Source organism: Nuphar pumila, chromosome 11, assembly GCF_984573655.1.
Source record: "Nuphar pumila chromosome 11, dmNupPumi1.hap1.1, whole genome shotgun sequence".
Lineage (NCBI taxonomy): Eukaryota > Viridiplantae > Streptophyta > Magnoliopsida > Nymphaeales > Nymphaeaceae > Nuphar > Nuphar pumila.
This window is the reverse complement of record NC_143259.1, coordinates 94,846,892-94,918,980: the sequence shown is the minus strand read 5'-3', so window position 1 is coordinate 94,918,980 and position 72,089 is coordinate 94,846,892.

Sequence of the window (72,089 nt, the reverse complement as noted above, 5' to 3'; positions counted from 1 at the left end):
CTAAAATAAATTGAATTGAGTTGGGTTTTAGGGTTTCAAAACTCAAGTGGACTGACAAGACACTGACTCGACTGAACTCTCGGACTGAATTGTCAAGAAAATCTGCCATTTTTAAAGAAATGGCAAGAAATGGTCACTGGAGTAAAGTGAATTACAGAGCAGAGCTAGGTTTGAGCTGGAACAAAGATCAGTAATACTGAGATGAACTAAAATTGAAGCTCGAACACTAACTCAACTGATTGGACTCAGCTCAATTTTAGTTGAAAGAGCTGAAATGGGCTCCTAGACACTTGGAAGTGGATTTGAACTGAAACTGGAGTACTTGAACTCCTAGTGAGCTCAAGCTAGACTCAGAGGAATATGATTGATTGGGAATGACTGACTCAGAGACAATTGGCTTGGATTTGAGTGAGAAATAAACTCATTTCTGGAGAAATGATCCAATTTTGGCAGGAATGGTAAAAAATGAACATAGTCTGCTCATTGTGAGCTCAAGTGAGCTTAAAATGACTGATATTCTAATTGTTTTGAGCTTACAAATGAGCTTGGTTGACTCTGACTGACCAGGGATCTGGGATGACCTAGGGGTAAAATGGTAATTTTCTTAATAAAAAGTGGGTAAAATGGTAATTTTATAAGACAGACTCCAGGTTGGACTCCTACACTGACCTACCAGGGCTGGCATCTGCATGAGGGGGGCTGTCTGAAAATGGATGAGGAAAATTTGGGGTGTTTACAGATGCCCCTCTTTGCTACTAAGTCAGTTTAGGGCCGAGCTTAGTGGCAAAGAAAAACACACCAAATTTGGGCTATAAAAATGCCCAGTTAGAAGGATCTGACTGGGTATGAAGAAATTAGCCCTGATGAAAATGGTTGGTATAAAATGGAGAATAAAGAAGAAAGATTTACTTCAAAGAAGTAAAGCTTAGGTTTTGCCCCTAACCTGGATGGGATGGAAAATACCTCGTATAAAAGCGAGGCTCAGGTTTGACCCTTAACCTGATCAGGAAATAAAATACCTCATCAGAATGAGGCTCAGGTTTATCCCCTAACCCGATCGGAAAATGAAAATGGTAAGTTGGATGGCAAATAAGTCAACCTTTTTTGAAGAGGAATAAGGCAACTCTTTCAACAACGCGAAAGACGAACAAGATGATCCAAAGGAGCTGGGCGATTCTTTCGACAACGCGAAAGATGGCAAAGGCGATCCAAAGGAGCAGAGCGATTCTTTCGACAACGCTAAAGATGAGTTCTTTCGACAATACGAAAGATGACAAAGGCGATCCAAAAGAGCAGGGCGATTCTTTCAACAATGCGAAAAATGAATTCTTTCGACAACGCAAAAGATGACAAAGGCGATCTAAAGGAGCAGGGCGATTCTTTCGACAATGCGAAAGATGAATTCTTTCCACAACGTGAAAGATGACAAAGGCGATCCAAAGGAGCAGGGCGATTCTTTCGACAATGCAAAAGATGAATTCTTTTGACAATGTAGAAGATGACAAAGGCGATCCAAAGGAGGAGGGTGATTCTTTCGACAATGCGAAAGATGAATTCTTTCAAAAACATGAAAGATGGCAAAGTCTATCCTTTCAAAGAGAAGGCTAATCTTTCAACAATGCGAAAGATGACAAAGGCTATCCTTTCAGAGAGAAGGTTAATCTTTCAACAACGCGAAAGACGATAAAGGTTGTCCTTTCAGAGAGAAGGCTAATCTTTCAACAATGCGAAAGATAATAAAGGCTATCTTTTCGGAGGGAAGGCTAATCTTTCAACAACGCAAAAGATGACAAAGGCTATCCTTTCGGAGAGAAGGCTAATCTTTCAACAAAGCGAAAGACGACAAAGGCTATCCTTTCAGAGAGAAGGCTAATCTTTCAACAACGCAAAAGGCGACAAAGGCTATCCTTTCGGAGAGAAGGCTAATCTTTCAACAACGTGAAAGATGATAAAGGCTATCTTTTCAGAGAGATGGCTAATTTTTCAACAACGCGAAAGACGACAAAGGTTACTCTCTCAAGGAGGCAAAAGGTGATGCCAGAATGTGTCAAGATGGGCATCGAGCTTTTTACTTTATTGAGATAACTAGAAAATATTGCCAAAATGATAAAAATTGTAGTTGATTCAAAATAATTGAAATGTAAGCATATTTGTTAGAAAGATATTGCATCTTTTTTACCTAAAGCATTACGTTCAATTGGGCTTAACTCTGTAGAATCAAGATTCAAATTCAAATTGCTTGCAATTGGCTTTCTTTCAAGGAGGCTATCAATTTCCTTGATATGAACAGAAAAGAGAGTATTCTTGATATTGTGAAAGCAATTGGTGAAAGAATATTGATAATAGAATTTCATAAAATTTAAAGAAGATTCTTGGTAGATTTAGCAGTTTGATATCCTGGATTTTTCTCATGATGATCTTTTTGCACTCTTTTTGAGACATTGAGCTTTCTTGGGTTTTTGGGGAGTTTATTACATCATCCTTTATTTTAGAGATGTCCTGACTTTTTTCTCTTTTCTTTGAAAGGGTACATCACAAACTCTTTCAACTTGGAGATGTTTTGATCCTTCTTTGTCTCAGGAATTATACTGATGATATTGTCTCTTTGGTTCAAAATCTCTTGATGATAGCAAAAATTAAATATCTTTTAGGGTTTGTCGGGAGGCTCATCGCATTCGCCTTCAACTTGGCGGTGATCTGAACTTTTTCAAGAAGGATCTGTCACAAACACCTTCATCTTGGAGATGATCCAAATCTTCTTTCGCCCCGGGGGTCTAACTCATCCACCAGTCTTCAACTTGACGATGATTGAGAGATCCCTTTTGCAGATATTTAATTGCAGCTTAAATGATTGAGGAGATATGGGAATTGAGTGGATTTTTCTTTATCACCCAGGATATTTTTACTGCCTTATTTCCCATAAGAATGGTCTTTAAAAATGTGCCACTGACTGTGATCAATATCAATCACTTACAGCTTTGCAACAACATTAAATTTTCTTTGCTGACCATGTAGAGGATTTCTTCTTCATCCTTTTGGTTCGCCCATAGAAAGATTTTGAATCCTTCTTTGCGAAAGCTTTGCTCTTTTGAAAGTAATGCTGAAGGTATTCTGAGGTACTTCTTTTGTGCAATAAAGGTTTTGAAATCAACAAATATTTAATGACAAATTAACAAAATGTTCTTGGAATCCCTGGTGAAAGAAATTGCTTGATATCTGAGTTGACACATTAGTGGGATTCTGGATGAAAGTCCAACACGAACCTGAACTCTGAAGGTAAATTCAATATGAAATTGAAATTCTGAAGGTAAGTCCTAGCACAATGCTGGATTTTGAAGGTAAGTCCAACTCAGACGTTGGTTTTGAAAGAACGACCGAGTCAAAACTCAAATGTTGTAAGGAAAACTGGAAAATTCGAGTCGGAACTCGAGTCTTCAAAGAAAAAATATAAAGTTTGGTTTTGAAGGAAAGAAAATTCGAGTCGAAACTCGAATCCCAAAGGAAAAACTAAACCAATTCAGAAGGAAAGGAAATCCGAGTCAGAACTCGAACCCTAAAGGAAAAATTTATCCAATTCGAATTTAAAGGAAAGGAAATTCGGGTCAGAACTCGAATCCTAAAGGAAAAACTAGAAAATTTAGAAGGAAAGGAAATTCGAGTCGGAACTCAAACCCTAAAGGAAAAACTCATCCAATTTAGATTTAAAGGAAAAAAAATTTGAGTCAGAACTTGAATCCTAAAGGAAAAATTGAAAAATTCAGAAGGAAAGAAAATTTGAGTCGGAACTCAAACCCTAAAGGAAAAACTTATCCAATTTGGATTTAAAGGAAAGGAAATTTGAGTCGGAACTCGAATCCTAAAGGAAAAACTGGAAAATTCAGAAGAAAAGGAAATTCAAGTCGAAACTCGAATCCTAAAGGAAAAACTTATCCGATTTGGATTTAAAGGAAAGGAAATTCGAGTCGAAACTCGAATCATAAAGGAAAAACTGGAAAATTCAGAAGGAAAGGAAATTCGAGTCGAAACTCGAACCCTAAAGAAAAAAAGCTAGAAAATTCAGAAGGAAAGGAAATTCGAGTCAGAACTCGAACCCTAAAGGAAAAACTAGACCAATTTGGTTTTAAGGAAAAGAAATTCGAGTCAGAACTCGAATTCTGAAGGAAAACTAGATCAATTTAGAAGGAAAAGAAATTCGAGTCGAAACTTGAATTCTGAAGGAAAACTAGATCAATTTGGAAGGAAAAGAAATTCGAGTCGGAACTCGAATCCTGAAGGAAAAGTAGATCAATTTGGAAGGAAAAGAAATTTGAGTCGAAACTCGAATCCTGAAGGAAAACTAGATCAATTTGGAAGGAAAAGAAATTCGAGTCAGAAATCAAATCCTGAAGGAAAAGTATGTCAATTGAAGGAAAGAAAATTTGAGTCGAAACTCGAATCTCTGAAGGAAAATTAGACCAATGTGGACACTGAATTTTAAAGTGTACCAGTGTGAACACCAAATTTTAAAAATAAACCAGTACAAGCACTGTGTTTTGAAAAATTACCAGTACGAACACTGGGTTTTAGAAAATTACCAGCACGAACACCGAGTTTTGGGAAAATTATCAGCACGAACACTAGGTTTTTGAGAAATTACCAGCACGAACATTGGATTTTAAAAAATTACCAGTACGAACACTGGGTTTTGAAAAATTACCAGCACGAACACTGGGTTTTGGAAAATTACCAGCACGAACAGTAGGTTTTGGAAAATTACCAGCACGAACACTGGATTTTGAAAAATTACCAGTACGAACACTAGGTTTTAGAGAATTACCAGCACAAACACTAGGTTTGGGGAAAATTAATAATTGCATCTGATGGGAGATTTTTAGTCTTCACCCTTACGATGACTTAGACAACTGCCGGGGCCTCAAGATTTATCCCTTATCCTGAATAGGCAACTCAGGTTTATCCCTTAACCTGAAGGGAAAATGAATTCGATGTAAATGGATGTAAATGAATACAAATGAATGCATGCAAATGCAAATGAATGCAAATGTATGAAAATGAATGCAAAATTATGTAAATTGATGCACATGCATGCAAAATGAGAGATTTGTTTGATCCTGTCTGCATACAGGATGTTTTGAAGATAATTTTCAAAAAAAAATGCCCTAGTGTAATAGGGAAAGCAAATTTTGGATAAAAAAAAAATAATTGACAAAGCGACTGGCTTCTTGATTGATTAGAGAGGCATCCTGAAGAATATCACTCTTCGCGAAAGGACATTGTGCAGAGAAGGAGAATAAAATGTGGCATCAAGCTTATGAGGAAAATTGATAATTTTATTAATGCATTGGAGAAGAGAAATAACAAATTAGTAAGAAAACTAAGATTGTAATATCCTTCAAAATGACCAAAAGCAAAATGATAGAGATGACATAGCCTTGGCATTGTCAGTTTCTTGGAAAACTTGATCAGGATGGTCAACTGGTATCTTCCTCATTTTCAACAAGGAGATTCTTGTCAATGCAATCTTGGATGATGTTCTTCAGGATGAAACCATGCTCGGTGTCATGTCCTATTGCACGATGAAATTTGCAAAACTGCTCTTTGAATTTGCCCATGATTGTTGGGGGATTAGCTGCCTTAGGTAAACAGATCATATTTCTCATGAGCATGTATTCCAGAACACTCTCAAATGTCTGGTCTAGAGGGGTGAACTTTCAATCAGTATTCCAATCTTTGTGCTTTGGTTTCTCCCGATCTTTCTCTTTATGTTGAGGACTAGATTGAAGATGCTTATCATTGTTGGAGATCTTTTCTTTTTGTCCCTTGGATCCCTCTGAATCGCTATCACGATTTTTCTTGTTACCCTTGTTATTGTTGGCAGAAAGAGTAAATTGAGCCTTCGGAGGTCTGACCATATTTTTTGCGAGCATGTATTCCAAAAAGCTCTCGTGTATTTGATCCAATGGAGCCATCTTGCGGTTCTGGTTCCGACCGTCATGTTGTACCTCTTGCCGAGTGCTTGACTTCTGTTGAGACTTGGTCAAGACAGTCGACTGGTATTCTTTCTCATTCTCAATAAAGAAATTCTTGTCGATATAATCTTGGACAATGTTCTTGAAGATGAAGCAGTGGTCGGTATCATGCCCTACTACCCAATGGAATTTGCAGAACTGGTCCATGAATCTTCCCATGATCGTGGGAGGATTTATGACTCTTGGGAGCTTTACCGATTTCTTGGCCAACATATATTCAAGAATTTCATCGAGAGACTGCTCGAGAGAAGTAAATTGGCGATAGTAATTACAGTCGTCCCGCTTTATCTTTTCTTTTTGCTGAGATTTCTGGTGAGAGTCTGACGGGAAGGGCTTGTTGTCTTGTTTGAAGGCATCTGCCTTTTTGTCTCCATTGCTGCTTCTGCCGGACTTAAAACTTTCTGCGTTGCTGCTCTTGCCAGTGATATTCTGGAAGAAGGAGATAGATGTCTTTTTCTTGAGGGGAGCCTTTCCAAGATTGTCTCTTGCTTTCTCAGACATCATCTTGAACATTTGATATGCAGCAGGATCGATGTCATCCCCGTCAGTCTGACTCTGTCCTCTAACAGTTCTTAGAGAATTCATCTCTTTTTGCTTGATGCTTAAAAATCACTGATGCACTTGATATAGCAGCGTCTTCTTATCTGATCTGGACCACTTGGGAATACTGATACTCTCTGCAGAATGAGATGGATGATTAGATTTTGATGATGACGATTCAGGATAGAAATGAATATAGGAAAAATATTTGATGAGAATTTGGTAGATAATTGGAAGAACGTCCCATTACTAGGGATTGGGTCACCGCTAGAGTCACGATAATTGTGTTGTCATTCTTTACAAAATAAACAACCGAAAATGTGCCTTGTTACCTAGGCGAGGCCATCAAACCATGATAAAATAAAAATTGAAGGAATTTTATTGAATAAAGACATGCTTTTTTCAATAATAAACTTGACAGAGAGGAGGGGGACATACAATTTTCCACCACTTCTTATAATCAGCAGACACTTGAGGACCCGAAAAAAGAGTGAGAGTAACAAAAGAATCCCAACCATATTTAGCAGAATGGTATGCTCTGGACCACTGATCTGATGTGAGGTTGAACTCTGGCATGATCTTTGATAGTAGGCGAGCTTCTACGCACTTTTGCCTCTAAGAAAACTGTCTGACACAACGTTCTGGATGGTAGTAAGTGCAGAAGAATGGGCCGAGTAACCTGAATCACTTGCCATATGCATAAGTATATCTGAGAGGTGACTCCTGACGATCAAAGTATTCTCATACGACCTCTTCTTCTTGAAGGTTGTCAATCAAGAATCGGTATTGTGCAACCTGAAGAAGCTCTTTGCCGTTGTATTTGAATGAGCTGAGTCTAGTGGGCACATGCCGGAGGAACTAAGACTGCAAGGCATAAGTGCACCCTTCGACTAGAATGGATTCTTCGAGTGTGAAATAGATCAACCCTCGGTACAGAAAAGCAAGTGCAGCCATGGCTATAGAGAGGTGGTTGGTCTGTCGACTTCTCCACCTTCGTAGGAGCTAAACTATTCTGACATCCACATAACTTTGTCCATCTAGGAAGAAAGCAAGTTCTACAGTGCACAGAACCATCGCATGTTGAATTCTCTCTCGAGTTGTTCTAGATAATGAGTTGACTTCTGCAAATGCCCTATACTATCGATAGATCTCGATCAGGTTCATATATTCATTTTTGTTTTCCTCAATCAGTGGCCAAGACTTACGCCCTATCATGCGAGCTAAAGCATCTTTGGGATCCAGACCCTTGACATTGATCAAAAATTGCTGCTCCAATGGATCTCCAGGCTGACCGGCTGGCTCGGGCAATCCCATGATCTTTGAAAACTCGTCCATCAGCGGGGTCATCTTGCCTCATGGGAACCAGAAAGTACAAGTGTGTGGGTTCCACCGCTCTGTTAGTGCATGGATCAGACTGCCGTTGACTGTCAACTTTCCCACTGCGGATGCCAGTTCCAATCCACAATCGCTCAAATGGTCCGGAAACATACGGGAGAAATTCTTGTGCCATGAATAGTACCATCGGAGAATGAAGGATCCGGTGCTGAGAGTTCGATGCTCGGAAAGAATTTGCTGCACCTCGTAGGAGATGTGGCCCTCAGGAAAGACAGAATCGAGCTAACTGGATGCCATCGGACTGGAAAACAGAAAAAATTGGAATGAGACTTGAGAAAATACAGGAATTTTTGGAAAATTGAAGGCAGGATAAAAATGAAGTTGGAAATCCGAGATTCAGAGAAACGAAAGGATGGAAAATCACCTGGAGTTTTGAATAAAAAATAGATAATTTGAGAAAAATTATCCAGGGTTTTTTAGAAAAAGGCGATATTTCATAAAAGATGAAAATGAAGTATTTTGGAAAATCATCAAGTATTTTGGAAAAATTGGGGAAAATATGAGAAAATAAAAAGGGAAATGATTATAACACATTCAATCACATTCTGCACAAACAATTATGCACATACAACATTCTCTAAGAAGCTTACTCTAAATGCATCAATTTTGAAAGAGCTTTAGGACCCTAATCCTAACTCTAGGCTCAAATGAGCTGTATCCAATCATGCTGTGCCGATATACTCAAGCCGAGGCTCGACGTACGTGGCATAAAAATTTATCTCCGGTTCTAGGCTTGTGTTTTTCCAACATCCTTGAGCGTCTGTCGATATATGTTGGACTATGGCCCTTGGTACATGGCAGGGGCGTCAGCCCAAATAAGTGACCCAGTTGTGAGGCTTTGTCCCAAACTATGGTTCTAAAAGAAAGCCTAGCAATGTGAAGATCAGGTAGAAATAGGTGGGGTGGTTTTTGAAATATAAACAAATGCAAGCAAACAGAGGGCTCTAAGACCTAAAGAGATAGAATTTTGAAAATTTTGAGGAAGCAAACATTGTTTTCATACAAATCCTAGATTGAGGAGTGTTGCATTTCAGACCTAAGTCTATGTGAGCATGGATAATTCTCCTCAATTTGGTCCAACCAAACCATGCCTAGTCTACATGCAATGCATGTCAACTGGGTTCAACTCTAGGCTCCTAGGTTCACATGATATCAGAAAGTAAAGCTGACATTTCATAGAACACGATTTTGATAATTGAGCTAAGTCAAAACACACAGTTGATTAGACGAAGACAGGTCCCATCACGGTCGCCAAACCTATTATCATCGCAAAATTTTTCTCGCCCTCTGTGAGAGAGAGAAACGATTCTGCGAGTCAAACTCAACTAAAGTTTTGAAAATTACTCACCTCTGTTTTTGAAAATTTATGAGAAAAATCTGTGGAATGGGATTTGCCTGTCAGTACGAGGTTCGACCGTTCCTGACGCCTTTACCAGGGATAATCGAACCAAGGATCAAACATGTGCTTTGACTAAGTTCAATTTTCTAAGTTATGCCATATTTTCCTAAAATGCACAGAGAATCAGGCATGTGCTATGAAATTTTGAAAAGATGCAAGTTTGAGAAATATGATGTTTGCTTCTGATATTTGGAAAATGCTTGGAAAAGGAATTCCTTGAAAAATCATCAATTTCATTGAAAATTAGGAATTGCATTGGAAAATGACTTTTGAAATAGAAAATGGATACTCAAGAAAGTTAGAACTTTGAGAAAATCGATTTTTTTGGAATTTGTACTTGAAATGAAAATCAATTTCTAAAGGAGATTTGAGAATTCTGAGAAACCAATTTCAGAAATAATTCAAGGATTTTAAGAAAATCGATTTCTGAAAGACTTAGGATTTTGAAATCTGAGAAAGTTGAAACATTAGAAAATCATGATTTGAACTTGGGGAAATACTTGAAACATCCTTTGAAAATTCAGAGTCTTGAGAAAATCAATTTCTGAGAGAGACTTAGAAAATCTTGAGAAAACTGATTTCTCTAAAGTGGAATTGAGAAATGAGTTTGAAAATGATGAAAATTGAATGAATGAATGTGAATTTGAAGGACATTTTCTGAGGAATTGAGAAAGTCTTTTTTTGTTTTTGAGAAATGCAGTGCATTTTTGAAGTTAGCCTAAGAGTGTAGGTTGAATATGGCTAATACGAATATCACAAATCTGGGTTTCCTTCGTATTCTGACTATGGCCATAAATACGAACTCTACCGAGTTTGTCAATTCTCTAAGAGCTTGTTCACGTGCCATTCGTGTCAACCATAGTGGATTTGTAAAAATATGCATGAATTGACATACATCAGATATTGAAATTATATGAAAGCAAACTATATGCCATACATCCTATTCTAAGCAGAAAATATAATTCCTATTCCAAATACTACAACTTGATATTACATTGAATTGAATAAAGGAAAAATGAATAAAAGAGCTAAGTCCTCCACTTGAATAATCCTGCAAAACTAGAAAACATGTTATCACAGAAATATAGGTTTATCTGGATTTATCCAAAAATATTGGGAAATTATCAGATATTATCCAAATATAAACCCAATTCACACCTCTCTGATATAAACATGAGAAATATATGATAAAAATTCAAATAATAAGAATTAGAAATTCAAAATTAGAGTGAAAATGACCAAAATGCCCCTGATAGCAAGATTATGGCCTTGAAATCAAGGTTTTTCAGAAAAATATCTTGTAAAATGAGATTTTGAAATTCAAATGAGAATAAATCAAACACAAGATGATATGATATGATGAAAATATGAAAATCAAAGTTTAGAAATTTGAAATTGAGGTCAAAATAACCAAAATACCCCTGATAACAAGACTATGGCCTTGAAATCAGGGTTTTCTGAAATAATTTTTGTAAAAATGCAAATTTTGAAATTCGAATGAATGAAAATGATGTGAAAGTCAACTATAATATGATGTGATGTGATGATAAACATATTAAAACCCTAAAAATGCAAAAATATCCTAAAGACTCTGAATTTCGAATAATTTTTTCCTTTAATTTTAAAAATTAATTAACATAAAATGCAAATGAGTTTGAAATTGGTGGCTTAAATTTGGCATGGACACCTAGACTAACCTTAAGAACAGAATGGAATCCAAAAATCAATATTTTTGGTATTTTTCAATATAGAAATTAGTAAAAATCCTAAGAAAATACATGATTTTGCCTAAAACCCTGGATTTGCCCTAATGAAAACCAAATTTGAGGTACTAACCTACCATAGAAATTCTACAAATTTTATGGGATGACAGAAGACAGTTAGGTAAAGATTTTTTCCTTTTACAGATTTAGTTTTTGGCCTATGGTCAGAGTTTTACAGCTGCGACAAGTCAGATCAGAATCTGGCGACTCTGGAATTTAGGGCAGACTGACAGGTTTTCACAAACATTCAAAGAAAAATGGTAATCAGAGGCCAAAACCTCTGAAAATTTAGGAAAATGGCCCTGACACACATAGGAACAGTTCCTCTTTTGACTATTTCTGCAATGAACCTATGGATTGGATGGACACAGTGGTTTATCAGACCTCTAATTCTGATGAAATCTAACTAACAAGGATTTAGATAATGAATTTGTAAAATCTGGAAAACTAAGAATCTGAATCCTAAAAATCCTGAAATTCTAGGAAAAGATAGAGGAGTTCATTAAGAACAACTCCACTGTTGATGGTTTTGGCATTGGACCTATGGATTGAAGTACCACAGAGGATTAAGGTCGGTCTAGACCCTAACAAGGATATAACCAAATTCTCTCAGGGTCTGGAATTTTTGAGTTTTGACAGAGACTAAATCTGTTTAGAAAAATTCAAAAAAATACTAGGTTCTACCAGGAATCTATAGTATTTTTTAGAGAAGGATTCAGATCTCCCATGGGGGAGATCTCGGGTCCTCATGTCTGCTAAAGAGAGGTCTGGAAATCCCAGAGGGTTGAAAACCCAATTTTTTTCTTGATTTATTGAATGGAGCTACAAAACCCCAAGTGAATCGAATTTTCGGCAAAAGATCACTGACAAACAAAGCATTCATAACCAATTTTTTTTAGGATTTATTGATAAAAAAAAATTGCATGAAATAATGACTGAAACATATGCCTAATCTAAAACTACAAACCTTGAAATAAATATTTATGAAACTAGATGATCCATTTATACAATCAACAAAATTAACTAAACACAACACCTAGAATATGTTAAAAAATAATTAAATATAGGGAGGTATGAATCAATTTATTATATACTTTTTTTGGCTATGAGAAGGGAGGATCCGGTCCATTGATTGGATGGATCTTTCTCTCTCTATAGCAAAGCATGCAATAACACCACAAGAAAAATGCCAATTAGCGACAGATTTTTTTTGTCGCAACTTTGCGACGGATGTAACGACAGTAACTTATTCATCGCTAAGATTTGTAATATTGATGGATGTAGCAACGGAAAACCTTCCGTCGCTATATCCGTCGCTACGTAGTTGTGGCTTAGCGACGGCCCATTTTTGTCGCAACACACGCGACGATTAGCGACGGATTGGGCGACAAAAGGTTTTCCGTCGTGACTTAGCATCGATGTTAGCGACGAGAATATTTTGTCGCTAAGGGTCATATAAATTTACGATGGAGTTGTGACAAAATTAAGCCATCGCCAAATCCGTCGCTAATTTTCACGTAAATTCCTAATCAGAGCCCCTTTTCCTCTTTCCTGTTTTGCCTCTCCCGCACGGCCGACGCAACGCTCTGCCGCCCAACGCCATCCTCTATCTCCGGTGCACTCCCCGGCCCGCCGACCGTTGCTCCCTGGTTCGCCGCCCGGCCCGTCACCCTCTGTTTCGCCCGACCCGTCTTCCCTCGTTCCGCCGCCCGACGCACTCCTCGGCCTGCGGGCCATAGCCCGTCGCCCTCTGGTCTGCCGCCCGTCTCCCCCTGCCTGCCGCAAGTAAATCCCAGTTTTTTTTACCTGCGACATGGGAGGCGCCTGCCCTGCATTTTGTTTTTTCCGGCAGAGGGTCGACCCTCTGCCTCGTTTGTTTTTTCCGGCAGGGGGGGGGGGGGGGGCGACCCCTACCGCATTTTGTTTTTTTTTTTGCAGGGGGTCGACCCCCCTGCCTTATTGTTTAATTATTTGGGCAGGGGGTCGACCCCCCTGCCTCATTGTTTTATTCGAGCAGGGGGTCGCCCCCTTGCTTTTTCGGCAGGGGTTCGCCCTCCTGCCACTCTCTTTTTTTTCCAGTAGGAGGTTAACCCCCCTGCCTCGTTACCACTTTTTTTTTTCGGCAGGAGGGGCGACCTCTGCATGGTTTTTTTTTCCGGCAAAGGGTCGCCCCCGTGCCTCATTTTTTTATTCGGGCAGGGGGTCGCCCCTTGTCTATTTTTTTTTCTGGCAGGGGGGGCGACCCCTGCCTTGTTTGTTTTTTCTGGCAGGGGTCGCCCCCATGCCTCATTTTTTATTTGAGCAGGGGTCGCCCCCCTGTAATTTTTTTATTCGAGCAAGGAGTCGCCCCCCTGTCATTTTTTTTCAGGCAGGGGGTCGCTTCCCTGCTTTTCAGGCAAGGGGGCGACCTTGCCTCAGTTTTTTTTTTGGCAGGGAATGACTTCATTTTAACACAGTGTCTCTTGCAGATTTCTCAACGGAACTCGCTTGTGCCCGCTGCCCGTATTAAGTAAGTGACAAAAACAATGCAAATTTGGGTAAATACCCGTGGTGAGTAAGTGATGCAAGCGCATCACATGTTATTTAATTTATTGGATGAAACACTTTACTGTGATTGTATGACATCATATATTGCATGATAAATTTGATATTTTCTTCATCATAGCATTCTGATGGTTCTCTTTTAACTGGTTAGGATGCTATTTATAATATCATACGACAAAATGACTGTGAACCGTGAATGGATGTACCGTAAGATAGTTGACAATGAGTTATTGCATGAATATATGGACAGTGTTGAAAGTTTTATTGAATTTTTAACGGCAAGTTTCAGTACAGTGGATCCCATATGTTGGATTAGGTGTCCCTGCAAGATTTGTAAGAATAATCGATTTGTAGAACCTCATGGCGTTAGAAATCACCTATACGGGAAGGGTTTTGTGAGTGATTATCAGAATTGGACGTTTCATGGAGAAGAATTTAGATACAATTTTGATGCACGTGTGAATGTGGTGCACGATAATCCATATATGGATTTGATATTTGATGCCGCAGGAACTGAACTCGGTTCTGCTATGAGTCTTAGTGATGTAAAAACTGCAGTAGATGAAGAATCATCAAACGATGCAGCTAGTAGATTTTATGATTTACTTAAAGATGTTGATGAGCCACTTTGGAACGGTTGCAAGAGTCACACTATCTTGTCTGCAGTTCTTCAACTAATGAATTTGAAGTCCGAGTATAATTTGAGTCAATCATGTTTTGACCGTTTGTGCATGATTGTGAAGAGTATGTTGCCCAAAGATGTGAAATTGCCATAAAATTTCTATCGTACGAAAGTTATGGTCAACACTCTAGGTATGGGGTATAAAAAGATAGATGCTTGTCCAAATCATTGCATGTTGTATTTCAAGGATCAAGAAAATAATATATCATTCCCGTCATGTGGGCATCCTCGGTTCAAGCCAAAGACAAGAGGAAATGGTAGCATGAGATCAAAAGAAGTTTCATACAAGTCGCTCCGCTACTTTCCTATCACTCCTAGATTGCAATGATTGTATATGTCTTCAAGGGAAGCTAAACACATGAAATATCCGTCATGTGGATATTTCAATCACTTGGGCATGCATTTGGTAGTTGCTGATCAAGACTCTTGGCAGATCGAGAGCAAGACGCAACACACATCTATATTCTTTTTAATTGCTCAGCGATCGACCCATACATTGAGTAAGTATATGTAGCCACAATACAATTCTATATCTTTTTATGTGCTATACGTGCATACATGGTTCGATAATATAAGTATTTGTGGTTTGCAGACGATTTGATATGGAGTTGCGAAGAGAAGTTTCACATCTCATTGATGCAGAAGTACAAAAAGAACGTGAAACTAAGTTTGTGGAGTGGTTGAAAGAGTTGGTAAGGATGCTAACATAAATTGTGTACTTGTAAACAATACTAAGTTACTTAATTAGTCATGATCACAATCATTGTTTATGTTTGTGTGTAGGTCCGTCATGGTAATGTTAAAGATCAAGGAATATGTGATTTACAAAATGGTCCAGCCAAAGTTGTGCAATGTTACAACGGGTACATCGTAAATGGTTATCGATTCCATACAAAAGACTACGGTATAAACAAATCAACGATAAATAGTGGCGTGTGTGTCAAGGGTGGCAGCTACGGTGAAAATGAACATGATTACTATGGTGTTATAGACGAAATAATGGAGTTGACTTACTTAGGCATAAATAATAGGGTAACTTTATTCAAGTGTCATTGGTTTGATCCAACTGCAACAAGAGTCGACAAAGCCTCAGGCATTGTGGAAGTGAATCATAAATCAAGTTTTGGAACATATGAACCATTCATATTAGTCTCGCAAGCTCAACAAGTTTATTATACTTTATATCCGAGTACAAAAAAGTCAAATAGAAATGAATGATGGGCAGTTTGCAAGATGAAGTCCAAACTATACCCTTAGTATGATCAGTTACAAGAAGACAAGTTAACTGAAGAGAGTGATTACTATCAATCAGATGATATCTATGACTTCTCTTATGGTCACGATGTTGCGCATGACATGCATGTCATATTGCCATTGGTCGATGAAACATTCATAAAAGAATGTGATCTAAATGATATACTAAGTAGATGGGCAAACAATGAAGAAAAAGATAAAGAAGAAGAAGATGATGAAGAAGAAGAATATGAAAGTCAAACAAGTGATGAGGAAGAATTCTTGAGCTAGTGAGCAAAATCTTGTAATACAAACCTCTATTTGAATGTATTACAATGTTTTTAATGTATTGCAATACTTGATGTGAATGATTTGAATGTATAGAAATGTATTGCAATGATTTGAATATTTTGAATGTATTATTGCAATACTTGATGTGAATGATTTGAATGTATTATTGCAATACTTGATGTGAATGATTTGAATTATTTGAATGTATAGAAATGTATTGCAATGATTTGAATGTTTTGAATGTATTATTGCAATACTTGATTTGAATAATTTGAATGTTTTGAATGTATTATTGCAATACATGATGTGAATGATTTGAATGTTTTGAATGTATTATTGCAATACTTGATGTGAATGATTTGAATGTATTGCAATACCTAATTTGAATTATTTGAATGTATTGAAATACTTGATGTGAATGATTTGAAACAATTTGAATGTATTGCATGACATTTTTTATTTGTTAGAATATGGTTCGTGGAGGTTATAGTGGTTGTTCATCGAGTGGTAGCCAGGCTCAACATTCATCTTCATGGGCTCCTTTGATAGGTATATCATTTAACTAATTGGATACTTGATTAGTTGAAATGTGCATTCTGAGAATTTCTAACGTATTTTTTTATAGATGATGTTTCGCTTGTACATGACCCACCTACACCAGTTGATCATACAAGTCAGAAGCCAACACAGGATGCAGGGTCTTCTCAGTCTGGCACAAGAAGACTCATTCGAATAGTGTATATTGATAATCGATCATAAGTATTTCGTTTTCACTTATTGCATATCTTATAAATATTGTATATTGATATTTACTGTGTACCAATTCATGTGCAGCACGAGGTTTGAGCCACAAGAAGTAATGCACGAAATTAGAAATTCACTACTTTAACATCTACCAGGACCGGTCGCTCAATGAAAAGAGTATCCAAAAGAGGTGATAGACAGATTGTGGTCCTCATTCACGGTATACAGTTGTTTGTCATAGTTAATGTGTTTCATATTTAATTTTTTGTTATGGTCATGTCTACTAACTTTCTGAAAATATTTGTAGGCTTCGAATCGCTTCGCGAATACGGTGGAGGAACATGATGCAAGGAAGGTATGGCAGAAGGTGGATGTTAATCAATTTGCAGGCATGTTGCATAATATGAAGACTGCAGCAAGAAAAGCATCTGGTGGGATAGATGATCCACTGCAGTGGAACGGCCATGGACCTCTTACTATCAGGTTAGATGTTTGGGATGCAATGTGCAACAAGTGGGTTGGGGATGCATTTTGAAACCGCTTAGCGAAGGCTGCACAAAATCGAGCAAAAATGCCCGAAGCCCATCTACACACAGGTGGATCTAGGACTTTTGGGAGCCACCAGAAGAAAATTGTAACTCATCAATATATATTGTCAATTTTATAAGTATTATTGCAAACCCGTAAACTAAATCTTTTATCATTTCACTTTGCAGGAAGCAGAAAAAGGAGACATTGTGTCATACAAGGATGTGTTTGTTGAAACACATAAACGTAAGACCACAGGAGAGTTCATATCAGAAAAGGCGATAGCAACAACGGTATGTATTTATTTTATTAATAAACATTGTAATAGACAAGTTACTATGAATTACGTTATCATAAACATTGTAATTCTTAATTCATATTCTAATCATTACATTATAGAAGTCATACGAGCAGCAAATGGTACAACGATATGGCGATGACTCCACTCAGCATCTGCCTTTTGATCCTGCAGCATGGGTGACTGCAACCGGTGAACCCAAAAAGGGTCGTGTGTTCGGGTTTGGGAGTAACATGAACACCACACCAGTCGTTGCCTCCTACAGCCTGGGCCCATAGAGTTCTCCCGCCAGCATCAACTCTCAACATCATAATGACCCTGCTATGTCTTGGGATGGTGTCTGTCAACGTCTTGAGGACAAAATGCAGTACTTTTAAAATGAAGTCATTTCCAACATTGTCCATAATGAGTTGTATAACTTTTTTCAGGACAGAGGAACTTTGTCTGCATTCAACATGAGCTCAGGTGCCCGTCAGGTATAAAGTTTTTTTACTGTCTTAGAACACATATGAGAATGATAGAATCACATATGAAGTGTTTTACTGCTTTATAACACATATGAGCATGATACAATCATGTATAAAGTTATTTTACTACCTTAGAACACATATTAGCATGATAGAATCACATATAAAGTTTTTTTGCTGCCTTAGAACACATATGAGCATGATAGAATCACGTATGAAGTTTTTTTACTGCCTTAGAACATATATGAGCATGATAGAATCACGTATGAAGTTTTTTTACTGCTTTAGAACACATATGACCATGATAGAATCACATATAAAGTTTTTTTACTGCCTTAGAACACATATGAGCATGATAGAATCACGTATGAAGTTTTTTTACTGCCTTAGAACACATATGAGCATGATAGAATCACGTATGAAGTTTTTTTACTGCCTTAGAACACATATGAGCATGATAGAATCACATATAAAGTTTTTTTACTGCCTTAGAACACATATGAACATGATAGAATCACGTATGAAGTTTTTTTACTACTTTATAACACATATGAGCATGATAAAATCACGTATAAAGTTTTTTTACTGCTTTAGAACACATATGAGCATGATAGAATCACATATAAAGTTTTTTTACTGCCTTAGAACACATATGAGCATGATAGAATCACATATAAAGTTTTTTTACTGCCTTAGAACACATATGAGCATGATAGAATCACGTATGAAGTTTTTTTACTGCCTTAGAACACATATGAGCATGATAGAATCACATATGAATTTTTTTACTGCTTTAGAACACATATAAGCATGATAGAATCACATATAAAGTTTTTTTATTGCCTTAGAACACATATGAACATGATAGAATCACGTATGAAGTTTTTTTACTGCTTTATAACACATATGAGCATGATAGAATCACATATAAAGTTTTTTTACTGCCTTAGAACACATATGAGCATGATAGAATCACATATAAAGTTTTTTTACTGCCTTTGAACACATATGAGCATGATAGAATCACATATAAAGTTTTTTGCTACCTTAGAACACATATGAGCATGGTAGAATCACATATACAGCTTTTTGACTATCTTAGAGCACATATGAGTATGATAGAATCACATATACAGATTTTTACTGCCTTTGAACACATATGAGCACGATAGAATAACATATAAAGTTTTTTTTACTGCTTTATAACACATATGAGTATGATAAAATCATGTATAAAGTTTTTTTACTGCCTTAGAACACATATGAGCATGATAGAATCACATATAAAGTATAATTTATTTCAGTATATTTTGTTTATCAATACTTACATTTCTTTTCTCGTGTAGGTTGCTGGCGATAATCAGGGTAGTGGAGATGAAGGGACAGATCGAGACACTGAACAAGAGGACACAAAATCTTGGCGATGATTAGATTTATGTGTTGAATTTGTTCTACCTTCTTTTTGTTTCAAAAATGTAAATGTTGAATTGTAAATAATTAGAACTTGCGAATTTTATAGTGGATCGATTAATTGTTTCAGTTTCCTTTTATATGTATTTTGATGTGTACTTTGTTTTTTATTCACAGAAAATATAAATTGTATCACGAGAACTTTTTTTTCTCGATATTTAATTTTAAAATATTTTTTAAATTTTTTCCTTTTTTTGCGACGAATTAGCGACGGATATATTCGTCGCTAATTACTATAGGCATTGAATTTAGCGACAGATTAGCGACGACTATAAATCTGTCGCAACACCAAACCTCCGCAGAGTAACGACGACCTTGCGACGAATTTTGGCATTCGTTAATCCATCGCAAGTTAGCGACGGAACAGGCGACAGATATATTCTGTCGCTAATTAGCGTCAAAAAAATTGCGATGGAAGCTATCAGACGTTAATCCGTCGCAAAACAGTTTAGCGATAGATTAGCATCGAATTAGCGACGGATTTAGGTCGTCGCTAATCCACAGATTTCTTGTAGTGTAAGAAAAACAAACCCAAACGAAAAACATGATAAAGTATGAAGATCTTACCTTGAGTAGGAGTTGTTGCTTTCCAAGAGGTGGCTGGGCGTGAATGAAGGCTGAAGGTGGCTGAAGCAGTGTGATAGCAGGTGGCTGGATCCGCTGAAGGTGATGCTTTAAGGAGGGTGGCTGCTATGCTGCTGAAGGTTGGATGGTGCTGATGCCGATGGTGGTGGTTGCAACTCGTTTGAAAGGTGGCTTGGGTAGCAGCAACTGCTTGATCTTGCTGCCACAAGGAGGTTGAAGATGTTGCTTCAAAGAAGGCTGAAGGAGGTGAACCGGCTGCAACAGTGGAAGCCTTTGATGTGTTGCCTTGGTAAAGATGAATGTTTCGGTTTGATGTAGTTAGAGGTGTGCTTGAAGGGGCTGGAACGGTTGCAACAAGGAAGACCAATGAAAAGAGAGAGATAGAGAGGGAGTTAGAGGAGAGAATGGAAGAGAATCAGCAGCCGTGTGATGGGTTTCTCCAATTAAAACCAAAAACCTAGGTTTTAAATGAGAGATAGAACTAGGTTTTAGAGGGGTTAATGAGAAGAGGTGTGAATGAGTGACTAAGGGGATGCTCCAGCCATGGGATGGATGATGGGATTTGGAAAGGGAGGAAGAAGGGAAAGGAAAGAAGGAGAAAGGAAAGAAGGGGAAAGGAAAGAAAGAAGGAGGGAAGAAAGGAAAGAAGAAAAGAAGAGAAGAATGGGCTGTACGTGAATGAGAAGGAGAGGGAGGAAAGAGAAGGAAGAAAAAGAAAAGGAAAGAAAGAAAGAAAAAAGAAGGAAAAAGGGAAAGAAAGAAAAGAAGAAAAGAAAGAAGAGGAAGAGAAGAAAAAGGGAGAAAGGAAGGAAATGGAGGGAAGAGGAGAGGGGGTCGACCCCTCTTGTGGGTCCCACCTCTCTAAAAACATGAAATAAAAATAAACAAATAAAAAGAAAATAGAAAGGGAATAAAAGAAACATTTTTTTTTAATAAAAAGGGAATGCAAAATTAATGGTGGCACCATCTTGGAGTGGATCCGCATTTCATTTTGAAATTCATTTCGAAAACCAGAGGGGTAGAATGGTCTTTCAGAAAATTTTCGGATAAAATGAGCTATTTTTGGCAGTTTTTGAAATAAGCTCAGAATTTGAAGTTTTGTACCCCATTGCGGAGCAAATCTAGTTTAGAATTTAAAAAAAACAAATTTGAAAAGAATCCAGATTGTTTTCTCAGAAAAATATTTCCAAATTTAGAATCTTGGGGGTAAAAATATCAATTTTGGAAACCCAGGGTTTGAAATTGATTTTTGAAAACTTTAAAACTCATATCTGGATTAAAAATTTTAAAACTAGAGTTCTAGATCTCAAAAATGAAATTAAATGTGATGAAATGTTATGAAATGATGGGAAATGATATGAAATGCCATGTGAAATGCTAACCCTGAATGAAGAAATTTGGATAATTGACCATGATTGACAGTTGTATCAGTTCGAAAAGTATTAAAATTGATAAAATTAGACAAAATGGTTCAAGAAATGGTTTTCGTCTCTGTCGAGCCAGAGTGACACTGAAAATTAAAGTTTGAGCTGGCTTGAACTGAAATGAATTGGATTGAGCTGAGTTTTAGGATTTCAAAACTCAAGTGGATTGAAAAGACACTGACTCGACTGAACTCTCGGACTGAATTGTCAAGAGAAGTTGCCATTTTTAGAGAAATGGCGAGAAATGGTCACTGGAGTGAAGTGAATTACAGACTAGAGTTGGGTTTGAGCTGGAACAAAGATCAGTAATACTGAGATGAACTAAAATTGAAGCTCGAACGCTAGCTCAATTGATTAGACTCAGCTCAATTTCAGCTGAAAGAGCTGAAATGGGCTAAAATGGGCTCTTAGATACTTGGAAGTGGATTTGAACTAAAACTAGAGCACTTGAACTCCTGGTGAGCTCAAGCTAGACTCAGAGGAATAGGATTGACTGGGAATGACTGACTCAGAGATAATTGGCTTGGATTTGAGTGAGAAATGAGCTCATTTCTGGAGAAATGATCCCATTTTGGCAGGAATAGTAAAAAATAAACATAGTCTGCTCATCGTGAGCTCAGGTGAGCTTGAAATGACTGATATTCTAATTGTTCTAAGCTTACAAATGAGCTTTTTTGACTCTGACTGACCAGGGGTCTAGGATGACCTAGGAGTAAAATGGTAATTTTTCTAATGAAAGTGGGTAAAATGGTAATTTTATAAGACAGACTCCGGGTTGGACTCCTACATTGACCTACCAGGGTTGGCATCTGCACGAGGGGGGTTGTCTGAAAATGGATGAGAAAAATTTGGGGTATTTACAGTTTGACTTTTCAACCTTCCTAATTAGACCCTAATTAACCTAATTGAGTTCTAATTAATCTTTTAAAAATATCTCAAATGCGGTGCCACCTAGGTGGGCCCACATTTGGTTTTTAAGACCCTAAAAAACAAAGTTAAAAACACTAAAGTAAAAATCAATTTTTAAAAATCAATTTTAACTCTTTTAAACTTCTAACCTAACTAGAACATTGATTAATCCTAAGCTAACCAAAAAAATTTCAAATGTGTAGCCAGATTTATGGGCCCCGCTTGTTTTTCAGAAAATGATTTTTGAAATCTGAAAATAAAGGGGTTAAAAACAGAATTTTCAAAAAGGGTTTAAAACAAAAGATAAAAATCAAAATTCTAAATCCTCTATAGTCCTAGATGAGTTAAAAATCTCTCGAATGTGGCGCCAGGTGTGTGGGCCCTGCATTTGAGTTTTTGAATAGGTTAAAATAAGAGTTAAAAAAAGAGTTTTTAAAACAGATGAAAAGAAAAGCAAAGAACAAATTCGAGAAAATTTAGAGTCCTAAACCAACTAGAACTCTGGAACAGAGTCCCAAAAATTTGAAACTCTTAAATTTTAGTTTTTAAAAGACAAACGAAGAGATTCTGAAAGATCTTTTCAGAGATTGGTGAAAATGAACAAAAAGACGAAACCAGGGTTAGAGTCCTAATCGACTATGACTCTAGAATAGAGTCTCAAAATTTTGAAACTCGTAGAATTGGATCTATTTTCGAAAAACAAGTAAAATAAAGGTAAAGAAATGAAATCAGAGTAGAGTTCTGAACCAACTGAAACTCTGGGGCAGAGTCCTAAAATTTTGAAACTCTGTGATAAAATCATAAAACTTTGAAATTTGGTTTCTAAAAAGATAAATGAAAAGTTTTTTGAAAGATTTTCTCAGAAAAATGAAGTCAGGGTTAGAGTCTTAATCCAACTAAAACTCTGGAACAGAGTCTTGATCCAACTAAAACTCTAAAATTTTGACTTCTTTCAAAAGATTTTGAAAGATTTTCTTAAAAATGGGTAAAAATAGAAGTGAAAGATAGAGTCCTGATCCAACTGAACCTCTAAAATAGAGTCCTAGTCCAACTGAAACTCTAAATTTTTGGCCAAATTGAAAGAACTTGATGAGGGATAAGACTGCCTTTGACTTAAAACCAAAATAGAATTTTGAAAAGGTTCAAAAAGGTGAAAAGACGGAGTCCTAAATCAACTAAAACTCTGAAATTTGAGAAATTTGGATGAAAGAAGGGATCCAAAACCGACACCACCTAGATGGGTCTCATCTGAGAATTGAGATTAATTAAAAATTGAGTTTAAAATGAATTCAGATCGCTTTCTAAAGAAAATATTTTGAATTAAAGGAATATAAGCTCTTGGGGGTTGGTAAATGGCAAATATTGATTTAAAGTTCAATTTTTTTGAATTTGATTTCGAAAGAAAAGTTTTAAAACTCGAATCTGATTGAAAGATTTTGAAAAACCAGAGTGCTAGATCTCAAAAATGACTTACAATGCCATGCAATACGATGAAATGACATGGAATGATATGCAAAATGCAAACCCTAGATGAGAGATTTGAAATCCCAGACCCCTGGCGGAGACAAAGATTTAAACATTTTTGTTCGAAGGTAAAAATTAGTGATTGAAATTGAGCTAAAATAAAAATTAAATTTTGAAATTTTTGAATTTGGGGCAGAATTCCGGCTCTGAATAGCCCTGGCTCAGATGTCGACCAACTGGTTTCCTGAAAGATTTAGAGAGCAGCCCCCAGTGGCATGAGGAAAGGGTTTGTGAGTGAATGTGAAAAATTTGGGGTGTTTACAGGGGCCCACATGGAATATTACATGGAATATTCTGTGGGTATCACAAGATATTTTTTTAGGAATACTTTTGTGGGTCCCACCAACATTTCTGTAGGTCCCACAAAAATCTCGAGTTTTCAGTGTTTTTTTTTCGAAAAAGCCTGAGTACGCCATTCTCTTCGTACTAACGTAACTAAGAAAGTTGGCTCATACAAAAATCTTGATTTTATTTAGGGAGGAAGTTATGACTCCCTGACGGTTTGAGCATATATTCGCGAAGATTTGAATATCTTAAGTATAACTAGTTCGTAGAAATATATTTGTTTCGCATTTCGAGATTGAATGCTATTTTTACTTGGAAATGCCTCATGAATTTATTCAGAAAGATGTTGAAAAATTGCGGGTCTTATAGAGAGCATGTTATCGATCATGTTTTAGTATTTGGTGGATTTAAAATCCAACAATTGGTATGAGAGCACATGTTTCCATTGAATCGTTGGAAAATAATGATTATATATATATATTGTATTATTTTTGTTTTCCGATGATGATCCATTCTGATCATTGGATCGCCATTGGGCGGCATGGGGTTCTATTTCCCATTTAGATTGCCGAGCAGGAACGGACATTGAGCCCTTCATTATGCTGATGATCTGACAGTGACACAGTCTTTTCCTGATCGTCGGACCACCGTCAGGTGGAGTAGGGGTTTACCCCTATTCAGTCCACCAAACAGGTGCTCGTCCGGTTCGATCGCAGAATTGTCAGGGAAAATGCTCATTCATGATTCACATAAGGGGTTTTCCCTCTTATCAGTTCTCAGGTGGGTTGTTACCGGATCTCATTGTCGGAATTGTATAGATTCAGGGCTGGATTCAGCTTTCGTTAAACTCATTGGAGTCGCTAACACCCTGGCCGGATTCAATCATCGTTGGTCGATATGAAGGTGAGCACTTGGTAAGCTCTGTGTATGTCGGCATTCAGGGTCGATTTTGACCATCGCCGAATACACTCTGCTTGTCGGTTGTTCATCAGATTGTGGGGGTGTTGCCCATTTTGAGAACCTTTCGCCAGACGGTGTATTGTCATCGTTCTGATCCCGGACATCAACCAGACAACAAAGGGTCTCCCTTTGTTTTGTACACCGAATGGGGTGTCACCCGGTCTGGCCACCAGACGGGCGGTTGGCTATCCTGTTCACCAATCATAACGAGTCATGCCAGGCCGAATAGCCACATGTGGTGGTCTGGGTATGCGGTTTTCGCCAACCACCATCGATGACCATTTGGGGCCAGTTGTGTCCAGCGATAGTGCATTGGGGCATCCGGCTTGCCCCAGGCACCATTGCCAAGTGGTTCAGAGCCGCCAACACCATGTGAAGGCCAAAGGAAATTGGCATCTGGTTCCACTCTTCGTCGTTGGCGTCTTCACCATCAGGTGAGTCGTTCGAGTTCGCTCAACCATCAGGCATTACAAAAGAGTTGGGTGATACAGTGAAATATATCACTGTGTAGGTTGGTTCACCTTTGGAATGGGACGGTTTGGGAGTGCCTGAACCGGTTTAGTTACCTGCACAGGGGGCGGTTCAGCAATGTGTTTTAGCCAATCCAGCTGGTTCATTTTTTTTTTCTGCAGGCTGGTTTGGCCTTCTGCCTACATGACCAATGCGGTTTAGTTATATACATAACCGAATCGGTCGTCTGGAACAAACCATTTTGATATTTTGGTCTTGGCCGGGTCGACCCTAACACACTGGACCGATTTGGTCCAATATATTGTTGGCTCTTGTTTCACTGGCAACCTGAGCCGGTTCGGTTCCTAATCAGGGTCCCAATCGGCTAAGGTTTCATTCAGAGGGTGTAAACCTGCAACCTGGTTTAACCCCATTCGGTTATAAGGGCTGAATCGAGTCCAATGAGACCAGGTTGAGCCTGGTTTAAAGTCATATTGTAGAGACCAGGACACGGACAAGGTTCATAGGGTCAGACCCGATTCGAGTCAGACCTACTTTGAGACCCGCAGGTGGGTCCGGCCAGGCCCGACTAGTCGGACCCGCGCACTAAGCCTTATAAAAAAATTTGAGGATTTGTATGGCTATTTGGCGTGCATTATGGGTCACTCTGGTGGGTCGATATTCGGTTACTTTTCGGCCCAAATATACTATTATGCTTATCTTATTTTATTCATATGCATGTGTAGACATATTTGAACGATGGTATTATTTCTGATTCTGGGTCCGATATTTTAAATTGAATTAATTGAATCAATATGTTGCCAAAGTGACCTCTCTTGTGTAGGTTAGTTCATTTTAGAATATTGTGATGGCTATATATTTGTTGTTCATACGAATAGTGATCGACTCAAAGAAAGATTACTATTTGGATGAGCCCCAATGTATACTTTTAGTAATAAATATAAGACAATCATTCAGTTATGTGAATAACGAGTAGGTCCAAAGAAAGGCTCATTTTTTGACAAAACAGATTGTCCATATTTTGATTATTGTAATGAGAGTACCACTTACAAGTTGGCACTTCTGTCCAAAGACTAAGTATCAATGTTTTGTTGGGTATCTTATGATGGGGTTTACCATTATTTAAATGTGTATATTTTATGTTATTGCATGTGAATATGAATGTTAATCATGAGCTTGTTTGTTCTTTATTCAGTTAATACATTTACTTATATGATATCTGCAAACATTAATTTCATCCCTGTTTTCAGCGATTCGAATTTCAAGAACTGAAAAGAAAATGTTATGATTGTGCTTGATTGTATGGATCTGGATCTTTCACTACGAGAAGATCAACCACCTGTTCTTACAGATAAGAGTTTTGCTGGAGATAAAAAAAACTCTGAGCGGTGGAATTGATCTAATCGCATGAGTCTCATGATTATGAAACGTGTAATTCCATAATCCTTCAGGGGCACCATGTTCGAAGAGGCCAATGCCAAATGTTTCCTTGAAGAAATTGAAAAATGTTTTGCGAAAAATGAAAAGGCTGAGACAAGTACCTTTTTTCAAGTCTTGTCTCAATGAGGTATAAGGGCAAAAGAAACATTTGAGAGTACATCATGGAGATGTCTCATCTTGCTTCAAAACTCACGGCACTAAGGTTAGAGTTATCCGAGGACTTACTCGTGCACTTGGTTTTGATATCCCTTCCTACACAGTACAGTCAGTTTAAGGTTAGTTATAACTGCCAGAAGGAAAAATAGACTCTTCATGGGCTCATTTCACACTTTGTATAAGAAGATGATAGGATGAAGCAAGAAAAGACTGAAAGTGCTCATCTGGCAGCAACCTCTAAGGACAGGTTTAAGAAAAAAAAAAGACTAAAAAAGCTGCAGTTGACCCTCAATCGCAGAAGAAACAGAAAAGACATCAGGACCCAAAGTCTAGTTATTTCTTTTTCAAGGGGGGGGGGGTCACATTAAGAAGGACTCTACCAAGTATCATGCTTGGCGTGAGAATAAAGGTAAGCTCCTTACTCTGGTTTGTTCTGAAGTTAATTTGACCTCTATACCCAAACACACTTGGTGGATGGATTTTGGTACTACTACTCACATAAGTGTGTTTATGCAGGGTTGCTTAAGTTGTCGACCGCCAATTGATGCTGAAAGATTCATCTATGTGGGCGATGGCAAAATAGTTGAAGTTGAGACAATAGAAACTTTTAGGTTACTTTTAAAGACTAGAAATTATTTAGATTTGAAAGAAACATTTATTGTACCATTTTTAGGCAGAATTTGGTTTCTATTTTCATTTTGAATAACTACGGTTATTCTTGTTTATTTAGAAATAATGAATTTAAATTATTTCTTGATTTAAATCTTACTGAGACTGGTTCTTTATCTATAGTTGATAACCTATATTTGTTTAATACTATTGTCTCATTTAATGAAACCTTGCAATTAAGTTCTTGTGGTACAAAACAAGATTTAACAAATGAGAATTCTGCTTTGTTATGGCATAAACACTTAGGTCATATTTCTAAACAAAGAATTAAAAGGCTTGTATTCCCTTGATTTCACTAACTTTCAGGTTTATGTTGAGTATATAAAAGATAAACAAATAAACATAAGGAAATTAGGTGTCGAAAGGAGAACATATATCTTAGAACTAATTCATACAAATATTTATGGATCCTTCCCTATGGCTTCTTGGAATGGTCAACAATATTTTATTATGTTCATAGATGACTATTCTCGTTATTGTACATATATTTGATTCATGAAAAGTCTCAATCCCTAGATGTGTTCAAATCATTTAAGGCCGAAGTTAAAAACTAACTTGGATAAAGAATTAAGGTCATCAGATCTGACTATGGTGGCGAGTACTATGGCAGATATGATGGATTGGGTGAACAATGTCCATGGCCTTTTGCTAAATTCCTATAGGAATGTGAGATCGTCCCTCAGTATACCATGTCAGACACCCCTAGCATGAATGGTGTTGTTGAAAGACGAAATATGACTCTTAAGGATATGGTAAGAAATATGATTTCTCATTCTACCTTACCAGATTTCCTTTAGGGAGAAGCATTAATGACGGCAACCTATGTTTTGAACAGGGTACCTTCTAAAGTAGTAACCAAGACCCCATATGAATTGTGGACCGGACGAAAGCCTAGTTTAAAACATTTTCATATTTGGGGATGTTCAGTTGAGGCTAAGTCGTACAGGGCATATGAAAAGAAATTGAATTCCAGAATGGTTAGTTGCTATTTTGTTGGGTATTCTGAAAGGTCCAGGGGCTATAAGTATTATGACCATGCAAATAAGTCATTTTTTGAAATGGAAAATGCTTGTTTATTTGAGGGTGCCGAGTTTGGAGAGAGTGATAAAGTAAAAGGCATTGCTTTTGAAGAAGAGTCTTGTTGTGGATGACAATGATTAGATTCTCATTCCTGACATTGTTCCCACAAATTCAAATCAAGGTAATGTTTCATATTTCCCTATCCAAAATCAAGCTTTTACTCCTACAGTTCAAACTCAACAACCTCAAGAAACACCAATGTCATTAAAGAAATCCATTAGAGAGAGAAAGACAATTTTGGATGATTATATTGTCTTTCTACAAGAACATAAGGGTGATAATGGCCTAATGAAAGATAATCCAATCAATTTTCATCAAGCTATACAAAGTTCTAACTCTCAAAAGTGGATTGAAGCAATACATGAAGAGATTAAATCTATGAATGACAATGATGTGTGAGATCTTGTCCCATTACCTGAAGATGTGAAACCCATTGGTTGAAAATGGATATTTAAAACCAAAAGGGATTCAAAGGGTAATGTGGAAAGATATAAAGTGTATCTTGTTGCAAAAGGGTTTACTCGAAGGGAAGGCATTGACTACACAAAGACTTTCTCTTTAGTTTTTATGAAAGACTCTTTTAGGATTATGATGGCATTTGTGACTCATTATCACTTAGAGTTATATCAGATGAATGTTAAAACTGCATTTCTTAATGGAGACATCGATGAGACAATATACATGGTTCAACCATAATATTTTATCTCGGGTGATGCCAAGAAAAGGGTTTGCAAACTAAAGAAGTCCATCTATGGACTTAAGCAAGCTTCTCGTTAGTGGTATCATAAATTTCATCAAGCCATCCTCTCATTTGGTTTTGAAATGAATCTGATTGATGAATACATATACCATAAGTTCAGTGAGAGTAAATTTATTTTTTTGGTTTTGTATGTGGATGACATATTGCTTGCCAGTAATGATATAGGCATACTGCACGAAACCAAGAGATTTTTGACAAAGAAATTTGAAATGAGATCTTGGGGATACTTTTTTTGTATTACGAATCGAGATACATCGAGACCGTTCTCAGGGTATTCTTGGATTATCACAAAAGAGCTATATTGAACGAATTCTGGAAATGTATGGCATGAAGGATTGTAAACTAGGAGATACTCCCATTGCTAAAGGTGACAAGTTTAGTTTCGCTCAGTGCCCCAAACACTAGTCTAAAATTAAGATTATGGAATAGATTCCCTATGCATCTGCTATAGGGAGTCGCATGTATGCTCAGGTGTGTACTCGTCTGAATTTAGCGTACATTGTTGAGATGTTAGGCACATATCTTAGTAACCTAGGTATGGATCATTGAAAAGCAGTCAAACGGGTTATGCGGTATTTGCAAAGAACAAAACGTTACATGCTCACATACAGGAAGTCAGATCAGTTGGATATCATTGGGTATTCTGTTTCTGATTTTGTGGGATGCCAAGACAGTCGTAGATTCACATCAGGCTATGTTTTTCTATTGGTCGGGAGAGCTATTTCTTGGAGGAGTGCCAAGCAGACACTCATTGTTTCTTCTACCATGACAGCAGAATTTGTATCTTGTTATGAGGCATCCAACCATGGGATATGGCTACGTAATTTTGTCACTAGGTTGTAGATTTTGGATAATATTGAAAGACCGCTAAAGTTATTTTATGACAATAATTCAATAGTATTGTATTCCAATAACAATAGGAGCTTGTCGAAGTTAAAGCATATTGATATTAAGTTCCTTGTTGTTAAAGAAAGAGTGCAGAATGGTCAGGTATTGATATTACATATTGGCACAAACTTCATGATTATGGATCCGCTTACTAAAGGTTTGTCACCTAAGGTCTTTCACGAGCATACTGCTCGCATGGGTGTTTTATCATTTTATGATATGCTAGTTTAGTGAGAGTTTGTATTTAGTCATTTTATGATATAATAAAGTTGCTATAAGTTGCATTATGTACTCATTATGTTGTGATCTCACTAAAGTTTTCAGGAAGGACCAGTTCGAAATAGGCATGTTTGATCACATTGCATGTAATTTTCATGCTTCACATCCGTACTTGATCCATGAAATTTGGTTATGTCAATATGCGTTATCATTGATGGGTCTAATTGCGTTATTTATAATGAAGATCACTTTAGTTTTATGTTGACATGATCAATGGACCAGATTGGTAGAGATATCAATTGATAAGACAGTAATTTTGAGCTCATAAGGTTACAATGTGATTATAAGGTTACGTATGTGGCCCAAGTGGGAGATTGTTAGAAAATCGTGTAGGCCTACATATGCTGAACCACACATCATAAGTTTGTTTTAGGTTCAGGCCCGATTTATGTGGTCTAATCCGAATGGGCCCTGTGGTATCTCAAATGGTATAGAACTCTATGTGGAGAGACATGCTTTGTCTACAACTCTATAATGGGTTGAGTTGAGACAGACTCCTAAATGCACAGGTTATGGTCTTCAAACCTTATATAAAGACTCTTCCCCTCTTTAGATTCCCCATAAGTCAGAAAGAGATTCAATCTCTCTCATTAGGTTTAGAGAAAGGAAAATGGTCAAATATACAGGTTCTAGAAGATCATACCCGTCAACGATCAACCGGAGTGCTATGCATTCAGGTATAGCTTCCGCTTTTGGTTTTATTTTGTTTATGATTTCAACGATTTAGCGAGAGCATATTATCAATCCTGTTTTAGTATTCAGTAGATTTAAAATCTAACACTCGCCATCATCACCCATCATCTCACCATCATCACCACCACCTTCCTCCTTTCTCTCATTTTTTCATATTTTTCACTCTATTTTTCTCATGCCTACACAAACAAGCGAAGAACTTTTTTTTGGAAAACTTCTCATATCAAAAACTCTCACAGGCAAAACTTTTTTTTCTGATCAAAGTTTCTCTCTTCTAAACATGCCCTTTAAGGCTTCAGTGATCTGCTAGACTGTCTTGTGATGCAAGGATGAAAAGTACCTTGGATTATAACATATAAGTAGTATATAACAACCATTTGGCTTAAAAACTTAAGGGTCCCTTTTTACAACTCGACCACGTTATAGAATTTTTTATTTTGTCTCAGAGAAACCACCCCAGGATCAGAGCAAGTGTTGATTTTTGTTGATAAGACTTTTAAGATTCTTATTTTGCAATACACTTTTTTTTTCAATACGCAAATGATTTTGGGAAAGTGGCCGATGCATTCTTGTGTGACTTGTTAGAAGTGATTGGGGACCAAGAGAGCTTCGAAGTTGACAATCATAGAATAGCTATGTCACAGGGATTCGGCCAACCAGGTGCCACACCCACGTCGACGCGATGCAATGTGGGTGCAACACACGGTGCAGTCAACTTTTGAACTTTATATATATATATATATATTGTTGCACTCCCGCACTCAAGTTTTTTGAAAGTGTCGCACCCCTGCACCCGCTCCCATGTAACATAGAAGAATAGGGTGCACCCCCATTTCATAACCCAAGAAAATTGATAGATACTGACGACATGACAGAGAACCAGTAGCCCAGTGGAATATGGATTGGTAAATGTAAAGAGATTTAAAGGACATATGTTTGCCACTGAAGACAGTATGTACAATTTTGTGAAAAATCATTGGTGCAAGTTCATGGTTTGTTTGTTAGGAATCATACTTTGGAACTTTTTTTTATTAATGAAACTTTGGTATATTGTAGGCCGTTGAGTTTTGGAGCTTCTGCAAAACCTACTTACATGTTACAAACACTTCCAAACCTATTTTCTACAAAACAATCTATATAGATACATTAGAAGGTTAGATCCACAAAAAGAAAATGAAAAAATAGCATTTTCTACTAGAACAGACTAACAAATATTTTACCTGGATTTAAGAACAAAGAGAGATTAGGGAATGATCATGCATATATTTTTCATATTTATTTATCTTAATTTATGCATGATTCATGACAAAATCGCATTAAAAACCCATATTTATCATTGTTTTTGAGAATCCAATTCGAAATTGATTTTTCGAGAAAAAATGCATTTTTCGATTCGGCCCTTCATTTTTGGTATTTTTATTAGATAGAATTTTTCTAATTTATAATTTAGATTAGATTAGGACTTCATTAATTGTCTCTAATTAGTTTTAGGAAAAACCTCTTTTGAAAAACTTATTTTTCAAGAAGAGATCATTTTGGAATTATTAAAAAATTATTGTATCTCTTTTGAAAAGCTAATTTTTAACCTAATGAGGACTATAAATAGAATTATTGAGGGCTGAAAACACGTTTTTGCCAGCAGCCCTCTTACTTCCCCTCTTTCTTGCCTCCCTCTTCTCTCTCTCCCTTGCTTCTCTTCTCTCTTTTGTCGATTTTTTTCTCTCCTTGTTCTCCTCTTTTTCTTTTCCTTTTTCTTTTTCTTTTTCTTTTTCTTTCTCTTTCTCTTTTTCTTCAAGCTTCATACCCTTTCGTCATCGGCAACTTTTTCTTGTCTACATCATCGGGGAGGCGTGAATGCAGTTGGATCAACCATCTTCTCTTCTCAACCCTTTCATCGAAGATGATCCGTGACAGGTCATTTTTCTCTCTCTTTTTCACCGTAGTTTTAAGTTTTGCATTGCATAAAGCATTGCATAGCATATATTTTTAGTAGATCATTGCATCATCTGAATACTAACTTAGTTTAGTTTAGTTTTATTGCATCTAAATAAATAAAAAGAACAAAAAATATATATTTTGTTTTGATAGTTTAAAAAATTAATCTTTCAAAAATTGCATATAGGGTAGGTTGATTATTATCTCATTTCCTGCAATTAGACTAACAGTAAAATAGATTCATTACATCGTGTTTTGTTTATTAATCTTTTGGGTTAGGGTAGTTCAATGTGTTATTTATTTTCTTGAGGGGATATGTGATCGGCTCAGCGTCAATATATTTCCTCAGTTTTATCATATTCATTATTAATGTTGATATGTACAAAACGTGAATCTGATAAAATCATGTACATAACGTGAATCTGCTGAAAGTTCAAAGTGTTATTTACCTTGCTGAAATACGTGTGACCCCTCTTTCATGTTTTATTTCAGTAATTTAGTGCAGCATCCATTGCAGAGTAGTTAGAGACCATTATATTTTTTTCCCGATCAGATCGCAATATATGCCCAGTCAAAATACCCTGATCAATGCACAGGCCAGCATGACTGTCGTCAATAGGCTGTTAGTTAGGTTCTGCGTTTTGTTTTTTGAATTAGTTTGAAATAACTTTTGGTTTCTTTGATTAATCGTGCTACACTTAGTTTAGATCCAAATTAATTCCTACTTAGGCAGTTTACAATTAGTTTGTTATCATATGTTACTTAGTAGTAGTTTGTCAAATTAACATAATATTTGTGGTTTGACCTCAACGTGTTGCTTGAGTCATTGAAGTAGTTAGACTTTCTTGTTCTTTTGTTACATTATTATTCAATTGGTTAGTTAGGTGTTTTATTTATGTCCAGCATTAGACGTTTAGTTACTTCATGAATTATATGTTTTAGCATTAGCATTAGCATTAGCTAACCGTGATTCAGTAGTTAATTGCTTGCTTTAGCTTGTTGCATTAACCGCTTAGATTTTAGTCATCCATTGAATCAACATTATTTTCTTTAGTGATCTATTCAGCATTTTTTTTATACAGCGTGAATGACGTTGGATGTTCAAGATATACTGGTTAGTTGTTAATTTCATTAGCCATTATGTTTTAGTTGTTCAGCATTAATATGACTTCATTAGCTATTGTTTGCAGTAGTTAATTCTTGAAGCCGGTCAGAACATGTTAGAAATGTGTTAGGTGGTTTTGCTATTTTGTCTTGTAGTGTCAGGTTGTTAGATTAGTTTGTTCATGGTTTAGTTCATGTGTAGTTTACTTTAGTTACTTCAAATCTTGTTTTTGCTTAATATTTTTAGTCATTAGTTAGTAATTTTTTGTTTAGTTTTCATTGTACTGTTTTGTTTTGTTTTGTTTTTTTGTTTTGCAGGAAAGCATTAGAACGTGCGATAGAGTTCCTTTCGTGCCCTCAAAGTATCTTTTGAGGTTCTTTCAAGTTCTCAGGAGTGCTCTCAGAGGGTCCTTAATCAAAATATACAAAAGTGTTTAACCTAGAAGGGACAGAAAGGGACCACAAAAGCCTCAAGCACTGAAGACTCTTGCTTTTCTTTTTAGACTAGGCTTTTATTTTATTTAATTCAGTTCATTGGGTTGTATAAGGCCATTTATTTATTTTGTTTAAGCCCTCCGCGTAGGGTAGTACTCTTTTAGTATTCTTTTATTAAATTAATTCTTTTTATTTTGGCAATAAAGAGTAGTTTAGATTGAGTGTTGAATACAAAGTATTTTCCATTCCGTGAGTTCGACCCGGACTCCACCACTCTTGCGAGCCGGTTTTTATTTTTTGATGTCCGGCTTTCACACTTGTTTTCATCAAAAATATTGTTTTAAAATTTGTTTCATAAAACTCACACCAAGAAACCAGATTGGTAACCATTGAAATTTGCAAAAGCTGTCAGCACAGGCCTATTGTTATGTTCAAGTTTTAGACCAACAAACTCGTGAATGAGAAAGTTTTCTCTGGTTATCCCAAAAAACAAAACAAAACAAAACATGATAAAGCTATTGTTATGTTCCTTTCCAATTTTATGGCACTTTATTCCTTTTATATTTATAAGAAAAAAAAGGATTGACAAAAATTTAGCTATTTAGAACCTCAAGCATTAGTTAGGTTAATTCACCTATGTATACATAAAAGGGTTATTTACAAAAACATACCCAGTTTTTCCTGATATTTCAAATCAAAGCTGATTTTTTCTTTTGTTATACAAATGCAAACCCACTATAAATGTCTCATTTTAACCAGGGTTGCCGGTTAACAACTTTTTGACTATACCAATTCTACCCTCATTTATTTTTTTTTACTCATGTTCAACTCTCTCTCTCAACCCGGGGCTCCGCTTGTCTGGCAGGAGCAGTTAGTGCACGCCACTTTGTATTGGGACGTTGCAAGTTCAAATCCCAATGGTATATGGTTGTATAACTATTAGGTCTCTACCTAACCCCAGCTTTCTCGGTCTAAAAACTCTCTCTCTCTCAATGTTGTCACTTGTTAATGTGGAATCAGACTTGTATCGTTTGGCCAACTAATCAGATGAATGCTGATATCGATTCTCAAATGAATCGTTCTAAATCGGTTAAAAAATAATTTAAAATATTACGTGTCAATCAAAACGTGACAGTGTTAAATTCATTAAAATAATATTAAAAATTAATTTAAAGCTATTTTTTATATTTATTAAAAAATAGCTGATTCATGTCTATTGGGCCGATACACCGATATTGACAACACTGCTCTCTCTCTCTCTCTCACACACACACACACACAATGGGTTGAATATCCAACCTATCGAAGTGCATTCTGAATCTTAGCCATGAAAATCATCGTTTAAACGTGGTCCGCTTATTACTTGGGTCAGATCTGGGTCGACACAAATAATATTTGGGCCTGCATTTTGATGCTCATACACGGAATTGAGTTGTCATAAAGTCAGCACAGACCTGGCCTACGACTAAGGCACAAACGGGGTGGATATAGAATCGGCATGATACTAGATCCAACAATGACTTTGTCTAAGGATCAATTATACCACATCTGGATTTATCAATGTGAACCAAATCCTTATCAAACCTTGCATACCTCCAAGAAAGGGTGCAAATGTAGTGGCTTTGGTAGGATACTTATTTTACCTTCGATTTACGTTATTTTTTTATATAAACACTTGAATAAGATTCAAATATGTGCTAGGATCAAGGTCGATCATAATCATCGACCAGACTCTTAGCAGAATGGGATTAGTATGTTATGTCAAATCCAATCTTAATTACATCCGGATCAAATCCAATCTATTTATAGTTTTGTACATACAAAATGATTTTTCTTAGTCTTCCTTTACCAGAATCAGTAGAAAAACCTATATGTTGGACCTGGATTCAAGTCATACTTGCTAGATGTTATTTGGACCAAGCCCAAATTTGGATCCATTAGACATATTTTGGATTGGAGTTCAGATCAACATATCATAAACCCGTTTCTGATATGTTAGCATCTTTGTTTAATTACCAATATGGACATTTGATGGTGGTTCGTGTAACGCACAATGAACGTGGTTGTATTAGAATATGAAGATCAGAAATGGGAAAAGGAAGATGGAGGAAGAAGAAAAGATAGAGACTATTATATTACAACAACAACAACTACACCTTCATCCCAAAACAATTGGGGTCGGCGATATGAACCAACAAAGAAAATCATTCTGGGTCTTCCACATGAATCCTTCTCCTCCATTCATTTCTATCCAATGCCATGTCCTCGGTGAGGTTCAAAGCATTCATATCCTTTCCTATCACCTTCATCCATGTCTTCCTAGGCCTACCCGACCTCTTTTAACTAATATATACAGAGACTATTATATTAAAGGGTAAAATTGACTTTTTCTTAATAAATTTGATAGTAGGAAAAAAAAGGAGCCTCTACCCAAGGAACTAACTGCAGATAGTATCTGGGTTAACCATGAGAAAAATGAGGTATGAATTTGAATTATGACCTTTTTTTTAAGTATGAATCTGAACATGGTGAAAAAAGTTTAAAACTGCAAAATCTCGGCAGGAAAAAAGCTCGCGAGATTTTGAAATTTTTCATAAATCTCGCATTTTTTCGGTAAAATCTTGGGAATAAAAAATAAATTAAAAATATAAAAAATTTATAAGGAAAATATAAATAAAATATATTTTAAAATAAAAATCTTGGGGGTTTTCATGATAAATATCTTTTAAAAATATAAATATCACGATATTTGTCACGGTTTGAAAATCTCATGAGAAATTGCCGTTTTAAACTTTCAGGCAATTTCTTGCGATATATCGGTGAGATTTTTTAGAAATCTCGCGATATTTGTCACAGAGAATCTGAATTATAAAGAAATCAAATAATTGGGTATGAATTTGTAAATAACCTTACATAAAACAACATATAGATAATTGATAATTGTAGAAGACATCACTAGCATTTATCCTCGGCTTCCTTCCTAAAAATTACCAAAGCAACAACATCAGCTAATGAACCAACTGGGGCTCCGCTTGCTTGGCAGGAGCAGTTAGTGCACGTCACCTTGTATCGGGGCGTTGCAAGTTTGAATCCCAATGGTATGGTTATATAATTGGTAGGTGTCTGCTTAATCCCAGCTTTCTCTGTTGAAAAAGAAACATCAGCTAATGCCCCAAGGGGGGTTGGCGTAGTGGGGTGGGGCCCTAGCCACAAGACAGGTGGTCAAGGTTCAATTCTCATGGGCGTTTCCTCTCTGTGCAAGTCGACGCCCAACATAGGCTAGGTATGGCAAGCTTGTTGGGATAAGCCACCCATCGTGGCAGTTACCCACAATATGGTAACTTTCTCCTTATAGTATCCCTTTCGATAAACATAAGAAAATTCAGAGAGGGAACGGTTACGCTAACCATTTTTCCTGTTGCTGCTATATAAACGGGTGTCAATGAGAAACCCAGTGTGAGAGAAAAATGCAGAGAAGGGTTAAGGAAAGAAAAATACCTTTTCTAAGTTTTTCAGCTAAAGAGGAAAGAGGAATCTTGCTCACCGACTGCTGAAGGAGCCTACACTCATTGGAGGGTTGCAGTCCGGCTGAGGAGCGGAGCTCACCCTGTTCCAGCCACCAACGCCAACCACCAGCCATCATCTGATTCCTCGATGGTCGCCTCAGGTACGCCTTCCGTCTGTTTTGTTGTGCCTTGCAGGAGGATCCCCAACATTGGGTTATGAGCCCACTCCATGCCTTCGATGAGCAGGCGTTGGCATTTTTTTTTCCACTATCGCCATGGGGCGATAGCATTTTTCTGGTAGACCCGATATAATACCTATTGTTTCTTTATTGTCGGAATAGCTTTTGAAAACCAGTGGCCACCGGAGTTTTCGACCGATGGCGCTGGATGCTGGTAGCCGACAGTCGACGCAGGTCGCCGATTGCAGGTGATTGTCACCGTGGGGCGATAGTACTTTTTTCTGGCAGCCCGTCGTCGTGGGGTGACATGGCTCGTCGGTTAACCGGTCGACCATCACCGGCATAAAAAAAAGGGGGAAACAGAGGATCGAGAGTTTTACCTGTGGTCGTCGGGCTGCAGGGAACGGTCTCCCGATGCCGAGATCGTCGTGCAGTGTCGCAAGGGAGCGAGTGTTTCTGTCGGATTGATGGATTTTCGGCGATGTGCGGCAAACCCCTTACCTGTTGTGTCGGTCGCTGGAAAAAGAGGGTTTGAAAAAAAAAACCTTTAGTTTTTCAGGATGTTGCCAACACAAAACACTTTTTCGTTGGAAGGGGGTTTTCTGACAGGAGGCGCGTCGTGGGTCACCGCAGGTCATCGCCGGAGAACCGAGGGGGCGGATGCATGTCACCATCGATGGCATCGATGACTGGCGACGAACCCCTTTCTTGTTTCACCTCTACTGTCAGGTGAGGTGGGAGAGAACATCGCTGAAGTCCGATGGGGGCTGCTGCTGCTGGCAGCTTTTTTGGCTATCCGCCGGCGTCTATTGTCGGCAATCGGCAAGGGTCGCCGGCAGGCCGGTGGGTAACCCCCCCCCCCCCCCCCCTTTCCTGTTTTCATTGTTTTGTAAACAGAAACCCTCGGGTTTCTAGTTTTGATTTTAATTAGTGCAATCGGATCGGGTCCGGGTATGGGTCTGATCCAGTTAATACTGAGTCTGGCTCGGATTCGGTTCATACCGGGTCAGACCCAAATTTAGTCCATACCAGGTTGGACCCGAATTCGGTTTCATGCCGGGTCAGACCCGAATTCGGTTCATGTCGGGTCGAACCCGAATCTGGTTAGTATCGAGTCAAACCCAAATCTGGTTGGTAACCGGGTCAGACCCGGATCAAGTTATAATTGGATCAGACTTGAATCCAGTAAGGGTCTGTGAACATCCCAAATTTTCCAAAAAAAATCAAAAAATCCCTTTTTGCCCCTGACCCACATCTTCTGAATAATCGGGTCAACTTATTATCAGAAATCCATTCATTTCTTAAATTCACTAGAATCCAGATTCAATTTCCATTTCTAACCCAATCTCGGACCCAGATCTGATATCCAAATCTGAATCTCTTATTTCTTCAAAAAAAATCCAATTCTTTAGAGGTTTTATCTGGATTCAATCTCAATCTGAGATCCTAACTCCATATTTTCTCAAATCTCGGATCCAGGCCCATTTCTTAAACCCATTTCCAAAATTAACCCTACTTTTCTCAAAAAACCTCATTTCTGAAAATGTTGAATATTTCAAAATAATAATTTTACAAAAACCTTTTAAAACCTCATTTGGGTCCCGTTTGTTAAAAGCCCTCATATTTCCCTTATGCTTTCGGGTTTTTTCTTTCAAAAATTCGGGAAAAATAGCTTATTCTCTTTTCTTAACCAAAACCCCCTTTTGAAAAATTCTTTTTCTGAAAACCTTTTTTTGAAATTTCTGAAAAATGTAGGGGACCCCTATTGTAAAAACCATAACGGCTTGTCGTTATAAAAATGAGTCGAAGGCTCCTCTTCTCCTTCACCGCTTCTTCACCCCTCCACTTCACGATCACGCTTCTCCTTCTTCCCCTCTGCTTTCTTTTCATCTCTTCTTCTGGTTTTGCCCCAGTGGCCTGAAGGAGATTAATCCCGCAGTAGCCAGAGGTAAGTGGTTCATCTCCCCCCCCCCCCCCTCTTTTCTCTGTTTTTCTTTCTTTCTTCATTTCATTTCTCTAGTTTTTCTCTTAATTCTCAATTTTGGCCCCATTGACACACTTTTGGTGGTGTTGAGTTGCTTGTGCAACATCAACCCACCCATGTGCGACAGTAATGGAGCATTCGTTCTGACATTCCCTTTTATGCTTATTGAATTTCCTCTGGTTTCGATCAAGTATTTGTTTATACCCTGTTTTCTTATGTTCATTTTTTATTATCCGGTTTCCCATCTGCAACCTCTGTTTGCTTTGATCATCTGTTGAATCTTAAACTTTTGTTTCCATCTGGATCGGCGATTGATCTTGATGGTTGTAATTTCCTTTTCTCACATTAGATTCCATTTCCTTCTCCTATTTCGGCTCTTGATTTTCTGTTTTAACTTTAAATATTGGTCGATATTTGATCCCTTGCTTTGATAGCAATCGATGGTATTTTATTTTCTTTTGTTCGTGATATCTTGCTTGTATGCTTCATCACATACGGTTGTTTTGTGCATCACCCCTCATGATCATTTCATCTTCCTTTCATTTGAGTATATTTTTTTCCCTTTTTTTTCTTTTTATGCTTTGTTTTATCATCATCTCATAACCTCTGCATTTTATTTTTGTATTTCGCCATCTATACTTTCTACGTGTTGGAATTGCATCATCGGTATTTCGATTTTAATGTTGTGAGGAAGTATCTTTTGTTGAAGCCTCATTTTCATCATGAGCATGTACCCATCCACTGTTGCTATTTGATCAAACACTGAGTCTACAAGCTTTCTAGCTTCAGATCGGTGTTGATCGCTCACCCTTTTCCCTTCTGTGTCATTTGACTCAGTTCATCAAATTGATCCTTCTCCTTATTCATTGTCGCTTTCTGTTTTGATCTCTTCTTTTATTTCGTTTGTTCGAAGGGGTAATCGATACAACAAGGATATCTGAGGCTACTCTGGTTAAGACCCTCTGTGAGGAGTTTGTCATCATTTCATTGTTAGTTACAATATAGTATCATCGACATTCCAATGTTCATCGCAACATGTTCACTGTGCTAAGCTAAAAAAAATGATGAATCCCCATTTGATTTGCTAAAAGCAACCGGATTTTAGAGCTAGGCACTAATTCTTTCATGCTTGAATTTACCTGAATTACAAAAAAAAAAGAGTTGTAGTTTATCAAATTCCTGTGCTATATTGGTTATATTAACGTAGGTTTTTATCATTAGTTCCTGGTTTTGATATTATCTCTCCCAAGAAAGCATTGCATAGCCTCCACAGGTTTCACCAGCAATTGAGCGTGATTCATGATAAGATTTGCTATAAACTTCATGTATGTTCGATCCTTGGTAGAATCTGATGAATCCGGCATCCATTCCACAACCCTCAATGTGCTTCATCTCTATTTTCTTTAAGGTTCACGCTCCTGCGTGTAAACCACCTATATGTCCATCGGTTCCCCTTTAGGTTTTTGATGCATTTGTTTCCAATGACTTTTACTCTTCTGTGTTTGCAAAGACTGCTGATGGAAATGATTGTGGTTGATGCAAAGTTAGAAAGATCAAGGTGAAAGCACCTACCCCATTTCTTTTAGGTGCCCAAGATCCTCAAGCTCCATATTCAAATGGCCTGCAAATAAGATAACACATTCATTTGTATTATACCAGAACTGCCTTCAGCACATTGTTCTCCCTTTTCAACATCAAACTTGCGAATCTGCTAACTTAGCTTTATGCTATGTACCATCAAATAATTGCATTTAGGCCAGCGTGCATGTACATCCCATATCAGGTTCGATGTAGCTGATTATTGTATGATTAACACCATTAAATTCAACAATGCAGCTGCAGGACCATCTATTTTCTGATGCCTTTATGTACATATGTATGCTCCTATGCGTGACAGGAAGCTATGTTTCACTGTGTCTTGAACCAGAGGCTTTTCAAAATATCTCAAAGAAAGGACCCTCCATTTTTCTCCTGCAGTTCAGTTGGAGATATTCTTGCCAATCCATGTTCAGGGTCTACAATCCTGGTGCTCCAGCTCACTGTTTAAAATACATTATCAGCAGGTGCATATCAACATTATTTGCAGGCCAGAACATCATCTCCTGAGTATTAGTATTTTAGCTGCCAGGTAATATTCATACCACCAACCCATGTTCACCTCTCCCACTTGACTCCTCATGTTTTGAATTTAGTGCAGCATCAATCCCCTGCATTTAACTTGCATTTCTTAGAACCTCCCTGCATTCTGGCATTGCAGCCTATCATGATTCACCTGCATAGCATGTTGTGCACTCGATGGGCACATTTATTTTCTATAAAATGCATTGTTCACTCCATCTACACCCGGTTACTCGTATTGTAATATATCACCAATAACACAAGCACCATCTGCATAGTGTTTTAGTTCACCATCTCGTTGCACTCACCTCCACCTGCAGTGGGCACCCATTAGCAAGGACAATTATCTTTCATAACATTCAATCCAGCCACTCACGCATCCATTAGGTGTAGCCTGTATCATTCTCACCTCATGTTCACTTGACATCCACAGCATACCAACCCCATTCTGTGCACGCCACCTTACTGCCCAAGCATGTTGCCCATCACTATCCTACACACACCTTCTTGCATATCACCTGTTAGCTCATACTTACCTGCACGATGATCATGTTTCACTAACACCATCGTCACTATTACATTTTTTTACAACATTATCCGTCCACCCTCTAGCTGCTATGACTTTCCAGCACCATACCTATCCCAGCAATCCATCTGCTGCAAGTCCCACTGTTCACTATTGCAAAATCCTGTCAGAAACTCCACCCTTACAACATCCTCTATCTTCCTACTACACAGCTCCACCCGAACCAACTTATATTCTTACACCTTCACTTCAGCCGCTGCATCATATCACCTCCATTCAATGTATTCTCTCACTTCATTCTGCCATACCCTTCATTCATGGCATCCTATTGCCCAGACCTCTTCCCGGAACTCATACTTCATTCATCTAACCCCACAGCCATAGCACCCATGGTTGTCGCTACATCTTTACAGTCCCCACTTACACCCCTGTGACTTCATTTTCGATATCTACAACAATGCTTAAGCACTGTTGTGGTTTCATCTTGGCCACCTACGACTGTGTTGAACCTTGTTATAGCCAGTTACATCTCCAGCACCTTCATTCTTCTCTGCCTACAGTACTTCCATTGTCCAGCCACCAGCTTATCTCTCACCACTTGCCTGCCCTATACTTCCAGCATTTCTTGTTACACCTTCTCCATAGCATAGCAATACCCCAGCACATTGCCATCATTTCTCCACACCTGCTGCAACTCCACCTGTTCACAGCATATACTACTTATATTCATTCCTTGTATACAGCATCAACGTTCGCTCAGCGTACATACACTTCATTACCATTCCCATCTCACGACGTCAGCACTTCCAGCTCCACTCGTGCATCCTGCTGCAAACTCACCCTACCTGCATACCATTACCTGTTCCACCTTCACAGCACAACTGTTGTGATTTATCATGTCTACATAAGCACACCAAGTGCTATGACTCCTACCCTTTCACAGCAATTCAAAGAGTTGCTTTAGCTTCCTTTAGTTGCACAGTAGTTTAATGAACTGCTGTAACTTCTGTACTCTCGCATCAGCACATTGCCCAATCACCATCCCCTGCATTTCTACATTAATGCACTTGCATTTTCAGCGTTTATACCCCCAGCATTTCCCCTATCACTTGTAATACATCACCTACACTTTCACAATATATCTCATGTTCACCATGCATTGTATATAGTACATGCATCTCTTCATTAATACTAATGTGATCATATGTATATCGATTTCAGCATGGTTTGCTTCTATATTTTTGTATCCTTGTTTAAGTGCTAACCCTGCTTTGTAGGAATTACATGGAAAATGCTAATTTTTTTTCCTAAATTAGGGACTTTTATAATTTGAATTTCAATTTCAATAATGTAATAGCTAGATATCAATAAGAAATTTATATTTCTAGTTTAGATTAGAATGTATGAGCATGTAAATATCATGAATGACCTGTTTCATATTATTTTCTTTTATTTCCCAAAAACCCACAATGGTGAAACACGAATGGCATGTGCAAAATTCTAATGAGAGGTAATTAATCCTAAGCAAATTACTCACATTGATGGCCATAGTCAAAATGTGGATAATGCTTAGGATTTTTAGCTTTTATGGAATAACATTGGATTCACACTTGATCTCTCTTCAAAAATCATCATATCTTTCTAAATATTTTCTCCCTTTATCAGAGTTTAACTTGAAATTAGCTCAAAATATATATCAATGGCCATAGTCAGGATATATTGAGAGTTAATTTCATTTCAAACTCTATAAAGACACCAAAATATGTTTTATTCTTCATTTGAATTTAAATATAGATTATTTTATAATACATTTTATGACCATAGTCAGAGATGTATTATATTTTCAATCTTATTTCAATTCACTTAAAGAATGAAATATGCTTTTCAATATCAAGTTTTCAAAATTCTTTAATTCATTCATCATTTAGGATGTGATTACATTATATTATTTCAAATTTTCTTCAAAATCCAAGAGATTTTGAGATAATTCTTCAAATATCTTCTTCATCAAACTTCAATTCTTATTCAAATTCATCTTTTATCCTCAATTCTATCTTATTTCAAACTTCAATTTCAAAGTCCAATTCGACTTTGAAATTTCAAATTCATTTCTAGATTCAAAAATTCAATTTTCAATTCAAATCAAATTTCAAAGTTCGATTCAAACTTTAAAATTCCAAATTCGTTTTAGGATTCAATTTCAAATTCAATTCAATATTCCAGATTGAATTTCAAAGTTCAATTCAACTTTGAAAACCCAGATTCATCACCTGATTTCAAAAATTCAAATTTTAAACCAAGTTTATTTTCTATTCTTCACTTCAAGTTCTTAAATCCTCAAGTTCTTTTGAAATCTTCTGAGTTTTTAATCTTCAAATCACTTCGAGATTAAGATTAGTGCTAAATTCAAGTCTATTTTTTAATCAGGATTTCTCAAAATTCAACTCTATATTTTTGAATTCCACCTAGGATTCCATATTCAAAATCCAATTTCATCTTGAATTCCGAATTTCAAATCCAATTTCATCTTGGATTCCAGATTTCAAATCCAATTCCATCTTGGATCCCATATTTTAAATCCAATTCCATCTTGGATTCCAGATTTCAAAACCAATTTCATTTTCAGATCCCATCTGGACTTCTTAAATCCAATTCTATTTTCAAATTCCATTTGGATTTCTCTAAAATCTAAATTCCATTCTGATTTTAAACTTTAAATCCGGAATTCAATTCCATTTTTAAATTCCATCTCAATTTTGAAATCTAGACTCAAACCCAAATTCAAAGCACATTTTAACTTTGAAATCTCATTCTTACTTCAAATTCTATCTCAGTTTCAAAACTCTCATTCTCTTCGTTTCTTCAAACTCAAGATTTATGTTCAAGATCTCTGATTATTCTAAAACTTAGAACTTCAAGTTTCTTTCAGACCTATTTCAAGGTTCTAAGTTAGATTCCAAATCTTCAACTTTCAGAAATCATGTCTTCACCATATTTCTCAAATTTATTTCAAAATCACTTAAAAAATTTTAAAATTTCTAAATTATTCTTCTCAAAAAGTATATATCATTGCATTCACATTGCACAAGCATGATTCTTTGTGAATTTTAGACTTAAGAATAAATTCTTAGATAATATTTAGGCAAAGCAAAAAGGCATAAATTTGATCCTTGGTTCGATTACCCCTGGTAAAGGCGCCAGGAACGGTCGAACCTCGTATCGACGAGCGAATCTTGTCTCTCTATTTTTCCCGCAAATTTTTGAAAATGGAGGCGAGTAATTTCAAAACATTTTTTTAAAAATTAAAGTCAAGTGAGACCTTTGAAAAAGAGTTTCTCTCTCTTCTTTCTTTTCTATCTTTTATTTTCCCCTTCAAAAGGGGAAATAGAGGCTAGAAAGGGAAAGAGAAGGAAAAGAGAAAACAAGAGGAAAATTTTGTAATGATCACAGGGTTCAGACACTATTTGTCCTGAACCAGATCAGGGACTGATTCGGCCCCTTCCAGGATCAATTTGGAGCCGTTTTTGACCGGTTCCTTCGAGTTTCTCACCGGTTCTGAGATGCTAAGACCCTGTTTTCATAAATATAAGAAGATACAAGGATTTTGGCATACAATTATAGGATTTTATGAACTTTTGTTCATACTTAACACCAGTTTATTAGGTTCATAACCGGTTTGGACCCTTGGATGACCGGTTCGGGGTTGTTTCAGTTCGGTTCAGAGTATTTTCAGACCGGTTTCTGTTTGAAGACCCAGGGTTTTACCCATTTAAGCTTGAATTTTGTTATTGTTCATGCATTTTATTTGTAATTATGCATGCATAAATGAATGTATAACATTGACATCAAGGATAGCTAGATGACTTAGTGAAGTCATGTCACCAAAGTGACTGAATACATGTATGTTGTCAAAATTTTATACTATCATATGGATTTAGCCAATATTACTGTTGTACCTAGATTCATGAAATGATAAACGACCCAAAGGTAGTTTTGTCATATTTGGAATTTAGGTAGGGTAAAATGAGGCAAATGTATTGAGATACATTACACGTGTATCCAAAGGTACCATGTGTTGATGGTCTAGCTTCACATGAGCCTCTGGTTTACCAACTATGGTCAGTAGGCGTAGTGATTATGTGTATCAGAGCTCTTACCAAAGTAGGACTCTAATGACCCCCTACACTCGCCTGGAAATAAGCATATCCAGGGTCTTTTATTTATTGTTTTTTTTCATCAAACTTGTCTCGTATATGCTTTCTTTTGATATGTGTCTTTAATTTGTCATGCAGTTTCTAGTTCTGTGATTTTAGATGGCTCAAGTTCTATATATTTTCTTGATGGATCTAACTTTAGTGATTGGAAAAAAACTGTTCTTTTTACATTAGGGTATATGGATTTAGATCTGGCCCTATGGATAGATAAACCCGCTGCCCTGACTGATCAAAGCACTGTTGATCAAAAGATTGCTTTTGAGAAGTGGGAGCGCTCGAATAGGCTTAGCTTGTTGCTTTTGCAATCCAAAGTGGCAAAGAATATTCGCAGTGCTATCCCATAATGCAAAACAATGAGGGAATTTATGAGTGCTATTGAAGCACAATTTGTGAGTTCAAATAAGAACAGAGCCAGTACCCTAATGTCAATGCTTATAACTATAAATTATTCTGGAGGGGGTAATATTCACCAGCACATTTTGGAAATGAAGAACATAGCATCTCAGCTGAATGACATGAAGCTGACCATTTTTTATTCTTTCCTAGTGCATTTGATTCTGGCATCCTTACCTTTAAAGTATGGACCTTTTAAAATCTCTTATAACACACATAATGATGAATGGACATTCAATGAACTTATGTCTAAGTGTGTTGAAGAGGAAGAGAGATTGAAAGGAGAGAAGGTACAAAGTGCATATATGGCTTCTCATGGCTCCAAGGTAGAACCAAAGAAGAATATATTCAAGAAAAATGCTATGAAGAAGCCAGCAGGGGATAAGACATCCCAAGGCAAGCAATCTGACTCTACTCTCATAAAGTGCTTCTTTTGCAAGAAGAAGGGACACAGGAAGGCAGATTGCATAAAGTACAAGAAGTGGTTGGAAAAGAAACGTAATTTGTCATTTATTTCTCATGAATGTAATTTATTACAAATTTCTAAAAATAGTTGGTGGATTGACTCTTGTGCTACTGTTCATATTTTCAATTGTCTATGATCGTTCCTGAACAGAAGGAAACCAACAATGAATGAGAAGAGCATCTATTCGAGGAACAAGATGTGTTCGCATGTGAAGGGTGTTGGGACCTGCAGGATCACTTTAGATACAGGCGTTGATTTGAATCTTCATGATGTCTTTTATGTTCCATCATATAGTAGAAACTTAATTTCAATTTCAAGATTGGATAAATTTGAATATTGCTTTAAATTTAAAAATTCTAAGTTATTCATATATAGAAATTCTATTGAAATTGGTTCTACATCAGTTTGTGATGGTTTGTATAAATTGAACGTGAAGATCCAAACTCGAGTCTTTGACTTCTGAATATGCATTGATTGGAAATAAATGTAGCATGATTAATGATAAATCCTATATGCTTTGGCATCAAAGGTTGGGTCATATCTCTGAACAGAGAATAAAGAGACTCGTAAATGAAGGGATCTTGAAATCTCTAGATTTTACCGACAATGACCCGTATGTTGATTGCATAAAGGTTAAGCATACAAACACATATACAGAGGATGTCAAACGTAGTAGTGAGATATTGAAGATAGTCCATACGGATACATGTGGATTGTTTACCCCCTGTTACACAAGCGAGAAATATTTTGTCACATTTATTGATGACTATTCACGGGATATATATCTCTACTTGATTTTCGAAAAATCTGATAGTTTTCAGATGTTTAAGGAATTTAAGAAAGAAGTAGAGAAACAAATCGATAAAGTTATTAAGATAGTCAGGTCTGATAGAGGTGGAAAATATTATGGTAGGTTTTCTGAGATAGGGCAAAAGGAAGGACTATTAGCGTGATTTCTCAAAGAGGAAGGCATTGTACCTGAGTATATCATGCTTGGTAGTGCCTACCAAAATGGTGTAGCTGAAAAGAGAAATTGTACGCTTAAGAATTGTCAGGGCCATGTTGAATTATTCAACACTTCCCATAAAGTTGTGGGGTGAAGCCTTAAGAACTGTTGTGCATATTTTGAATAAGGTTCCTACGAAATTTGTACTTAAAACTCCCTACAAATTGTGAACAAGTAGAAAACCATCATTGTCTTATATACACATATGGGGATGTCCTGCAGAGGCTAAGTTGTATAACCCCCACATTAAAGCCTTTGATACAAGAACAATCAGTGGGTATTTCATTGGTTGTCCAGAGAGATCAAAAGGATACAGGTTTTATTGCCCATCTCATTCACCACAGATTGTTGAAATGAATAAGGCAAAATTTTTTGAAGATGGTTCAGTAGGATTAAGTACACTTTAAAACCTTGGTTTTGAGGAAATACAGGATCCAGTCTCACCACCTGTTAATGAAAACACTGAAAGATACCACATTGTTATCCCTAACGATGATATAGTTGATCACCCGGTTGTTGATGCACAAATCCAAAGTGAATCTATTATGGACAATACAGAAGAGCACGAATAAGATGAACAGGTTCAATTTGAGCCTGAAGAACGACCTGTTTGGAGATCCACAAGAGTTAGAAAATCTGCCATACATCCTGATTATGTGGTGTACCTTCAGGAGCATGATGATTTCATAGATATAGATGATGACCCGTTGACTTTTATGAAAGTTATTGAAAGCAAACAATCTTCGTGCTGGATAAAAACCATGAAAGAATAGTTGGACTCTATGGCTAAGAATCAAGTGTGGGATCTTGTCGAGTCACCTAAAGGAGTGAAACTCATAGGGCGTAAATGGGACTTTAAGACCAAAAGGGACTCCAAATATGACATAGAGAGACATAAGGCAAGATTGGTTGCTAAAGGTTTCACCCAAATGGAGGGCATTGACTATAATGAGACATTTTCTCCTATCTTAACTAAGGAGTGAATGAGGGTAATTTTGGTCCTCATAGCTCATTATGACTTAGAGCTACATCAGATGGAAGTGAAAACAATGTTCGTCAATGGGGATCTGAATGAAGAGGTATACATGAAACAACCTCTTGATTTCTCTAAAGATGATTGTTTGGTTTGCAAGCTTAACAAATCAAAATATGGACTTAAACAGGCCTCCTAACAGTGGTATATTAAACTTTCTCAAGTCATTGTGACTTTCAAGTTTACAAAAAATATTATTGATCAATGTATATACCTTAAGGAAAGTAGGAGTAAGTTCATTATATTGATGTTGTGTGTGGATGAAATTTTGCTGGCAACCAATGCTATAAAGTTACTTTCAGAGACAAAACAGTTTCTTGCATCATATTTTGATATGAAAGATATGGGTGAGGCTGCTTATGTACTTGGCATTGAGATCCGTAGAGACAGAGCAAAAGGTTTTCTAGGCCTCTCTCAAAGATCCTACATAAATAAGGTATTAAAGCGATATGGGATGGAGAATTGTTCTCCTGATTCAACACCCATATCAAAAGGTGACAAATTGAGCCTAAAGGATTGTCCACAAAACGAAATTGACAAAGCACAGATGAGTGCTTATTCATATGCATCAGTTGTTGGCAGCTTGTAATACGCGCAAACTTGTTCATGTCCAGATATTTCCTTCGCAGTAGGGATGCTTGATAGATTCCAGTCTAATCCAGGCATATCTCATTAGAAGGCTACTAATAAAGTCTTATGGTATTTGCAAGGGTGTGATCATCGCAAAATTTTTCCTCTCAGAATATTCTCTCTCTTCCTTGTCTTTTCCCTTTCCAACCTCTATTTCCTCCTTTTTGAAGGGAGAAAATAAAAGACAGAAAGAAAAGAGAGAAGAGAAGAGAAAGAAGAGAAGAGGAATTCTTTTGCGGGGTCTCACTTGAAATTAATTTTGAAAATATTTGGAAAAAAATAACTCGCCTCCGTTTTGAAATATTTGCAGGAAAACTGGGAGACGGGATCCGCTCGTCGATACGAGGTTCGACCGTTCCTGGCGCCTTTACCAGGGGTAATCGAACCAAGGGTCGAATTCATGCCTTTTGCTTTGCTAAGAAATTATCTAAGAATTTATCCTAAGTCTAAATGCACAAAGAATCATGCTTGTGCAAAGGCGAAGATGTATGCTCTTTTTTAAAATGATTTGAAATTTTCCAAGTGTTTCTGAGATGAATCTGATGATAGAGTGAAGAAATGGTTTCTAACTTAGAAAAGTTCTAAGTTTTTTGAATCATCAAGAGCTTGGGAAAATAAATCTGGATTTGGAAAGGAATGATTTTGAATTTGAGATAAAAGAAAAAGAAAGGAAATTTCAAAGTCATAAATGGACTTTGAATTTAGAATTTTGAATTTGGATGAATGTTTGAAAATTGATTTGAATTCTAGCTTTGAAGTTTTTAAATCAGAAGGAAATTTAGGAAATATAAATAGATTTGGAAAAGATGGGATTGATTTGAAAGTTAGGATGAAATGGAATGGGATTTAAGGATTGGTATTGGAAATAGAAATTGATTTTGAAATCTGGAATTTCAAGATGGAGTTTGAATCCAAAGTCTGGATTCCCAAATAGAGTTTGAGATTTAAATATGAATTCTGGATTTAGAATCCGAAATTGGATCTGAAATCTGAAGTTGGATTCTGAATTTTAAATAAAAATTGGATCCAAGGTTTGGGATCCAAAGTGGAATTGAATTCTGGATTCTACAAGATAGAGTGGGATTCTGGATTCTAAGATGGATTTGGATCTGAAATCTGAGATCCAAAAAGTAGAGATTTATAAGTGGAAAATCTGGATCCAAGTTGAGATTAGGATCTAGCTTTGGACTTTGGAATTTCAAAGTTGATTTGAGAATAAATTTCAAAGTCAAATTGGACTTTGAATTTAAAACTTAAATTTGGAATAAAAAAAATGAATCAAGTTGGATTTAAACTTTGAATTTGATTTCAAAGTTTGGATTTGAGAAATGAGATAGAATTGAAATAGGAAATTGAAGAAGAGATATTCAAAAAATCACTTGGGTTTTTGAAAAAAAGAATTTTGAAAATATGATGCAATTCTATCCTAAATGATGAATGAGTTTGAATAATTTTGAAATTGGATTCGAAAATCATATTTCATTCTTTAGACGAATGTAAATAAGATTAATGATATAATACACTCCTGACTATGGTCATTGAATGTATTATATAATAATCATATCTAAATTCAAGTGAAGAATAAAATACATTTTTGGTGCTTTTATAGAATTTAGAATGAAATTAACTATCAATATACCCTGACTATGGCCATTGGTATATATATTGAGTTAATTTTAAATTAAATTCTGATAAAAGAGGAAAATATTTAAAGAAAATATGATGATTTTTGAAAAAGGATCCAGTATGGATCCAGTGTTATTTTATAAAAGATAAAAATACTAAGTCTTGTTTACATCCTGACTATGGCCATTGATATAAATCATCAACTTAGGATTAATTACCTCTTACGAAATGGTGCACGTGTCATTCGTGTTGCCATTTGTGAGAATTTGAGAAATAAAGGCAAAAATGCATGAAAACAAGCAATTCATGATATTTACAATGCTCATTCATTCTATCTAAACAGGAAATGTAGAGTTTTTCATTAAGATCTAACTTACTACATCATTAACTGGAAATTGAAATCTTAATTCAAGAAGAAAGATAGCCTTTTTCATATATCTCCTGCAAAATGTAAGTTAGTACAAGGCAAATAGAAAAGCGAACATGTAAGAAGAAGCATCATATTGGAATCAGCATGCATATGGTTATACTGAATGAGTATATAGATGTTTAGAGTGAATGTGCATAATATATCCTATATTGCCTATATGGAGTAGGAAAAGGGTTTTTGTATCTTAAGAATGCATTTAGCTGGGAATAACACCTATGCTAGTTAAAGAACAGATATTATATCTAAACTAAGCATGGAAAATGTAGGTCATGTACATAGCTAAAATAAGGATAGCTTAGTGCAGTGGGTAGTGAAATGAGATGAAGTGGTAGATAAATAAATGGCAAAAGTGGTGATGTAATGGAAGATATGAATGTGCAGTAGCAAAGTGAATGCAACTGGCAGCAATGATGTGTAATGGTGAACCGTGCAGCTAACAGGAATATAGTGCAACAGTAGTGGGAATAGGTAGGATGCCATATGCAAAGATATGCACAGGTATATTAAAATGCAGTAGAAGATATCCTAAGTGATCCATAACTCAGTAGAATATGTTTTGAAACAAAAATGATTTACAGCAAGCCAAAAAAAAAATGTGTTGGTAACATGATTTATAACAAATACTTAATGAAATATATCTGCAAAAGAATTCACAGCAGTGTGCGATATTGCTGTAGATGCAAAGAAACCGCAGTGAACTGATCAAATATAATACACAGAGTGTAAAAGAGAAAAAAATGTGTTGTGTGTTGTGATGGGTGACAAGGGGGGGTATAGATACCCGAAGTGAAGACCATAGTAAAATCGAGGATGATGTTGTGCAACATGTGAAAAGGTGGCAACAAGTGGATATCAGTGTTTAGAGATCCAACGAATGCTATTGTTGAGATTTAAAACAAATATTCCATATTGGATCAAGAGTGAGCATTAGGTCCACGACCAAACCTGAGAATTCTGTATGCAATCCTCCCAAAAGGCATATTTGGCTGAAGCAAGTTGTTCAGCTACATTGAATTATTGCTTCTGCAACTGTACTTGCGACTCTTTTGCCAACACGAGGCCATGATCCTTCAGCAGCAGAAATAACAATGCCCCAAGAAGAGTCAGACTAAGATGGACTGCATCCTTTTCCCTTCTCATAATTTTGCCAAGGTACCCAGGATTGGCAATATCGGGCAATCTATTTGACGATCAAAATGCCAGGGGTTGACCCCTTTAAACTTATGCCCCAAGGAACTTACATCGTTGGTTGTTTGCTCCAAGTGCAAAATTCTAGAATTTTGTAGAGATGAGTTGTTGTATTCGTCCTTGAAAACTTCTCATTTCACCTTCTTCATGCCCATCCAGCTTTTGCTTTACACGTACTGCATCTTTATTTGCTGATCAAAAGATGCTCCAGCTTGACGAGGGGAAGAAGCAACCATATATCACATCCAAATGATTCACCAGGGTGGTCAGGTACTGGACATGAATTGCAGGTGACGGAAAGTGTAGCAGGACTGCAATGTAGTGAAAGTAAAATATGACTATGCTGTAATGGTGCTCATAGTGTGCAGCAGTGATAGGCTGTAAAAAAAAATGGAAGGCAACACAAAGAAAATTAGTAGGTTACAGATATAAGGTAGTGGTGCAAGAGAGGTGAAGTGTTAACATGCTGGAGGTGATATGAGCACAGGAAATAAGTGTAGAAGTGGAATGTGAATGTAGTGCATAGGTGAGGTGTGAATCTACTACAGTTGTTAAACAATAAAAGAAAAAGAAGCAATAGTGTAGGGTTGATTGTGGTGTATCTGTGGCAGTGGTGAAGATGAAGATGGGGTTTTGATCATGTTGCTACAGGTGATCTTTCTAATTTATTGGGAGGTATAAATGAGAAAAAGGATGAAGTAAGTGGGTCCAGTCAAAAGTTAATCTAAGGTGAAACAAAAATCAAGTGAGATTTCTGAAGAAGTGGTTGTTTGTGATTTATGGAGATGCAAGGCACAGTGTATGGAGAGATGGGCCAGAGATCTATATTTAGTGGAAAACATAACAAAGATTACCAACGACTCCAAGGAGTCTACAATAGGTTCTTTCCAAGACCAACTAACAACATGAACATCATACACAATAGCAATCGTAAGGTCCAATAAGCTATTTACAAACAACATGAGGTGATAAACACAAGATTCTTTGATTTTTGATTCCTGATGGATATACAAGTAATAGAACACAGACGAAGATCACCAATGACTATGCACTAACGAAGAGTTATGGAAATCAAGGTGCGGAGAACACGAAGATCCCCATAACGTGGAAAACAGCAAATGCAGAAACATAAAAAGAAAGATTGCAGAATGCCTCTGTGAAATGAGAATGATAAGAGCATACAAGATAATAGCAAAATGAAAATACCTTGATATATCTAAGAGCAATGATATAGGTGGGGGTTTTTCATGGCAACATTAGCAGCAATTTACTCGATCAATGGCCAGCTAACCCGTGGTATTTACAACAAAAACAAGATAGTTTCAAGCAGAACAGGCAAAGCTAAAAAAATGATTACATGGATATCTATAGTATATCTCTTTGAATATAAAGAAAAACTCCTTCTTCTTTAACATAAAGACCTCAGTCCCTTATGGCTTCTTGAACAAGATCAAGTCCTGCAACAATGGTGAAGGAAGACAGGGTGGCTTCTCGAAGATTTTGCATATCTCCACTCATCAGCTTCAATGGCACAGATAGTAAAGACCAGTCTGTCCGCTACAGGGGATAGATGAATATGTGGTATGGTTACGGGTAAGGGATTATCTTCAGTTTGAGGACATCAACAAGGGAACCTGATAAGGCACTTGTAGATATTTCAATTTATGGCCTGAGATTTCTCTGAAGCCTCCATTTTGCCTTTGAGTTACTTCCATGACCCAGCCAGGAACCATCAAATAATACTGATCACAAGTATGATACGTTCCAGAGGTGAGGGAAACAAAGTTTCTTGAAGAGTAGATCCACAACAGTAGTTGAAGCTACTGTTTGTTGCTCAGATGCAATAAAAACCACCTGATATTATTTCCTCATTTTTTTTTTTAAAGTACACATGCAAATACCATCAGATGTCATCAAATATCATCAAGGTTTAACATATGCCTTTGCAATCATCAGTCCAGATTGCAGGAAAACAGGTTACGATATACTGAGTGTAAATATGAGCAATATACTGGGTCAGCATGTACAGAGGGGTTTGCAAAAATGCTGAAACGAAAGGGAACATACTAAACCTAAAAGGGAGAAAGCATGAATCTTAATAACATCACAACCCAAATCAGGAAAAACTCGAATCATGGTATGATACAAAAGAAAATCACAAATAATCCAATAGGACAATAATTGAATTTTACTAAACAAGGTAACCAAGGCATAATGGTGAACGTTCTTAACATCTTCTCTGCTTTTGAAAGTAGAGTCCTGTGACAACACAGAAAAATTGGTCAAATCTAACGTTTAAATCCCACCTCCATGAGAAGAACCCATAAATCGAGTGCAGTAACGTTGGGGAAAGTGAACGATCTAAGGCTATTGAATGTGAACAATCAAAATAAAACCAGAAATCAGACTTAACGGAGGAACGACTTAATAAACGCAGGAAAAGGGCAAGATAACAAAAGCGTGATCCAAGACTCGTAAAAAAAAAGGAAAAGAAATAATAAAAAAAATAAAACAAAAATCGTAAGAGAACAGAACCATAATCAAAATAAAACCGGAATCAGGACTGAAGTTCGAAAATAAACGAAAATTCAAAGTGAATTAATACTGAAATCAAATCAAAACAGAAAATAACGATGTAAACAAGAAATTAGAATGTCGGAATCGAGCTATTCCTGTTAATGTCACACAGAGGTGGATTGATTTGTTATAAACAAATCCATGTTACCATGAGTGCTTCGATGGGGTAGAACCAAGAAATTTAAAAGAAATCATAAATAAAGAGGAAAAGTAGAGAGAAAATAAGAGGAAAAACCGTAAAAAGATAAGCAGTACTGTTAAACACTATTGCCAAGAAAGAGAAAAAAAATGACCAGGGAGGATTGCTTACCGTGCTTTCAAGGCAATCTTGAAGAAGGTAAAGAATAGATGGCCAAGGAAATCGATCGATGGCGCTGAAGATAAATGCGTGAAAGGAAAAATAAATGTGTGAAAAGGGGAAGGTGAGAACAGATCGTTCAGAAGAGGTGTGATGGTAGGGTGAAGACGGATCGTCGAAGGAGAAGAAGGTGGAGGGGTAGAAGACGACTGTGAAGGAGAAGAAGGTGGAGCGGTAGAAGATGGATGAAACAATAGAATTCGGATGGTTTGTTTAAATAAACCGAGAAGAAGAGTCGGGAAGGATTGGTCAGTTAGAGATGAATGGGAGAGAGAGGGGAAGATCGATGGAGGGAGAGAGAGGAAGGAGGGGGGAGGCGCCAGCCGGCTGCCCTCTTTTTCCAGGGCTTTCAAAACCCTAAAGGGTTTGTAAAGGGGTCTTCGGGTTTTTCATTTTATGAGATTTTTTCAAAAAAAGGGGTCTTTTAAGAAAAAATTGCTAAAAGAGGTTTTTTATAAGAAATGATTTATAAAAAGGCTTACTTCAAAAAAAAATGTATTTTTCTCTTCCTTTTGATTTTCTTTTTGTTCTTTTTCTTCATTTTATGAAACTAAAAAAAAAATAAGGGATTAAAAAGTCATTTTATAATTTTTTAGAAATATTTACAAAGAGAAGGGTTTTCTGAGAATTTTGGGTTTGATTTCTTCAGAAAATGGGTTTGGACCCAAGTTTTGAGGAAATATTTGAGTTTTAAATCTCGAATCGAGGAATATAACTTGATGGACCCAAAAGGATACCGGATGGACTGTCTGAGCCTTTCAAAAGGTTATTTTTGGTATTTTTGAAATTTTATTTTGAAAATTTGGATAACAAAGCTCAGATTTGGATTTTGAATACTGGGTTCGGATCTGGAATCGAATTTGAATATATCAATATGGACTTTAATCCAGAAAATCTGAAGAATATCTGATTTTTAGCTTTGGTTTTCTCAAAAGAATGGAGTTAGAGGCAAAAAGGTCATTTTTACAAATTTTTGAAAAATTTGGGGTGTTCACAAAGGGACAAAAGACTATATGTTGACATATCATAAAGTTGATCACCTCGTGGTCGTTGGGTACAAATGTGAACTTAGGAGGATGCCTTGATAGTTAAAAGTCTACTACTGGGTATGTCTTCTTATTTGTTGGGGGAGCAATCTCTTGGAGGAGTGGAAAGCAGACGACCATTGTTGCTCACACCATGGAGGCAGAGTTTATAGCATTGTACGAGACTACTTCGCAGGCCATATGGTTGAAGAACTTCATATCATAGTTAAAGGTGGTCGATTTTATCGAGAAGCCACTGAGGGTCTGTAAACACCCTAAATTTTCCTCATCCATTCTCAAGACACCCCACTCTTGCAGATGCCAACCCTGGTAGGTCAGTATAGGAGTTCAACCCCAAGTTTGTCTTAGTTTAAGTGCCATTTTACCCCCTTTCACCAGAAAAAATACCATTTTATCCCTAGGTTATCCTAGATCCCTGTCAGTCAGAGTCGACCAAGCTCATTCTTAAGCTCAGAACAGTTAGAATGTCTATCATCTCTAGCTCATCTGAGCATACAATGAGCAGATCATGTTCATTTCTAATCATTCCTGCCAAAATGGGTTCATTTCTTGATAAATGAGCTCATTTCTAACTCAAATCCAATCAATTGTCTCTAAGTCAGTCATTCCTAGTTAATCCTATCCCTCTGAGTCTAGCTTGAGCTCATCAGGAATTCAAAGTGCTTCAGTTTCAGTACAAATCCATTTTCCATTGTTTAGGAGTTCATTTTAGCTCATTTCAGCTCATTTTAGCTGAAATTGAGCAAAGTCCAGTCAGTTGAGCTAGTGTTTGAGATTGAGTTTTAGTTCATCTCAGTATTACTAATCTTTGTTCCAGCTCAAGCTCATTTCTTGTTCGTAACTCACTTCACTCCAATGATCATTTCTCACCATTTTTCTAAGAAATAATATCATTTCTCGATCATTTAGTTTAGGAGTTTAGTTGAGCTAGTGTCTTGATAGTTTATTTGAGTTCTGAAACCCTAGAACCCAGTCCATTCTAGTTAAAACCTCAGTTTTCAGTGTCATTCCTGGCCCTGTAGGGACAAAAACCATTTCTTAAATCATTTTGTTCATTTTTATCAAATTTATCCATTTTAAACAGGTACATTTGTCAATCGGAGTCCAATACCTAAAATCCTTCATCCATGGTTTGCATTTCACATGACATTGCATATCATTTCTCATCATTTCTTATCATTTTCCATCATTTCATATCATTTCATTACATTTTATCTCATTTTCGAGATCCAGAACTCCAGTTCTGGAATTTTCAATCCAGATTCGAATTTTAATGTCTTTGTCAAAGTTCAATTTCAAGCCCTGGGTTTTCAAAATTGATATTTTTACCCCCAGGACTCTAAACTTCAAAATATTTTCCTGAGAAAACAATCTGGATTCCTTTCAAACTTGATTTTCAAATTTTTAAACTGGATTTGCTCTGCAAAGGGGTATAAAATTTCAAACTTTGAGTTTTATTTCAAAATTGCCAAAGTCTTTCATTTAATCCAAAAATCTTTCTGAGAAATCCTTCTACCTCCTTTGTTATTTTTTTTAAATAATATTTTCTTTTATTTTCTCATTCTTTTGAAAATAGGTGAGACCCACTCCAGTGTGGCGCCCCACTTTGAAAAAAATTCTTAAAAAAAAATATATAAAAAGTCTCTTCTTTTTCTCTATTTTTTATTTATTACAATTTTTTTATTTCTTTTATTCCACCTAGCAAGAGGGAGTGGACTCCACAAGGGGGTCAACCCTCCCTCTCTCTCCACTTTCCTTTTCTTCCCCTCTCTTTCTTTTTTCCTCTATTCATTTTCCCTCCCTTTTTCCTTTCCTTTTTCCCTTTTCCTTCTTTTCTTTCTTCTTCCTCCTCTTCTTTCCTTCTTCTTCTTTCCCTTCCTTCCTTTCTTTCCTTCTTTTCGTTCCCTCCTTTCCTTCTCCCTTTCCCCCTTCCTCATAGTTGCCACCCTCTCCTATTAATTCTCCTCCTCTTTCTAAAATCCCTAACAAGAACCCTACCACACGGCTCCCTCTCCTCTCTCCTTTCTAACTCTCTCTCTCCCTCTTGCCCTCTCAACGGTAGCAGCATAGCCGCCCCTCCAAGCTTCCTCCTTACAGTCGTCCTCCACCTTCTTCACCTTGGCAGCAGTTGGTGCTACCTCCTCATCTTCATTCGCAACCCGCGCTCCCTCCTCCAAGGCTTTCAGCCGGTGCTACAACCACCATAGCCACCACAACAAGGTGTTAAACCTTCCTCCAACCTCAGCCTCTCCCTTGGTAGTAGCCACTTCCAGCCCTTCAGCTGATCCAAGCAAGACCCTAAGGTGAGATACCTCTTTTGCTTTATTAATTTAGATATTCACCCTTATCGCCCATTAATAGAGGGTTTTTAAGCTTCATTTTCGTGAGGATGGTGTAAAATCGATCCAAGTGCTGAGCATATGGCTACATAAGGTCCTCTTTGTGATATTAGAGGATAGAAAATAACAAGTCTCTTATTCTTCATGTTAGGGCTACATAAATGGGGCGATTCATCCACTCGATGAATTGAATCCCTCATTTCAATGGCTAACATTAAATATAGATCATATTTCCCTTGTTATTTTTTATTTTAGTATTAGTTTCATGTAGATTTCATGTTTTAAGCATTACAATTAGTTTTATTCCATTGTTTTATATTTGTTTCATTTATCTAGTTTTAGTCTCATTGAAATCTCATTCATAGTTATAGGCTTTGATTTTATGAATGTAGTACAGTCGTTATTTCACGTAGAACTTTTTATCAATGAATCTTGAAATTTTTATCATGATTACCTTTATTTTTTTAAAATTTTATGCAAAAAACTCAGATTGATTTGGGTTCTTAACCTCATTAAAAAAATCAAATATCGAACCGGGATTTCTGTATTGTGATAACACTACACACATCAGATACAAGATTGTTAAATCGAGATCTCCCTCATAGGAAATTCGATTAATGATCCAAAAAATATTATGTGTTCACAGAAGGATCTGAAATTTTATGGGAATTTATGAGAATTTTTTACTTTTATCTGCTATCTTGAATAAATATGTTTCTCTAGACCATTCTGTAGCACCTATTATAGGTTGCCATAGCCTTTGATCGACTTAGGTCGATCATGGATCACAGCCTGTAAGTCAGATGTTCGGTCTGTCAAAAAAGGAATTGATCCTTATGATGTTCTCCCTTATTTTCCATAATTTTAGGATTTTAGGATTCATATTTATATTTATTTTTAGATTTTTAAAGTAGATCTGTCAATTTTCTGTTATTACATATTCATTAGATTTAGGTGTTTGTTATTGCAGTGTGTCCTCCGCAACTGTAGATTCAATAATAAATCTGTAAAAAGAGGATGTGATCCTTTATTTTTTTGCAATATTTTCCTAAAATTTTAGAGTTTTTTTATCACCGTTTAGTATTTTTCCCATAATTTTAGATAAAAGCCTGTTGTTTTTCAGTGGTTTTTTATTCGCCAAAATTTGATCAGTATTGCCGGAGTTGTAATTTTCCAACCATAGGTTGAATCTTGGATCTGTAAAAGGCAAAAATTATCACATAACTGTCTACTGTCACTCTATAAAAATTGGTGAATTTCTATGGCTGTCATTAGGATAGGTGCAGGTTTGTAGGCTAAAATCATGCATTTTTAGGTTTTTTTTTAATTTCTATATTAAAATAATGCCATAAAAATTGATTTTCGTATTTTGTTCCATCTTTAGGATCAATATAGTTGTCCATTCCAAATTTGGTATGATTTTGAGTTCAATTGCCATGTGTGTTAGCCAAACTGTCAAAATGAAAGGTTTAATTCACGCGAAATACAATCAAAATTCAATATTTTGGTGATATTTTTGTATTCTTAGGGTTTTAGCATGCATATAATCATATCATAGCATCTTACGTTTGCTTTTATTCTCATTTGCATTCATTTGAATTTCAAAATTCTCATTTTTATAAAATTTCTTTCTAAAAATCCTGATTTGAAAGCCATAGTCTTGTTATCAGGGGCATTTTTGGTTATTTTCATCATAATTTCGAATTTTCACACCTTATTGTTGTATTTTCCATACATAAGCATCATTTATTTATCATATTTATATCAGGGAGGTATGAATTGGGTTTATATCTGGATAAAATCCGACAATTTCTCGATATTATAGGATGAATCCAGAAAAACCTACATATTTGTGTTAATCCATTTTCTAGTTTTGCAGGGATATTCAAGTGGAAGACTTTAGCCATTTATTTTATTTTTTTATTTATTTTTTTGTTGTAATATCATATGTAATATTGGAATAAGAGTTACATTTCTGCATAGAATAGGGTGCATTGCATATAGTTTATTTTCGTAATTTTCAATATCGGATGACTGATAATTCATGCAAATTTTCAAAATTCACTATGGTTGACACGAATGGCACGTGTATGAGATTTTAAGGAGTCGACAAACTTGGTGGAATTCGTATTTATGGTCATAGTCAGAATACGAATGAGACCCAAATTTGTCATCTTCATATAAGCCACATTCAGCCTACACTCTTAGGCTAACTTCAAAATCATTGTATTTCTCAAATAATTTTCTCAAACTTTGAAAATATCATTTGAAATTACATTCCTCCATTCATGTTAGTTAGTTCGCATCATGAAAGCATTTCAAAGGACCATATGTCCTTTCATTGATCTATTTCAATAAGAAATCAATTTTCTCAAAAGAATGATCAAATTATTTCAGAAATTGATTTTCTCAAAGTTTCAACTATCCTAAGAATCAATTTTTCATTCAAAAGGTAATCTTCAATGTGATCCATGATTTTCAAAGAATATCTTTTTCAAGTATTTTTCAAAACATCAGAAGCAAACATCATCTTTTCAAAATGTGCATTTTTCAAGAATTTCATAGCACATGCCTGATTCACTGTGCATTTAAGAAATAGAACATGATTTAGATATTTGAGCATAGCTAAGCACATGTTCATCCTTGATTCAATTACCCTTGGTAAAGGCGCCAAGAACAGTTGAACCTCATACCGATAGGTGAGTCCTATTCTACAAAATTTTCCCACAAATTTAAAAAAAATAGAGGCGAGTTATTTTCAAAAACAATTTTCAAAACTTTGGTCGAGTTTGACTCGCAGAATTGTTTCTCTCTCTCACAGAGGGAAGGGGAAATTTTGCGACGATAACAGGTTTAGCGACCATGATGGGACTTGTCTTTGCCTGATTAATAATGTGCCTTGACTTAGCTCAATTATCAAAATTGTGTTCTACAAAATGTCAGCTTTTACTTTCTGATATCATGTGAACCTAGGAGCCTAGACTCGAACCCAACTGACGTGGATTGCATGTAGACTAGGCATGGTTTGGCAGGACCAATTGAGGAGGCTTTATTCATGTTCACATAGACTTAGGTCTCATACAACCCTCCTCAATCTAGGATTTGCGTATAAACCTTATTTGCTTCTTCAAATATTTCAAAAATCTATTTCTTTAGGTATTAGAGCACTCTATTTTCTTGCCTATGCTCATATTTCAAAAACCACCCTACCTATCTTTTACCCGGTCTTCACGTTGCTAGGCTTTCTTCTAGAACCATAGTTCGGGACAAAGCCTCACAAATGGGCCACTTATTTGGGTTGACACCCCCCTGCCACGTACCAAGGGCCATAGTCCAAAGTATATCGGTGGGCGCTCAAGGATGTTGGGAAAACACGAGCCTAGAACCAGAGATGGATTTTTATGCCACGTACTTCGAGTTTTGACTCGAGTATATCGGCATAGCATGATTGGACACAGATGATCTGAGCCTAGAGTCAGCGTTAGGGTCCTACAGCCATTTTTAAAATTGATGCATTTAGAGTCAACTTCTTAGAAAGTGTTGTGTGTACATTATTGTTTGTTCAGGATGCAATTGATTGTCTTATAAACATTTTTCCCTTTTATTTTCTCATATTTTCCACAAATTTTTCCCAAATATACTGGACAATTTTTCAAAATACATCATTTTCTATCTTTTTGTGAAAATGTTTCCTTTTTCTTAAAACCCTGGATGATTTTCCCAAATTATCTACTTTTTCTCAAAAACTTCAGGTGATTTTCCATCATTCCGTTCCTCTGGATCTCGAATTTCCACCTTCATTTTATCCTGCCTGCAATTTTTCAAAATTTCTGTATTTTTCTAAGTCTTATTCTAATTTTTCCTTGTTCTTCAGTCCAATGGCATCCAGTCAGCTTGACTCAGTCTTTTCCGAGGGTCACATCTCCTATGAGGTGTGGCAAAGTTTTCTTGAGCATCAAACTCTTAGCACCGGATCCTTCATTCTCCAGTGGTATTATTCCTGGCTCAAGAACTTTTCCCGTATGTTTCTGGACCATTTGAGCGATTGTGGGTTAGAATTGGCATCAACGATAGGAAAGCAAACAATCAGTGGCAACTTGATCCATGCACTGGCAGAACAGTGGAATTCGTGCACTTGTACTTTCTGGTTCCCATGGGGAGAGATGACCTTGCTGATGGATAAATTTTCAGATATCATGGGATTACCCGAGCCAGTCGGTCAACCTAGAGACCCATTGGAACAACAGTTTGTGTTCAATGTCAAGGGTCTGGATCCTCAAGACGCCTTATCCCGCATGACAGGACAAAAATCTTGGCCACTGATCGAAGTAGATGGAAATGAATATGTGGATTTGCTCAAGATGTATCGACAGTATGGGACATTCGCAAAAGTTAGCTCATTATATCAAATAGCTCGAGAGAGAATTCAGCATGCAATGGTCTTGTGCATTGTGGGACTGACCCTCTTTCCAGACGAACAAAATTATGTGGATATCAGGATAGTTCAGCTTCTGCAAAGGTGGGGAAGTCGACAGACCAGCCGCCTCTCGATAGCCATGGCCACACTCGCTTTCTTGTATCGAGGGTTGATTCATTTCACACTTGGAGAATCAATATTAGTCGAAGGGTGCACATATGTGCTACAGTTCTGGTTCTTCCAGCTTGTGCCGACCAGAGCCAGTTCATTCAAGTACAATGGCAAAGAGCTTCTTCCAATTGCACGATACCGATTTTTGATCGACAACTCCAAGAGGAAGAGGTCGTATGGGACTACTTTGATCGTCAGATATCTCCTTCTAGATACACTTATGCATATGGCAAGCGGTTCAAGCTACTTGGCTCATTCTTTTGTGTCTACTACCATCCAGAGCGATGTGTCAGGCAGTTTTCTCATAGACAGAAGCACATAGAAGTTCGACTACTATCAGAGATCATGCAAGAGTTTGATCTCGCATCAGCGCAGTGGTCCAGAGCATACCATTCTTTCAGATATGGCTGGGATTCCTTTGTCAATCTTACTCTTTTTCCAGGTCCTAGAGTGTCTGCGGACTATCATGAGTGGTGGCAAATTGTTTGTCCACCCCCTCTTTGTCAAGTCTATTATTAATCATGTTTTTCTTCAATAGATTCCTTAAATTTTCATTCTAGCATGGTTTGACGACCTCGCCTAGGTAACAAGGCACATTTTCAGTTGTTTATTTTGCAAAGAATGACAATGCAATTATCGTGATTCCAGCGATGACTTGATCCCTAGTAATGGGATATTTTTTCAATTGTCTACCAAATTCCCAGCAAATATTTTCCTCTCATTCAAAATCATTCTCAGAACCTAACCCTCAATTTTGCCCTACAAAGAGCATTCATGGTATTTAATGGTTCAGACAAGATCAGACAAGAAAACTACACCAGTTCAGCACATCGTATATTCAACGGCCTCAGAAGAAGAGATGGACTCCCCCCAGTCAGTCAGAAGTCAAGGTCAGCAAGCCAATGATGACATCAATCCTCAGATGTATGCCCTGTTCCAAAAGATGATGAAGAAGATGATGAGTGAACAGGCTGGGACCAGCTCAGAGAAGATTTCTATCAAGCAAAAGGTCAAGGGCCAGACAATCAAGAAGCTGGTAAAAATATCCAAGAAGCGTGAAGATACTTCCGATGAAGCTGAATCAGCGAAAGATACCGATGAAGAATGTGAAATCTCGCAAACATTCTAGAAGTTTGCTCATGGACAAGGGATGGACCGCAAACCAAAAAATCAAATAGTGGGCGATCCAGATCAAGTATAACTTAAGGAAATGGCCGAAATGGTTAAGGATTTACAATCTCGCGATAAGAGCAAGAAGGTTTTCATGAGCAAAGACTTCTATGATGGTTTAGAAGAGAACGATGATCTCGAAAATCTCTCCAAAAAGTTCATCAAGTTCGATAGTTCAGGCGACCCAAAAGCACATCTGACCATGTTCTTTGCCGAGTGTGCAAAGTTTAAAAGGAACAATTGAGCTCTATTTCTTTGTTTCCCTTGCAGTCTGGAAGGAACGGCAGCCAAATGGTATTCAGAGCACATTAATCCCATTGAATTGAAGGAATTTGACAAAGTGGTGAATCTTTTTTGTCAAACGGTTCTTCTTCAATGCTGAGGTACTTCTAACTCTCAACCATATCTGCAGCCTCAAGTAGAAAGAAAACGAGAAGGCTAGGGATTTCATTCACAAATGGAGGTCAGCTTGCAACAAAATGAGGGATCCGATATCAGAAGGGCACGCATTGTCACTGATCCTAAACAATTTTTCGCAACCCCTGAGAGGTTTGATTTTCACTTCACCATCAAGAACTTTCATAGAATTAACAAAACAAGCCGAATGGCTCGAGCTGGGCATAGAAAATGGAGTTTATGAGGGCTTCGCCTTTACCAAGAGCAACAATCAGAATGAGCAGAAAAAGAAGGCTCATTTCACCCATTTTGTCAAAAATAACAGTTGGAATTGTCACAAAGAATAGAAGAAGGATTACTGTTATGGTGCAGGGAGTTTAAATCCCAACAAAAATGATCAGAAAGGAAAATCGATTCCCCAGTACAACAGACCACCTCAGCAAGAGCAGGGATCAAAACCACGTGAAAAGACAAAACATAAAGGATGGAGCTATGAAAGAAAGTTCACTCCTCTGGATCAATCACTCGAGACCGTGCTCGAGTATATGTTATCAAAGGACATGGTCAAGCTGCCCAGAATGGATGATCCTCCTATACCCATGGGGAAATTGAAAGATCAATTTTGCAAGTTCCACCGGACAGTGGGACACAACACTGAGAACTATTTTGTTTTAAAAAACATCGTTCAGGATTACATCGACAAAAATCTTTTGGTGGAGGGCGTCGAAGATGAAAAGATGACTATTCTGAATCAGCCATTTCCTCAGCATTTTGCGGCAGTTATCTTTGAACAATCCTTTCAGCCGCAGGATCACATCAAGTTGTGCTCTAATAAGGATATTCAAGTCCAACACCAAGTCCTCGTATTGCACCAGACTCAGTCTAATACTCAGAAGATGGACCTCATTTCAGCCTTCGTCAAGCTGAATGTATCATCAAAGTTTGCTAAAATATCCCCAGAAGTAGCCAAAAGAATTCCAGAATTCCCCAAGCACTTCATCAAGTCTATCCCAGAAAAAGGCAAGACATCAATGCAAAAGCCAATAACTTCCCTATCCAATGTCTCGATCTTGGACTTAGCACAAGCTTCACCTAAACATCAGCAAGTGTTGGATGATTTGTTGCAGAAAATTAAAGTGAAGCCTAGCACAACTCCTAAAGATATGGCCCAGATCGTCAATCAGGCCATGACTAATGCTTCGATTACATTTTCAGATGAGGACCTACCAAAGCCTCATGCATTTCATAATAATGCCCTTTATATTGTCGTTCGAACCAGGGGAATGATTGTTCCTCATGTGCTGGTTGATGGAGGCAGTAGCCTCAATATATGCGCTGAAATAACTGCCAAGACTTTGGGCATCAAAGAAGAGAAATATATCTCGGACCCAATCACTATTTATGGGTTCGACAATCATGGACAAACAACAAAAGGAAAGATTTTTCTGGAGATCTTCATCAATTATTTTGTCCACTCAGTCCTCTTTTATGTGGTTAATGTGCCACCAACATATAATCTGCTGTTGGAACGAACGTGGATTTACAATGCAAATACAGTACGATCTACTCTTTATCAGTGTGTCAAATGGTCTAAGGGCGGTATGATCACAATAGTTCTGGGAGAAGATCCGAAAGAAAGGCTTCCACAGCCCATGATCCCCAAACCCACTTTTACTGCGGAAATCCCTAGCATTAGGGAAATTGATAAAGTCAACCTCGGAGAAAATCTGGAGATACTTCAAATGACGGAGTCGCCACAACATACTGTAGCCATGACCCGATGACGGGGACCACAGTTCTTCAAGATTGGAGGTCGGCTCGATTACAGCACTTTCAAGGATCATCCCCTATTCCCATAATCCATGAAAGCCAAAAAGGAATTTGATCTATTACTGAAGCATGATTATCAGCCCTTTAGAGGTTTGGGCAAAAATGAAGATGGTCGATTAGAGCCAGTAACCTCTTATCATCATCCTCACAGAGCAGGATTGGGTTTCACTGGCAAGAGATCTCAGAAAAGCACTGTCTTCGTCAAAGGAGCGCATTGAAAGCATCTGCCATCTTTTTCTTTCCTATTCTTTTGTTTTCTTTGCATAGGGATGATATCCCGTTTCATTTTCATCATTGTCGTCAATCAATTCAATTCTTCAATAAAGTTGCAAATTTTTCTTCTATCTGGATGCCATTTGTCTTTTCACTTCTTGTTATCAGTCTTTACAAATTTGTTATCCTTTCACTCTTTTACTTTTCTCAATTATTTTCTTGGTAAAAGGCGATTTGTCTTATGATGGGTGATTTCCCTGAATAAAATTTATTCTTCAACTTTCAGAATGTTTTCCCGATCAATCAAGAAGCTCGTCCTCAATCCAAACGCTTTTTCGAAGCCAACAACAATCTATCATGTCAAAGTAAGAGAAGAGGATAGTAAGGTTACGAAGCAGTCAGAAGAGCCCACAAAGTTTGATTCAACTCTTCAAGAATTACCTGAGTTTGCATCAATTCAGAAGTAAGATGAGCCATCCTCCCTAGTTCAAGATCCGACTGAAGACATCAATATTGGCTCAGAGGACAATCCCAAAATTCTCAAGATCGGCACCAGTCCGAGCCCGGAAGAGAAAGAAAGGCTCACCAATTTTCTCAAGCAGCAAGAGAAAGTGTTTGCATGGACTTATGAGGATATGTCAGGTTTAGATCCCAAACTAGTCGAGCATCACCTCATCCTGAAACCGGATGTCAATCCAGTTAAGCAGAAGTTGAGAAAGATGGATCCCCGAGTGGAGCAACAAGTTAAAGAAGGCCTTGAAGACCTACTCAAAGCAGGGTTCAATCGAACTATTGACTATCTGGATTGGTTAGCAAATATTGTCATTGTTCCTAAGAAGAATGACAAAGTTCGAATTTGCATTGACTTTAGAGACCTCAATAAAGCAACTCCAAAGGATGATTATCCTCTTCCTAATATCGATCTTTTGATTGACAGCATGGCAGGGCATGCCATGTTCTCTTTTATGGACGAATATTCTGGATACAATCAAATCAAGTTGCTCGCTCGTGACCAATCCAAGACATCTTTCACTACTCCTTGGGGTGCGTTCTGTTACACAGTCATGTCATTTGGGCTTAAGAACGCAAGAGCAACGTATCAGCGGGCAATGGCCATCATTTTCCACGATCAGATGCATAAAATCATGGACGCATATGTCGATGATATTCTCGTGAAGTCCAAAGAAGAAGAAGACCACATTGAAGCTCTCGATCAAGTCTTTAAATGGCTCATTCTTTACAAGCTAAAACTCAACCCTCAAAAATGTGTTTTCAGAGTAGAGTCAGGCAAGTTGCTAGGCTTTCTGGTCAGCAAAAAGAAGATAGAAGTAGATCCCGCCAAGGCAAAGGCCATCATTGATATGCTGCCCCCGACGAATCTCAAAGAATTATGCAGCCTTCAGGGACGCATGCAGTCAATTTGACGATTCATATTCAATTTGGCTATGAGATGTGAGCCTTTCAATCATCTACTCAGAAAAGGAGTGAAGTTCGAATAGGGACCAGAGTGCCAGCAGTCGTTCAAACGCATCAAAAAGTATATTCTCAATCCTCTTGTCTTGAAGCTGCTAGAATTGGGGAAACCCCTCTTGTTATATGTTTCAGTTAATCAAGTCGTTTGTGGTGGATTCTTAGCGCAATATGAAGAAGGCAGTCTGATAGAGCACATCATCTATTATGTGAGTAAAACCTTCATAGACTATGAAAAGAAATACTCTCAGATAGAGAAGACATGTTTATCCCTAGTTTGGATGTGTCAGAAGTTGAGACACTACTTATTGGCGTCTGAAGTCAATATTTTATCAAAGATAAATCCTCTTAAGTATATTCTAGAACAACATTTTCTCAGTGGTCCGATCGCCAAGTGGCAAGTCCTACTGATGCAGTACGATTTGGAATACGTCTCCTAGAAATCTATCAAAGGCCAGGCAATTACGAACCAATTAGTTGATTTTCCTTTGGCAGAAGAAGTAAAGGCCGAGGATGATTTCCCAGATGAGTGGATATGCAATATTCAGCAATCTCCAGTTTGGAGTTTATTCTTCGATGGTTCCAAAAATGTGGCAGGCATCAGAATCGGGATCTTGTTAATCACACCTGAGAAGGAGATGATCCTCTTTTCCTTAAAACTCGATTTCCAATGCACTCATAATATGGCCGAATATGAATCTCTGATACAAGGCCTGAAAACTCTATAAAACTCTAATGTCAAGAGAGTGCATGCCTATGGCGACTCATTACTCATCGTTAATCAAGTTCAAGCTGAATGGCAAGTAAAAGATCAAAAGCTACTTTCTTATCAGAAGATCGTTTCAGCTCTTGTTAATAATTTTGAAGAATTTTAGCTTTTTCATATCAAGAGGGACTTTAATCAAGTAGCTGACAGTTTAGCCAATTTGGGCTCTATTATGTCTTTCAAGAGTGGAGAATCCTATCACTCTTTTGAAATCGGCAGACTTGATCAACATGCCTTTATACCCACAGAGCAAATAAACTAGGCTGAGCAAAAGAAGAATCCCTGGTATCATGACATCAAGAATTTTATAGAAACTGGCGAATTCCCTACAAAACTCTCAAAGAGGGAACAACGAGCGATTCAGCACATGTTTGCCCAATATTTCATCCTGGTTGATGTCCTCTATCATCATGGATTCAGCTCTGAATATTTCAGATGCTTAGACGAAGATAAAGTCAAAGAAGTTGTGCGAGAGGCACACGAAGGCATTTGTGGTGGTCATGTCGGCTATCAAACTCTTGTCAAGCAAATTGTTTGAGTAGGGTATTACTAGAAGACTATGCAGCAAGATTACTATCGTTTTGTGAAGAAGTGTGTTCAATGTCAGATGCGTGCACCTTCTATTCATGCGCCAGCAACATATCTACAATTTGTCGTCTCTTCGTGGACATTTTCTATGTGGGGCTTCGATGTCGTAGGTCCCATCACTCTTGCTTCAAATGGCCACAAATACTTTCTTACTGCAACAGAATACTTCACCAAATGGGTGGAAGTTGTCACTCTACGCACAATAGAAGGTCGACACGTAGTCTCATTCATCCACAAGAATATCCTTTGTCGTTTCGGCATAACGCACGATATCGTGTCGGATAATGGCAGTCATTTCAAGAATGAAAGAAAGAAAACATTCTACTCAAAGTCCAGAATCCATCATCATTTCTCCACTCTCTATTATCCTCAAGGGAATGGTCAGGCGAAAGCCACCAACAAAATCCTGATTCGAATCTTAGAGCGAACTGCAAAAATCGATCGTGACTGGCATGAGAAGATCCATGATGCA